General features: G+C 46.3%; 1 long non-coding RNA gene across 9 annotated transcripts; it reads right to left on the bottom strand.

Annotated features, from left to right (window-relative positions):
• Window positions 1–13,067: 13,067 nt before the first annotated feature.
• Window positions 13,068–27,002, bottom strand: LOC123170296 (uncharacterized). 9 transcript variants are annotated; one of them, XR_006485134.1, is made up of 13 exons: window positions 26,620–26,997; window positions 26,484–26,534; window positions 25,948–26,369; window positions 25,786–25,846; window positions 25,382–25,426; window positions 25,189–25,278; window positions 25,040–25,104; window positions 24,083–24,300; window positions 23,618–23,730; window positions 22,138–22,203; window positions 21,914–22,057; window positions 17,601–17,672; window positions 13,068–13,312 (listed from the first exon to the last, which is right to left on the bottom strand). It is a non-coding gene; the product is annotated as an uncharacterized lncRNA (long non-coding RNA). The 9 variants fall into 9 exon arrangements; XR_006485129.1 differs by having other exon boundaries at window positions 26,471–26,534; XR_006485135.1 differs by having other exon boundaries at window positions 21,914–22,047; window positions 25,948–26,534; window positions 26,620–27,002.
• Window positions 27,003–72,089: the final 45,087 nt, after the last annotated feature.

Raw genomic sequence — 72,089 nt, forward strand, 5'->3', positions numbered from 1 at the left:
GTTCGGGCAATTACCGGAGTACCGGGGGTCACCGGAACCCCCCAGGGAGTCTAATGGGCCATATGGGCCTTAGTGGAGAGAGAGAGGGGCGGCCAGGGCAGGCCGCGCCCCCCCTTCCCCTTGGGTCCGAATTGGACTAGGGAAGGGGGGTGGCACCCCCCTTTCCTTCTCCCTCTATCCTCCTTCCTTCCTCTCCTACTCCAACTAGGGAAGGGGGGGATCCTACTCCCGGTGGGTGTAGGACTCCCCTTGGGGCGCGCCATGAGAGGGCCGGCCCTCCCCCTCCTCCACTCCTTTATATATAGGGGAGGGGGCACCCCATAGACACACAAGTTGATAGTTGTCTTAGCCGTGTGCGGTGCCCCCCTCCATAGATTCCACCTCGGTCATATCGTTGTAGTGCTTAGGCGAAGCCCTGCATCGGTAACTTCATCATCACCGTCATCACACCGTCGTGCTGACGAAGCTCTCCCTCGACACTCAGCTGGATCGAGAGTTCGTGGGACGTCACCAAGCCGAACGTGTGCAGATCGCGGAGGTGCCGTACTTTCGGTACTAGGATCGGTCAGATCGTGAAGACGTACGACTACATCGACCGCGTTGTCATAACGCTTCCGCTTTTAGTCTACGAGGGTACGTGGACAACACTCTCCCCTCTCGTTGCTATGCATCACCTAGATAGATCTTGCGTGTGCGTAGGAATTTTTTTGAAATTACTGCGTTCCCCAACACCTACCGCCAGAGACGCCAGCGGTAGGGCTGAAATCCCTGCAAAACAAAAGCAAACAACATGTTAGACAAAGTGGATAACTAAACAAATAACATTGCTATATACCTGAAAATATTCAGTCACAAATTGTTCAATATTTGTCTGACAATAATTCAGTTACAAATAGTACAACACTAAAGTTGAACATACATAGTGGCATAAAATAGTCTCAAGCATCGCAAGACATACGAAATACCATCGAATAGTCTCAGACATACAACTTCAATAGATGCATCACAAGATCACTAAGGAAACATGGGCCCTTTTCCCTTCTTGTAACGTGCCTCATCCTCCTCTTGTGCATCATAAGCCCTTGCAAGCTTTCTTGCCCTCTCTTCTTCACGAGTGGCCTTCTCTTTGCGTGCCCTCTCCTGCTCGCGCTTCTTTCGTTCCATCTTCTCCTTCAGACGACACTCTTCATCCAAGTCTCTCTGAAATGCATCTTCAAACATCCGTTGCCTCCTAAGACAATCTCGATATTGGTCCTTTTGAACATCTTCTGGAACATCTTGATCTATTCGGTGAAGTACTTGCAAAGAGGAGGTGGTGACTGCATAGGAAAAACAAATTTTCTGTTAGCATTATGAGTAGAAGTTGGACAAAAAATGAGATTACTCTTTGACCATACCGGTTGTATGTCATAGGTGTTTGTTGGAAGCGCCCGATCATGTGCATAATTGGGACACACAAAAATTCTTCTGCCTTCCGTCCATGACTTCTTGCGGTCGGTGGACACCTTCACCTTGCAAACATCTCCACACCAACATGATGGGGTTTTCAGATCTTTTTCCTTCACCTCGTCCAATTTGGCGTCCCCCAACTTGTTCGACATGTCTTCATGGTCAACAGACGACGGCCTCGTCATGGAACCGGATGAAGCCATGCCTACAAAAATAAGAGTGGTTGTTAGTGAAATATATCAACATATTAAATAGAGGGAAATGAAATAAGAGTGATCAAACAAAACAACAAGTACCATTCATATTATTTCAACCATCCGGATTAAGCAAAACGTCAATAGGCCTTCCTCTATCGATCCACCGCCTCCTAGTAACACCGGAAGCACGACCACCCCCACCGGCACCTCTAAGACTCGCCCATCCTCCACGCCCACCAATAGTGGTGCCACCTCGTGCACTACCTCTAAGACTATTCCGTCCTCCACGGCCACAACTCCTACCTCCTCGTGTGCCACCCGAACCTCCTCTATGAACACCCATATGGCTAGAGCTCGTGTTGGCATCGGTCCTTGGATTTTTGGTGCATCTCCTAACATTGTGTCCTGGATCGTCACATTGTCCACAGTTGTTGGTGTCCGGTGGCTCCATAAAATGACCGCTACCAACTTGTTTCATTCCGGTGTATCCAGCTGTGACGCCCCCGATTCAATCGTACACTAATCATACACGCAAACGTGTACGATCAAGATCAGGGACTCACGGGAAGATATCACAACACAACTCTAAACACAAATGAAAGTCATACAAGCTCCATATTACAAGCCATGGGCCTCGAGGGCTCGAATACATAGCTCGATACACAAGAGTCAGCGGAAGCAACAATATCTGAGTACAGACGTAAGTTAAACAAGTTTTGTCTTAAGAAGGAAAACACAAACATCAACGATTGAAGACGCAAGGCCTCCTGCATGGGACCTCCTAACTACTCCTGGTCGTCGGCGGGCTCCACGTAGTAGTAGGCACCCTCGGGGTAGTAGTAGTAGTCGTCGGGTGGCATCTGGCTCCTGGGATCCACCATCTGGTTGCAACAACCGGAAAGAAGGAAGAAGGGGGGAAGGGGTAGCAAAGCAACCGTGAGTACTCATCCAAAGTATTCGCAAGCGTCAGATCTATACTAAGTATGCATTGGTATCAAATGGAAGGGTTATATCTATGGACTGAACTGTAGAATGCCAGAATAGAGGGGAAGGCCTAGCCTATCGAAGACTAGCATCTTCAAGCAGCTCCAAGCATCTTGCAGCATGTAGAAGAGTACAGAATAACAATTTATAATTAACAAGCATGTTGTAGTATTAATGCCCAGAGATCCTTCCTCGACTCCCTGCGAGAAAGCAATCCCGGAGCCACATATCCATCACATATATCAAGTATCCATTTCTAGTTGTAATAGATCAGGATACAAGTCTGAACATCCGTTACCGTGGACACGGCTATTAATAGATAATCTTCCCTGCAGGGGTGCACCATGTTTTCCAACACACTTGAGTACTCTGGCCGGACACATTTTCCTGGGTCATGCCCGACCTCGGAAGATCAACACGTTGTAGCCCTACCTAGGCTCAGCAGAGAGGTCCCCGCCGGTCTACATCCTAAGCACTCCGGGGTCTGGGCCCATCGCCCGTTACACTCCGGGTCATTGCATGTAGGGCGCGTCTAGGCTCCACCACTACAGGATGGTGCCGGCCCAGCCATGCCGCAATGCTAAACTGGACGTCTGACAAAGCTTCGGCTGATACTGCGACGTCGAGGCACATAACTATTCTCCCGTGGTGGTTAGTGCGTAAAGGCCAAAGGCCAACTCAGAACAAATACCCAAACCTGTTAGTGCATTATTAAAAGAAGTGACGGCTGCCGGGACAAATCCGGAGCTACCACCCCATCCTGGATGATACCGCTAAACAGCCAGCCGCCACCGTAACAACTCCCGAGTGCTCTCCGGGCCCGCCCGGCTTTCACAAAGGTCTCAAGTAAAGTCAAGGTAACTGTGTGTCCAAACATCAAGGGGGAAAACCCGAGGAATCACCCTCGGGGGATTCCACTCGATGTAATCATCAAGGTAAACATAAGAGGAACCACCCTCGAGGTTCACACTTGAGGTGTTGCACGACAGAGCCGTATCTGGAATGGTGAAGGAGGAACCACCCTCATTGACCACGACCGAATAGCTTCACTACAGAGTTATCATCAAGAGTGCGTTGCGAGGTATCACCCTCGGCACTCGATAGTAACTATGCAGAGTCGTACAACTAAAGGGGGTGAGGTGTTGTGTCGGTCTCTGTTCATCGATCATGTTGATCGAGTCATCGATGATGAAGCAGGGGCAACAAGGACAAGGTGGGGGTCACTGATGGATCACTATCCAACCTATACTAAGCAGTTTAGGGTAAGCAGATAAGGTACAAAAGCAGGATATGCATCAGAATAGGAGCAATCAATTACAGTAGCAAAATCTAATGCAAGCATGAGAGAATGGAATAGGCGATATCGGGATGATCGAAGGGGGGACTTGCCTGGAAGCTCCGCTGAAAGGTAAGAAGGGTCGTCATCGACGTAGTCGATCACAGGGGCATTAGCAGCGGTCTCGGGGTCTACCGGAGAGAAGAGGGGGAAGAAACAGTAAATACATAGCAAACAAGTGCAAGACTATGCATGACAGGACAAAAGCAGCGCTAGGGGTGTTCTAACGCGGTGCTACACGATACCGGCGAAGGGGGATAACATCCGAGAATTTTTTCCTGAAGTTTGGCTTTTTCGGACAAATGAAACAGAGGGGGCGGTTCCATGTTCGCTATTAGGGGCACGTGACAGATGGACGGAGAGCGTATTCTGATTCATCTCGTCGTTCTGAGCAACTTTCATGTATAAAACTTTTTCATCCGAGTTACGGATTATTTTCTATGATTTTTCAAAGTTTTAACAATATTCTAAAATTATTTTAATTCAAAATTAAAGTACAAATTGCTACGTGTACCCAGCTCTGTGTACACAGAAGATGACAGGTGGGCCAGGGGGACCCAGTTAACCAGTCAACGTTTGACTGGTCAACAGGGGGTCGGGCCCCCCTGTCATACACTCATTTGTCTAAATAAGAGTTTTAATTAGTTGAACTAGGTAATTAGCCTAATTAAACAAGATTAATCTAATCTAATTAATTAAATTAATTTTTATAATTTCTTAATGTTTTTATCTCTTTTTTAAGAAAAGGGGCTGGTGGGGCCCCTTTAGCAGTGGCCCAACTATGCCTTAGCGGGCGCTGGGCGAAATGGGGCGGCCGGGTGCGTCGTAGCGGGTGTGGGCGCCCGTCGGGGACGAAGCCTGCCCGGGCGCTGGCGCAGGGGGGCGAAGGGGCGGCGGCCCTGGGCGGAGGCGGCCGGAGACGGGCGCAGGGGGCGGTGGCGCGCGGGCGCGGGTGAGCCGGCGGCCAGGCGCCGGCCGGCGTGGTAGTGCACGGGTGGGGCTGCAGGGCAGGGGCGGCGCGGCGGAGCAAGTGCAGCAGCAGCAGTCGGCAGGGGGAGCGAGGCCGTGCGTGGGGCAACGACGAGGTGAGGCTGCGGCGGCCCGAAGCAGCGGTGGCAGATGCAACGCCGACAAGCAGCAGCGGCAAATCGAGCGGGGCACAGCGGGGCGCGAGCGCTAGGCGAGCGGGGCGCTGAAGCAGCAGCTGACCGCGGTGGTCGTGGGAGGAGGTGGGTGCAGGGGCACGGCCCGAGCAGCAGAGCACGCACGGGGGATGGCTCGGGCGCGGCCGACACGGGGACTAGGCGGCACGGCGGGCGCAGGCCGCAGTAACGCAGCAGCAGCGTTGCAAGGAGAGAAGCGCAGTTGCTGCACGCATGTGCGCGCACGCAGGAGTTCGGGCACGACGGTGACGGCGGCCTACGGCATCCAAACGAAGGGGAGGGACAGAGGGGTTCGACGGGCGGCTCACCGGGATCCCGTAGTGGTGCAAAGGCGGGCTCGGGGAGGATTGACGACGCCGGACTCGGTGACGAATGGCGACGTCCGAAGGAGGAAGGAGAGCTCGATCCCCGCGATGTGGGGCTCTCCGGCTTGGTCTCGTGTGTCTAGGAGACAAAGCAGACCATGGTGGGGCAGAGGGCATGTCCTCAGGCGTCGAGGAGGAGGGTAGCCACGCCAGCGAGGGCAACCATGGCGACGACAGCGTCGGGCGCGGTTGGATCTGGAGGAGGGGGTGAGAGAGAGAGAGGGGGGAGGGGCGCGCTAGTGTTAGTGGGGGGCACCGAGGTCTTGTAGGGGGCGGTTCACCGGTGGATGGCCGCCACGGCTGCAATGAACATGGGAAGGGGGAAACAGGGGCGTGCTGGGCCGGACTTGTGGTCAGTTGGGCCAAGGCCCAGGGGAGGGGTGAGGCCTTATCCTTTTATATTTTTTGTTTTCTCTTATTATTTTCAAAACTTTTATGTTTATTTTTAACTTCACATTATTTTAGTTTAAATAAATTACAAAACTAGTTTCTAAATTAGTATTGCTATTTATACCTCTGCCACAAAAAGTTTGGGACTCAAATAATTTAGTTTGATATTTTAGAAATTATAAATGGCATTTATATAATTGTTTAAGCCACTGTTTTAATCATTTTTGAACACTTCAACCTTTTATAAAAATATGGTTTCTTCACCAATAATACCTACGAATTATTTGCCACTGTTTGAACAATTTAGTGTTGACATTTTGAAAACTTTAAATTTTGACATTATCTTAAATTTGAATTCGAACCAATTTTGAATCTAGGCGAGATTAGCAACAGTAATAGTGGTGACATGGCATCTTAGCAGGAGATTACTGCAGCTTAATTATCCAGGCGTCACACCAGCTAGATCATCCATGTCACTCCTAAACCTCTTCTTTCTTCTTCTTCCCTTTTTAGGCACCATGAGTTTAGGGTCAGGCACGATATGTGGGCCATCATACTCAGGCCACTTGACTGGTCAAGGAAAGGATGAAATCGAGGCGCCCATGTCAACCTCATGGCTTCCAATGTGAACTCGTGCAACCGCACGGTCCTCCCATTAGAAACACGCAAGTTTCTCTCTTTGGCCGCCGTCCTCAAATGTGAGCACGACCGGTGGTACTTATGAGGCCTCTCACACTGACACCACCGGTTATTGAGGTGCACCTCATACGCAACACCACCGTAAGTCACACCGTCTCGTGTTGTGCCACCTGGCTCGTCCACTTGGTAGATCATTTCTTTGTCGTTGAATCTAATGATTTGTTGATGCGAGGACTTGCCTGCTTGAAACCTCAACCAATCATGAACCTTTTCGGGATACTCTTTTTTCTCACCTATCCATTTGGCGGTGGTTTGGGAATGCCTAAGAAAATACCCATTCAGCTTGAAGAAGGTGTATTTCAGTATTGCAGTCACCGGCAAAGAACGGACACCCTTAAGCACATTGTTGAAGCATTCACCATGTTGCTCGTCATGTCACCGTATCTCCAACCTCCTTCATCGTAAGCGCATGACCACTTATGCTTCTCACCGAAATTCCTTTCCAAGAGTGCTCTTCCCCCTTTGGTCTTTGCCAATGCCTTGAAGAGTTTATCATAGTGGATTTTGAATGCATCGATGGTGAATGCCACACAAACATCGGTAAGGTCTTTGCAAAAATCCTTGCTCTTGCATGCCCGGTAAAAGTTCGCCACGAAATGCCTCATGCACCATCGGTGATGAAGGTTTGGAAGCCCGGGAATGACAACTTCTATGGCCTTGAGAATGCCATGGTGCCGGTTCGATATGATGCATACCTCCCTCTTCCCAATCACCTTGGTCCTCGCATGCCCCATGAACCTCTCCCAATTGTCATCATGCTCGGAAGGAACTAAAGCAAAGGCCACCGGCAACACGTTGTCATTGGACGAATGAGCCATTGCCACCATTAGTGTGCCCTTGTATTTGCCGGTCAAGAAAGTGCCATCTATAGATAACACCGGACAACAATGCTTAAATGCCTCGATGCATTGCCCGAAACTCCAGAAGGCACGATGAACACTCCGTCAATGTCCTCAACCCCATGCCGCATGCCTGGTTTCTTATGTGCAATGGCTCCCAACATCCTCGGAAGAATATTATACGCGGTCGCATAATCACCATGCAACATCCTAATAGCATTTGCCTTGGCCTTCCATACCTTCCCATAATTGACATTGTATACGTACATTTTTTCAACAATACTCGTGAGAAACTTCACCTTCATGGTTGGGTCATGGGATATCTCATTTAGTAATTTGTAGCCGAGAAACTCTGACGTGAGTTGATGGTGGCCCTTGCTTCGGCCAGCTTTGTCTGGCGGTATGCACTCGTTTAGCTACACAACTTTTCAACTCCCATTGCCCCGTTTCATGAATTTTTCTTCCACGAACCTTCCATGGGCAACCTTCTTTGTCACACTTCATGGTGTAATGCACCTCTTGGTTTGAACGACCAACAACAAATGGACTATGGTTACGAATGGCGTAGTCACTCAACCACATCTTCTACTCTTGGAAGCACCCAAACTTGATGCCTTTTTTCAAATGAGCATTCTCGTCCTCATCCTTTGGCCTTGGATCGCCGACTCTCGGGCACGGTGTTGGTTCAACCAACCCCAGTCTCACGCCACCATCAACAATGGCATGGTCGGCAAGGCTAAGATGACGAAACAATGGGGGTCCTCTTTCCTTGCCGTGCACCTCCTTGAAGAATTGATTTTCTTGACCCTGAATCCATCCTCGTCCAATTGTTCCTCTGGACCCTCGTCATCCGAGCCATAACCACACATACAGTTATAGGGGAGGCTACGATCCATGTCTTGTTGATGGACAATGACATCCAAGTAACCAATTGGGTTGTAATGAATATCTTCTTCTTCCACATAAGCATCATCGTCATCATCATCATCATGACCAATAGCATCATCATCAACACGATCCATAGCATGCATCTTCGGGTCTTGAATTACTATGGTGCTATCATTCATCTCCGCTTCATTTGATTGGCTACTTGGTGGCTGGCTGTAAGAATTGGGGACATACACCTTGGCCCTACCATCATGTATTGGGGAGGAGGCATGCCGGTTGAAGTCAATTTGTAGCAGAGGAGCATCAACCTTGGTGGCAAATAATTCAAGTGAGTTGTCTTGCCATTGCTCAACTTTACCCTTGTACACCTTCCAATGCAGTTCCGAGGTGATAGGCATACTCTTCAACCGGGACTTCACCCCCACTCCAACATCATACCTTCCAATAAGTTTAACCTCATCATTTGGGTCCATCCAACGTAACATGTACCCTTCTAATTTTCACAACTACATCCTCATAGGTTGGGCTATACTCAAATACCATGTGTTCTTCCCCTTCATCGTCATTGCCATTCATAAATGTCTCCTTATCCAAATAATGGAGATTCACGAGACTACCCATCTAAATAAATTTTAGAAAATGTCAACGATAGGCGGCAACATAATATGGGTCAATAACTATTGTGCATCCCATGGATCGATAAAAGTTCTATGCAATACATTCAAGCAACAAAACAAATAACAACTAAAGAACAAAATATCATGGCTTAACCCTAACAACTAAATAATGACTTTGCTTAACACTAACCCTAACCCTAGAAATACCAAAAACAATAACCCTAGATCTAGCTACAAACAAAAAAGTTAGCACACTACACATGGTCAATCACACATATACAACCCTAGATCTAGATCTTCCATCCATCAAATCCATTGATTTCACACAAAAAGGAGCACAACTAGGGTTTGCATAAAAGTTATCAATGCCATCAAATAAGTTGATTCCAACCAACCAAAAAGAAGAGAGTGAGTGAGATACCTTGAGTGATGAAAATGGCCTCAATCCACCGGAGAAGACTCAAGCAATGGAGATGAATTTGATGGAGCCTAGGATGGGGGAGAGACGGGGGAGAGGGGCTGAGCTCGGAGGAAGAAAGGATTGCACATCTAAGTGCACAGCCGTAGGATCACGTCATGTGTGCAGACGCCTGGCATAACGCGTGCCCATGCCATGTGTGCAGACACCGACCGCCATTTGGAGATCTTTTCAGCATGTATGCAAACTTGTCGACCAAGTTCTACGAAAAGCTGCTGCTAAGGACCAAAAATCGTATGGCAACATGATGTACTACCCATTTGTTAATTGGACGGATGGTCCGTGGCCGCTAATGCCAAGCGATAATACAACAAAAAACACTCCAGTATATTACTATCGGACTTGCTAAAACACATCTAGATGAGAAATAAGGATTGCACATCTAAGTGCACAGCTGTTGGATCACGTCCCAGGATTCGCGTATTCTTTTGTTTTGGCGATGTCGTCCCCCGCACGGGCCACTCGTGGCTTCTGTGTGTTGTCTGTCTTTGTCCCTTGTGTTGGGCCGGCACAGGTTGGGCTGTGGACTTTTCTTTTCGGCCTACTTTTTTTCCTTGTCTTGTTATGGGCTGCAGTCCTTTCTTCTTAGTTCATTTGAGTGTGTTTCGCGTGTGCAATGCACAGAATCAATTTGTTTTGCCATCCACATTATTTACGATATATTATTTTACCTTTCCCTTTCTAGTTTTTTATTACTAATTTTCGGCCTGGGGAGAGATGTCGGTCTAGTCGTATGTTTATCACTACACATGTAGTTGCACATCATACCATATTCACAACTACACACTACAGATACTAGACGACTGTAAGAGCTACAATACGACTGTAACTGAGACGACATCACATTTTATTTTATTTTTTGTTATTTTTCTTCCATCACAAGAGGACAACAACATATTTCTAAGATCCATGTTATCTTCTTTGTTTGTTCACTTGTCGGCACATTCGCGTTATGTGTCTATTTTTTGTCAGGCATTTTTTGTTTGTGTTAGTTTAACCCATTTCTTCTGGCATGTGTTTGTAGAAGTGGAAGAGACAGGCTTTGTGGCTTGTCGCTGAATATTTTTCTAATTTCTTTCAAATTTGTTATCGAAGAGACATGCTATGCAAAAAGATAGACTTTGACTTGCGCTCGATGTGCAACTATACACAATCAATTTTTGTCTCAATTTCACCCTGTCATATAATTTTTTACCCCCTGTTGCAACTCCATCCCGTCATATATTTTTTTACCCCCTGTTGCAACTCCACCCCGTCATATATTTTTTGTCCTAGTTGCACATCCACCCTCAATATGCAACTGGGTCCGGCCCATTTTTTCTCCAGTTGCAAGTCTATCCTCGATGGGGCCCGACCCTTTTTTTGTCCCGTTGCAACTTCATCCCCGACACGCAACTTGGGGGTGCATTTTTTCTGTCCCGGTTGAAAGTCTACACTCGATGTGCAACTCGGTCCCAACCTCATTTTGGTCTTAGTTGCATGTCCACCATCAACACATTACACTCTTTTTGTCCCAATTACAACTACAACCTCAACATGCAACTTGGGAGCCGCCTTTTTTATCCGAATTAAAATCCCACCCTAAATACGCAACTGGTTCCAAATCCCATTCTTGTCCTAGTTGCAAGTTCATCTTATACACGCAACTGGGGTCGTCCTTTTTAGATCCTAGTTATAACTTCACCTATAACATGCAATTGGGGGTCATCCTTTTTCTTAACCCAGTTGCAAGTCCACTCTCGATATGCAACTGGTCCTGCCCACTTTTTGTCCTAATTGCAAGTCCATCATCGACTTGCAACTGGGAAGGGGGCCCCATTTTTGTCTCTAGTTACAACTCCACCCCTAACATGCAATTATGGTGCCTATCTTTTTCTTGTCTCAGTTGCAAGTCCACCCTCAACACGCAACCGAATCTTACCCAATTTTGTCCCAATTGCAATTCCAAGTACACCTCGACATGCAATTGAGGGTCCGCCTTTTATTTCCCCAGTTGCATGTCCACCCTCGACACGCAACTGGGGCTCGACCCATTTTTCTCCGAGTTACAACTCCACCGTCAGGTCGCAACCGGGGCCCAAGATTTTTCTGTCCCAGTTGCGAGTCCACCATCGACTCGCAACTAGACTTGATCTGGGCCCAACCTTTTGTTTCTGCCTCAGGTGCAAGTCTACCTTCCAATGGCAACTAGACCCAATTTTTTATTTTGCCTCAGTTACAAGTCCACCATTGACTCGCAATTGGGCCTGAAGTTTTTTGCCCAGTCACGAGTCGACCATCGACTCGCAACTGGTCTTGATCTAGGCCCGGCCATTTTTTAACCTAGTTGCAAGTCCACCCTCGTGTCGCAACTGGCCTGAAGTCTTTTTTGTCTCGGTTGCGAGTCCACCATCGACTTGCAACTGGCCTCGAGTTAGGCTCGTCTCTTTGTTTCTGTCTCAGTTGCAAGTCCATACTCTACTCGCAACTGGACCCGACTTTTTATTTCGCCTCAGTTGCGAGCCCACCCTCGACTTACAACTGGATTTGAAGTTTTTGTTGTCCCACTTGCGAGTCGACCGTCTACTAGCAACTCAGGCTCGATCTGAACTAGCAAGCTATTTGTTTAACTAGCATGTTTTTCAGTTATTTATAAAATGTTCATTGTGTATTTTTTAATGTTTTAATCATGCATTAAAAAAACATCTCATTGAAAAGACGTTTCATGTGTATTTTAAAATGGTTTAACTTGTGTTTTAGAAAACAGTTGCCACGTATCCCAAAATGTATTTAAAAAATGTTCATCAAGGCAATTCTACCGTGTATTGAAAAAATATGTCAACACTTTTTTGAAACTGTGATCACTTTCTAAAATTGCATGAAAATTTATTTGTATGTACCTGAACATTTTTCTTCATGCAATATGCGAACATATTTTCACTTCTAAATTTATCTCTAAATGGGATATACACAAAACTAGTGAAAGAGAAAAAAATCATGGGCATGTTTTCTTTGCTCTCGTGTACACACACACATGCGTGCCTTTTTGGTAGAGTGAACACAAGGGAAAAAAATGTTGTGTGCTAGTAGGTGGCAGTGCCAGCGGCGTCCGTTAGGCAAGAGCGACGAACAAGTGCACCCCTCTTCGTTGTCAACTTTTTTCCAGCCCAACAACAAATAGTAAACAACAACCCAGCCCACTTAAATAACAATAGACATCCAGATGAGCCTTAGACAAACTCCCTTTATATATTGTTTGTTCGGCGTTTCTGCACGCATATGTATCTGGTCGTTATCACCGAACTGTCAAATGCGTCTCTAAATTTCATAAAACTATCTTCCAAATAGAAGTGGCATTTCCTGGCCTCTCCCTCGTCCACCTCGCTCCTCGCCATCACCGCCCAGAATCAGCGGCGTCGCTTGCGTCCTCCTGCACACGCACATGCACCTACACTGCTCGCGCAGGTGCGGCTCGTCCTTGTTGACCCACAGCGCCAGTGCTGCCCCTGGACACTTCTTTATTCTACTAGATCAAGATCGCGCCCTGGCGCGAGGGTGGCGCTCCAAGCGTTTTTCCGAAGCACGTAACACTGTCCGTAGAAACTCAGGTATAGCATTTGCACTTACACAGGGTAATAATAAAGTAAACAAACATTCAATTGTGATAGGAGTAAAACACAATGGAGCACAAGATCAACATCGATCAGTTTATAAGGCAGCATCAATCTCGACGTGTTCATACGACAACAAAGTATAGCCATTTGACATGAAGTTCGGTACCGAAAGCGAGAACACACAAAAGGAGGTAATAAGAACATGAACATAATAAACAGAGCCAACTACGGAGGCATAATCACTAAGGATATTAATAAGTTGCGTAATCCATCTGCCTTGTCGATGTACTTCATATGGACCACCTAACACGAACCTGATACAAACAGTTGTGAGATATATGGAATATAATGATTTTTGTACTCAAGCATCAACCCTAGTATCTTGAACTTTAACAATAGACCAATCAGAATCAAAATGGCTCAAGTAAGCAATGACCCTTATCTAATAGAGGGAATCCACAACGTACAAAGCATCACAGGAGAGTTAAGGCGGTATACAAAGGAATCCATATTCTTGTCAGCCGAGCAACTAAATCAAAGGGAACTTATCTTTGCATTCATTATTCCATCAACCATGAATAAAACAAGAGCATAATGAAGAGTCACTCGGAAGCTAAGTTTGTTTTCATGCACAAATTGAGAAGCCACCAAACAATATATGAACATAAAAGTTCATTTCACTATTGGTTTAGTAGCAAATATCCTAAGCATAGTGCATATGACAGCATGCAGGAACTTAAGAAAGTGATCAAATTATATCTCTCTAAAACAAAAAGGCCAGATTACACCTCACTGCCTTGTCACACTACAATCAGAAGTATGATATACTGTTATAGATCTGCATATACCTCACTGTCTTATCACACTATTATACAAAAAATTAACCGACGAAATGAGTGTCGGTGTCAAAACCGGCGGATCTCGGGTAGGGGGTCCCGAACTGTGCGTCTAGGATCGATGGTAACAGGAGACGGGGGACATGGTGTTTACCCAGGTTCGGGCCCTCTCTATGGAGGTAATACCCTACTTCCTGCTTGATTGATCTTGATGAATATGAGTGTTACAAGAGTTGATCTACCACGAGATCGTAATGGCTAAACCCTAGAAGTCTAGCCTGTATGACTATGGTAATGTGTATCTCTCCTTTCCGGACTACCTCCTCCGGTTTATATAGGCACCGGAGGGATCTAGGGTTTACATATTGTCAGTTACATAAGAAGGAATCTTCATAGTCAGTCGCCAAGCTTGCCTTCCACGCGAAGGAGAGTCCAATCCAGCCCATCAGTTCGGCCCATGGATAATAGGCCGGACGCCCGAGGACCCCTTAGTCCAGGACTCCCTCAGTAGCCCGTGAACCTGGCTTCAACGACGAGGAGTCCGGCGCGCAGATTGTCTTCGGCATTGCAAGGCGGGTTCCCCTTTTTCCGAACTCCAAGATAGTCTTCGGATGCGATGATAGTATCCGGACCTGTTACACACACCATACACAACCGCAGAGAGAATATATTTTTACACGAGTCTAATCTGCTGACAGCTTTTTACAACATGACATCACGTCTGTCCGGTCATAATTTCGAACTGTTTTTCGTCTGCCGCTCCACGTTTCGAGACGCGGTTGCCATTGCCACGTCTTGTCGAAGCAGAGATCGTGTCCCCTTATTGCGGGATTCTCATCAATGCGGGCGTGGGTGACCCAACCGTGCCGTTTGCACGGCCCTTGGGAATAGGCGAGTTTAAGGCGAGTGGGGAAGCGCTTGATATTCATGGTCTTTATAAGGAGATAAGGATTCCCTTTCTTCACCCACACCTCGGTTCCTCCTCAGCCCTTCCGTCCCTGAGCTCCAGCGCCCAAGCTTTAGCTTTTCCTCGTCCGAGAAAGCACTCCAAATATGTCCGGATCCGGAGCTGAAGGCAAGTGGATGGCCTCCTCCGTCAAGAAGAAGGATATCAAGGAGCTCCGGGAGGCCGGATATCTGGCCAAGGAGATCGCTCATCGACTCCCGGCCAAGGGACAGATCGTCCCTACTACAGAGCCCCACGAGAGGGTTGTGTTTCTTACACATTTCGTCCACGGGCTGGGGTTCCCTCTTCACCCATTCGTCCATGGACTGATGTTTTACTACGGGCTGGATTTCCATGACCTGGCCCCCAATTTCATTCTCAACATCACGGCATTCATTGTCGTGTGCGAGGCCTCTCTCCGCATCCCACCTCATTTCGGCCTATGGCTGAAGACCTTCAATGTAAAACCGAAGGTGGTGAGCGGCCAGCAAGTAGAGTGCGGAGGCGCCATGGTGGGCAAGATGCCCAACGTCACCTGGCCCGAAGGTTCATTCACGGATACGGTGAAGGGGTGGCAATCGGGGTGGTTTTACATCACTGAGCCGCGCGACGCCGACTGGGCGGCGGCCCCCGAATTCCGATCCGGAATCCCGATGCGGCTCACCTCCTAGCAAGAGAGGGGCCTAACCTGGGGTCCCTCAGACGAGCTGACCGGGCTCCAGACGTGCGTCCAAAACATGATAGACAAGAAAATCAAACTTGTCAACGTGATCCAGGTCATGCTCATTCGTCGGGTCCTTCCGTGCCAATGTCGGACTTGCTACCTGTGGGAATATCATCCGGCCAAGCACAAGACGCTACTAGAGCTCTTCAGCACGACGCACGAAGACATCTGGAAAGTGCTCTTCAAGGCCGGCAAGACGCCACCGCCCACGACCGAGGATCGCGGGCTGAGATTAAAACGTCAGGCTAATCCGGTAAGTTCTTTCATGTTTTCAAGGTATACCCTTTACTAGCGTACTTTGAGGGGAAGCCTAAGCTTTCCTAGCCATGTTTCAGGCCTGGATCAAGGTAGCAGAGGGAATTAACTGTCCGGCTCCGCTGCCCGAGGACCAAGAATTCCCGCTACTGACGAGAATGCTGTTTTCGGCACCTTACGAGGTGCCAGAGAAAACGGCCAAGAAAGCGGCCAAAGGGGGCCAAGAAGGGCCCTTGCCGAAAAGGCGCTCCGGACGTGACATCCGAAGACGAGACTTCCTCTTCGTCTGCTGACGACGACAACGAAGAGGAAGAAGAAAACGACTCCCCATCTGAAGTGGGGAGGAAGAAGAGAGCGGCGGGTAAGTCTTTCACCCTGCAAAGCAAGTATGTAGAAGAAACATTCCTTGTACTTATCCGAATTTGGGTTTTCCAGGGGCGTTTGCGGATCTGCTGCGCAGTATGGCAGATGCTGCCGAGCATTATAGAGCCGAAGAAGGGATGTCTACGGAGAAGCTATTCTGGTCCCAATATCTGGGACCCGAACATCCGGTGCCCTTCAGTGACCAGCTAAAGCAGTTGGTCGAGATGCACAGGTCGGCGGAGCTAGCCATGAAGGCGTTGTGGCCTGCCGAGCCTATACCTAGCAGCTACTTCGGACTTGTTAAGCGGATTCTAAGTGCCTGTCCGCGGCTCGAAGCCGTGAAGCGGTCGGTCTGTATTGAAGGTGCGCGTATGGCATTTGCCCGCGTCAAGACGCATTGGGCAAAGATGGATGCCAAGAAGCTGATGACCGAGGGGCCGCCGGAGGGCAAGGAGCATCGTCGACCCGAGCTCTGTTTTGATGGTGTCCTGGAGGGGTCCCGCCTTGTGGCAGAGCAATGTTCGAAGGATGTCATATTCCCATGAGAACATTTGTATTATCCTGTCCTGTAATATGGAACAATGATGTTACGTATTATAATGCTTGCGATTTATATTTTACCTCCTGTGCGGCTGTTTATGAAATCTGAGGGTTGACCAGTCGTCGGCTTCTGCCCCCACATAGATAGTACGGGGGTGTTCGGGATAAATCTAAACACTCTTTACTCCACATTCTGGTCCTTAAAGGAGGTGTTTAGCGCAACGAACAAGGCAATCAGACTATGCGGCCTTTACCGCCCTCACTTAGCCATAGGAGTTTGACAATTAAGAAAGTTGGCGAAGCCCCTGGTATTCGGAAGGCCGAACTAGGGGCGTTGTACACGCCTAATCGAGGGAACCGATTCTTCGCGAGAAGCGGAAAAAATCTCTAACGATTTGGAACCTCTCGAACAGCTGACCAGCTCTCGCCGCATCATGACAGTAAGTTTTCGGCTTTCTCTACTGAGGTGCTCGTCCGGAAGAACCGGGACACAATCGCAGTAGTTCTCCCTTTACTACCCTAGCCGATATAGCGGAACGTAAGGTAGCAAGCACAGGAGCCGGGCAACCCAACTATTGACCAAAGACATGATTCGGAGCCGATGCATATAATGCTATAAGTTCGGGGTGCCGAACTATACTGTAAAAGTGTTCGGACTTTTATTGCCGTAATGCAGGGTGTGATGAAGCCCCTGGTGTAGTGATACATACAATGGTGTACGCATGCGATAAGCAATATATACAAAGGTGAGGAAACAGGAAAATTAAGTAATAAGCTGACCCCACCATTTATTCACTATTGTGATGTAATTAGTACGTCGAGGCGTACTTTATGCAAGTAATGCGATAAGCAAGTAAAGCTATTTAACATGCCGCAACCAAGGGCGAGCTGTGTGCGGGTATGTAAAACAAGTATGGCAATTGTTTAGTAGAGACCACCTGGGGATTCCCTTGTATGCCAGAGCTCCTTGCCTCCTTGGTGTGTTCTGCAAGCGGGTCGTCCGCATAGACCTTGAAAAGAGAAAAAACCCGTAAGAAAAAGAAAAAAGTAAAGGCGTGCAAATCCCAGGGTCGGTCGAGCTGCACTGTGGATCGCGAGCGAGTTATGCCTCTGTCAGTACCCATGGGGTTTTGAGTGCGTAGTTATGTATGCGCGGTATGAATGCCATTTCCTCATCGGGGTTGGGACGGAGGCCGAATTATTAATTCAGGTCTTGACGAACCGAGTTGCCCTGTTGCAGTGTAGTCCGGACCTTCTTAACGATGTCCAGGGGCTCGGCGGCCGGATTATGGTGCCGCTTTAGAAGGCCGCTCTGTGCTTCTGCTGCTAGGGCTGCGGTGTGCTCCTCTGTACGGAGGGAACGTTCCGTGTTTCCATTTACTGTAATGACGCCGCGTGGACCGGGCATCTTGAGCTTGAGATAAGCTTAATGTGGCACCGCGTTGAATCTAGCAAACGTGGTTCGTCCGAGCAGTGCGTGGTAGCCGCTGCGGAAGGGGACGATGTCGAAGATTAGCTCTTCGCTTCGGAAGTTATCCGGGGAACCGAAGACCACCTCCAGCGTGATTGAGCCCGTACAACGGGCCTCTATGCCTGGTATGACTCCTTTAAAGTAGTTATCGTGGGCTTGATTCGTGAGGGATTAATGCCCATTTTGCGTACTGTATCCTGATAGAGCAGGTTGAGGCTGCTGCCACCGTCCATTAGGACTCGTGTCATGTGAAATCCGCCGATGATTGGGTCGAGTACCAATGCGGCCGAACCGCCATCACGGATACTAGTTGGATGATCTCGACGATCAAAGGTGATCGGGAATGACGACCATGGGTTGAATTTTGGGGTGACTGGCTCTACCGCATAGACGTCCCTGAGTGCGCGCTTGCGCTCCCTTTTGGGGATGTGTGTAGCATATATCATGTTCACCGTTTTGACTTGAGGCGGGAATTTCTTCTGCCCCCCAGTGTTCGGCTGCCGGGGCTCCTCGTCATCGTCCTCGCTCTGCGATTCCCCTTCCTTGTTTCCGCTATTTACCCTGCTGGCTTGCTTAAGGACCCGACAATCTCTGTTAGTATGGTTGGCCGGTTTGTCTGGGGTGCCATGTATCTGGCACGGACAATCAAGTATGCGGTCCAAGCTGGATGGTCCTCCGCCATTCCTTTTATAGGGCTTCTTTCGCTAGCCGGACTTGGAGCCACTGAATCCGGCGTGAACTGTAGTGTCATCGGTGTTATCGCCATTACTTCGGCGTTTGTGTCTGTTGCGCCGGAGCTTGCCGGTGCTGTTTCTGGCCTCGGAGGGGCCTGCTTCGTTGGCTGTGTTTGTACTGCGAGCCAGCCAACTATCCTCTCCCGCACAAAAGTGGGTCATAAGTGCCGTGAGGGCTGCCATGGACCTCGGCTTTTCTTGGCCGAGGTGGCGTGCTAACCATTCGTCACGGATGCTGTGTTTAAAGGCCGCTAGGGCTTCGGCATCCGGACAGTCAACGATCTAGTTCTTCTTGGTTAGGAACCTAGTCCAGAATTTTCTGGCTGATTCTCCAGGTTGTTGAACTATGTGGCTTAAGTCATCGGCATCTGGTGGCCGGACATAAGTACCTTGGAAGTTGTCAAGGAAAGCTTCTTCCAAGTCCTCCCAGCCGCCCATGGAATTTTCAGGCAGGCTATTCAACCAATGTCTAGCTGGTCCTTTGAGCTTTAGTGGGAGGTATTTGATGGCGTGGAGGTCGTCTCCGCGGGCCATGTGGATGCGGAGAATAAAGTCCTCAATCCATACTGCGGGATCAGTTGTTCCGTCGTATGATTCAATATTGACGGGCTTGAACCCCTCAGGGGAATTCGTGATCCAGTACTTCATCTGTGAAGCATAGAGGGTGTGCGGCGCCTCTATATCGGGCCGCGTCACGGCGCACCTCCGATGAAGTCCGTCTGCGGTTATCGGCCCGGGTGTGACTAGGTTTGTCACGTCCGAATAGGTAGCCGTCATCCCGAGTCGGGAGGCGTCCTCGCGATCCGTAGATCGATCTGGTGTGTCTTGCTCTACTGTCCAATTCCTGCCGAAGGTCGTATGTATGGTCCCGAGCTGGTCTGTCCCTTTGTTTACGAGGCGGTGGGGCGGGCTGTTGTTCGGCCTGAGTTGTCATTTTATCCCGACCGCGGGGTGGTGGTCCGCCGCACTATCCCGGCCACGTGGTGGTCGGTCCTCGTTGTGCGAGGGAGGTATGGGATCTGGTGCCTCCTCATCAAACTGAGGTAGCAGTCTGCGCTTTGGGTAACTCTTGGCTGGGCACTTGAGGCCGTATTCTTCGGCTGCCAGGACATCGGTCCATCTGTCGATGAGTAGGTCTTGATCGGCTTGGAGCTGCTGCTGCTTTTTCTTTAGGCTTCTGGCAGTAGCTCTTAGCTGGCGCTTGAAGCGCTCCTGCTCTAGGGGTGCCTTAGGCATGATGAAATCCTTGCTGTCGAGGCTCTCCTCATCTTTGGAGACTGGACGATAACTATCATCATCTGGGTCATCGGGCATGGCCTGTTTATCAGGGTCATCTTGACCGTTGTCTTGCTCCTCCTTTTCGGATGCAGCTCCAGCAGGTCTTCATTGTTTTCGGCGTCGCCCGGGGTACTATTTTCTCCGGTGCCGGTGTTGCTGTCTTTTGAGCGACGTGACTTAGAGCGGCGTTTAGGGCGCCGGCGCCTGGACTGCGTCTCAGAGGGTTTATTCGCATCCGGCTCTTCTTTGTCGTTGCCAGATCCTTTAGGTGTATCAACCATGTACACGTCGTACGAAGAGGTGGTCGTCCAACATCCAGTGAATGGTGGGTCTTGGCCTTGCTCCTTGTCGGCATCGTCGTCCATAACGTCGATGTCTTCGGAGCCATAATCGAGCTCGTCGGTTAAGTCCTCGACGGTAGCTATGAAGTGGGTGGCGGGTGGGAAGCAAAATTCCCCATCATCAGCCTCTAACTCGAACCGAACATAGTGCGGCTGTGAGTCCTTCTCCAAGGATTTTTTTAAAGAGTTCAGCACATCGCCCAAAGGTGAGTGCTGGAAAACGTCTGCGGCGCTGAATTCGAAGATCGATAACCGATCTAGCTCGGTGTCCGCAGGCGTACACGGTCCGGAACTTATAGCCGGAGACGAGTCCGAAGTTCCGTTGAAGCAAATATTGCAGGGTGTTGAGTCCGTGTGCGGCTCCAACGCCGCGGACTCTATGGCTTTGGATGGCACGATCTGCTCTGGTTCTAGGGCCGTTGCAGCAACAGGAACCATCTCCTGGATGTGATCCTATGACAGATTTAAGTCATGTTTGTCGGAGCGAGGGGGAGCGATCACCGCGGTCTCAAATCCATTGAAGATCAAGTCTCCGCGGATATCCGCGACGTAGTTCAAGCTTCCAAATCTGACCGGATGGCCAGGGGCGTAGCTATCGACCTACTCCAGATGGCCGAGCGAGTTGGCCCGCGGTACGAAGCCGCCGAACACAAAAATCTGTCCGGGGAGGAAGGTTTCTCCTTGGACAGCGTCACTATCGACGATCAAAGGGGCCATCGAACCTTTCGCGGACGGCACAGTGAAACTCTCAATGAAAGCACCAATGTCAGTGTCAAAACCGGCGGATCTCGGGTAGGGGGTCCCGAACTATGCGTCTAGGAGCGATGGTAACAGGAGACAGGGGGACACGATGTTTACCCAGGTTCGGGCCCTCTCTATGGAGGTAATACCCTACTTCCTGCTTGATTGATCTTAATGAATATGAGTGTTACAAGAGTTGATCTACCACGAGATCGTAATGGCTAAACCCTAGAAGTCTAGCCTGTATGACTATGGTAATGTGTATCTCTCCTTTCCGGACTACCTCCTCCGGTTTATATAGGCACCGGAGGGATCTAGGGTTTACATATTGTCGGTTACATAAGAAGGAATCTTCATAGTCGGTCGCCAAGCTTGCCTTCCACGCCAAGGAGAGTCCAATCCGGACACGGGTACAGTCTTCGGCCTTCATGTCTTCATAGCCCATCAGTCCAGCCCATGGATAACAGGCCGGACGCCCGAGGACCCCTTAGTCCAGGACTCCCTCAATGAGGCTGGGACATAGCGGGACGGACGTTGGGGCTAAACAATGGTCACTGGGGTGGTGAACGGAACAGGCAGGGGATTTCATCCATTAAAAAAACTACTTGTAACAGTAAAAGGACTCGATAATAGCTTATAGCATTAGAAAATGAGAAGATATCCCAGGAAAAGAGAGGAGCGCTAACCTTGGCATACACAAGATTGGCATTGACACATAATGCTAGATTGCTTGGGAGAGTTCAGGGAGTTGTGGTCCATGCGACAAGAGATGCATTGTCCGCATCATCGATAATAGGGAAAGACACCATGATTGTTGGATCTGAAACATACTGACACCATCACAAAGTCGGTTAACAAAAAGTTCAGCAACAGGCTATGAGCTAGAACATAAACAAAGCCAATAACCTACCCTATAGTCCAGCTCTGCCTCAAAATTTGACAATGCAGTTCTACAGCCTGTACTATAAGGCATCACCTGTAACAAAAGTAAGATTCAACATTTTGACTTTCAGGAGATTCCTTGCACTACATTAAACAAGAAAGGAACAATTGTTGTCTCCTCATAAACAGAACAGGTAGAGATCCCTGATAAACAGAGCAGGTAGAGATCTCTCATAAACAAAACACTGGCATGTCTTTTTCAATTTCTCTTATGGAAACAGGTGTGAGGCAACTGCACACACAAATAAGACTTGCTATACACAAGAAAAAAATTCAATGCAACATCAACATCAGAATCAGTACATAATTTTGTACATGCTGTGACACCCCTCAGCACTCCCGACCAGTCACCACACAGGAAATGGAACATCCTCTTGACAAAAGAAACAGATAAGGATAAGAAGGGTCCTCTTGGCAGAAGGAATAGATAAGGATAAGTCTCCACAACCGACGATGTTTAAGGATACAATCCACGCATGGCAGTTAAGATGATCTCAGGAAGATATAGTCAGAACTTGAGCTATAAATTGGTCTCAAAAATGAAACTAACAGCATGATTGATTTTAAGTGTCGCAGCACCCAGAGAGATAGTCAGGCATTAGCTCTACAAATTGAGCTCAGAAGCAAGTATAAACTAAACCAATATTGGCTTAAATTTATACAGAATAAAACAGATAAATTATAACACGGCTGAGATAAATTATACATGTCTCCAACACAGCAGAACAAATATATGTGCCAAAAAATAGTCATATGTTATATCAGCTTAGCAGGCAAGTCACGAGATTGAGAGGCATGATATTGCACCATCAGATATTAAAGTGTCTACTGATTTGAACTTTAACAAGCAACAAACAACGCCCAAAAAGCTCAGATAAAACTCAAGGCGAACACTGTCATAGAAAAATATGCCTAAAAAGTCCAAAATGTGAACATGGTCTTAAAACTTCCCAAAATAATAACCGCAGCAGCTTCCTAGCTCTCTTAGAGCTCTCGGGCATTTTCTGCCGTCCAATGCGATTCTAGATGTGTTTCCAACCGTTGGATCCAAATAATATATTGGGAAGTTTTATCTAAGCTCTGACGGTTCTTATTTTGGGAAGTAATTCAGTCTGTTATGGTCGATTAGAAAAACTATGACTTTGCAGATTAGGCACCCAAATAATATTTGGAGGGAGATTCCTTCATGTGATGAGACATTTATAAATATCTAAATTAAGATAATAATATATGGTTGTATGCATCTCACGATGCAGAGGCGGGGGTTATGTAAAATATGCATCACCAGAGAATGTACAACAACAAACATTGCGTACTAAACCACATCATACTAAATACGGAGAGCACAAGGCAGAATCCACGTAGCTTTGTATTGTCATAAGCCTATAAATTCTCCATATTGTTAGTTACTGAACATCAAAACATTGTTCGAAGGATGGAATCAGTACCAATGTTGATCCTCGCTTGGCGTGAGATAACTTCAGGTGACAACGGGTGTAGCTTGTAACATCAAGTTTGGTTAGGTCCTGCTCCATCAATCATCGGCGTCTCATGAGTAAAACTAAAAGAAACAAATGACACAAATAGTGTTATCACCTTGTGTCTCTAGCTCATGTTCACTGACCCAAAGACTAGTTGCAGGAAAACAATGTATACTGGCGCAACTGCAGCAATACTCTGATCCAACAAGGACAACTACAAGCTATAAGCTACCGAGTCCACCATCGAAACTAAAGATCAAAGGCGAACTTCACTTCTAGTCTGGCCTAGCGATGCAACCAACAGCCTCACATATCCGACAACGACAATATGCAAGGATGGATGGGGGAAGAGGGACTCGCCTTGGGTTGGGGGCCGTTGAGTTGGGGAGGCACTCGGTGGGCACCTCGTGTGGTGGATCAGAGATGGCTCACCTCTTTGGGACACGGCGACCGTGGGCCGTCCAATGGTCTCCCCTCGCCAAGCGCATTGAGCTGTGAATCGTCCTCACCGCTCCGTTGATGGTGTCCTCCTCACCACCATCACCAGCGGTTCTCGTCAGCTCGACGTCCTTCCACTCGAAACTGTACTTGGATGATATATAGCTTCCATATTCAGAGACATTTAGGAGAGTATCTTTCAGAGTCTCGATCTGGTGACAAAGGCATTACAAAATTAATCACAAAATGCACTGAACAATTAAAGTATCGCCAAACACAGATGCATGCAAGCAGGTTACAACGATCTAGGCTAACTGAATACAGGTGAGAGGTTCTCCTTTTTTTGGTTTTTATGGTTTATAGAACACATACCATACTATGAATGCACTAACCAAGTAATAAAAAGGGAACCATGGTCGAATGCTATACAATTGAAAATTTGCATTACACCCTCTACATATTGGAGTCTAGGCAACAAACAGTCAAAACATAATACATATCTACTCAGAGAACCCAGAATTATGCACAGTAAACAAAACCAAACTGAATGCAACAGTTTACTAAACTAAACTGAATATAATACATGGCAAACACTACTCAGCCAGGTCCAAACCATCACATGACCGAAGCGCTAATAAAAATTAGCAAGTAGTATTCCGAGGGAGCAAATACACAATCCCTTGCTGAATCATGCTTATGCAGCCAGCCATGACCGAAGCGCTAATAAACATTTAGCTGTACAGTTCAAGGCTATGATAATCAAACATGTACAACCCAATCATTCGTTTTCCAAGGATACAACAAAGGTCAAATCAGGCATATATTCGAAAGCAGATAATCAAACATTTGTATATCACAGCAGAACTGCTTGAAAAATCAAAGCAGATAATCAAACATGTATAAACAAAAATTTATAAATTAGCAAACCGAGTGGATGGTCCAGATATACACCTGAAAGAGGAAGGACGGCCAATCCGAAGGAGGAATGGACCCTGACAACAAACCCTAACTAACCCCTGTTCATCCAAAAAGAAGGGTGAGCCATGCTCAGATGCACAACAAGCAGGAAAACTGGAAGGACTAAGGAAAGAAGAACGTACCTTTCCCATGGTGGCAACCAAGCGAACGACGTACAGTGGACGTGAAGTCTTTGTGGTTTCAAGTTTTGTGCCGTCATCTCTTACATAAGTCTGGAAAGTTAATGGAAGGGGAGGGGAAAGGCAGTTAACACCAGCCAAAACACATGCACCAAAGACTCATACAATGCCAATCCATATGTCAATGATGGTATACCAGTTCTCATAATGAGTGTTGATGTCTCCTTAGCTGCTCCCCATGCTGCAAAATGTAAGGGGATTAAACTAAAATAAATGTGAAATTTGAGTTCCTCGTGCATTGATCAAGTTGTTTGGCTAGAGATAGCATGGATAGTACTATTTACATGGTAAATTACTAAAATGATCATACTTGTGACGATGCTTCTAGCTGTACGTGCCTACATGGCTTATATTCCTCTAGGTTTGCACCCATAAGATCTTTCTCAAATTGCTACTGTCGAAATATAGGTTTCATATAGATGAAGAACTTCTTGTGTGAATCCATAAAAGAAAACACTGATGAAAAAATGGACTGAATTCTGGCCAAACATGACGAGGACCCCATGTGCAAATTTCAACTCATTGGTATGGATAGCTCACCTGCTTCTAGCTTCGCTCTTCAGGCTCCCTTGATAGTAACATCTTCCTTTCGATCCCCGCTCTGACAAAGTAAGCACTAAATTACACATGTGAGACAGTAAATAAACAAAAGAAGGACAAAATGCAACATGGACAAAACTCATATCTTATAATGAACCACACCTTCCAAAAAACATATCCACCCTAGCTGCATGGCAGACTATAATAATTGTCTTGCACCAGATGCATGCCATTGCTTTGTTTGGTAGCCTCAGCAACACAACAAAGGCATACAAGAAAACAAAATGATTCAATAGGCTGCTACTAAGACCATGGACAAAATATAGAAGCAAACAAATAAAGCAAGGAAAGGAACAAAAGCAGCAACCCTAGGCCCTACCAGGAGGAAAAGGCACATATTTATACACCAGTAAAAAACAAGCAAGGAAGGCAAGGAACGACCAAAATTAAGCGCACAGAGAGAATAATAGTCTTACTCTCTACCAGGAGCAAGACATAAAAAAGGCACTCATTGGCCAATCTCCATAAGAGGAGCAGAGAGGAGGAGAAGGCTCGACCTGCAGATCCGCGGTGCCCGGGCACCCCTAAGATTGGTTGGTCAGAGTTGCGTTGCATCATCGTCAGAATCATTCATCACCATGATTATCGTCAGTGTATCTCAGAAGAAGAGAGGAGAAAAAAGGACCTGGTAAGCGAACCTGAGGCCTTCCCCCTGGCTTGCCCCATCAGATCCGTGCTCGTCAACGGCCCTGCATTCAGGGATTCGCAGACAGTCAGACAAAGCAAGCAGCAGACGAATCATCCCAAGAAGCGAGAACGGGATGTTTGGCTTACGAGGCAGCGTGATACCCGGCGTCGCGGGAGAAGGGCTAGGGCACGGGCACACCGGTGGGCCTGTTGGCGTCGTCGCCGTCGCCCGGTGCCGGCGGCTGCTGCGGGGAGGAGGTGGCGGAGGCAGAGGAGACTGCGGAGCGGCGGGGGCGGACGGAGACGGCGTGGAAGGGCAGCCGCCGCGGACGCGCCCCCGCGGCGGGGTGGTTGGTTGGTGCGGGGATCCGGAGCGAGGAGGAGGCGGCCATGGTGGACTGGTGGCGATGGCGGCGCCCTCCCTCTCTAGTCGAGGACGGCCAGCGGCGAGCGGCGGCTAGGGTTCAATCGGGGGCGAGAGAGAGAGGGGAACGAGAGGGGCGAATGAGAAGCGAGCCAACCGCACGAAGCCAACCACCGTCCACCACGCACACGGCCTGGACAGGAAAAGACGGAAAAGCCCTCGGCGGGGGCAAGATTTACGTGCGGTGGCACGGGATATTTACCGCCGGCCCGCGCGCGACTGGACGCACCTGCCGCACCCGCACACCCGCTCACTGACGGAAGCGGCCCACCTGCCAGGACCCCACAGGTCAGCGAGAATCAGTCAAATGGAAGGAGTAACCGACTGCGCGAGCCAGACGGGATCACCCTTGCTACAGGAGAGGGGGATTCGATCCGACAGACGAGATCTTCCAGCGGCTCGATCCGATGGCCGAGAATGCATCAAGCAAACCAATCGGACGGCCAAGAAGCCCAAATCGCTGAGGAGCCAGATGTTTCTGGATACACGTACACGCATCCCAAATCTCCCTAGAATTTGGAAAAACTGTCATCGACTCATCATCCTCATCTTTACCGTCCGTAAAAGTATATCAACCTCATATGAATAGCGGAATCCCTGCTGCCACCAATCAAACACTTTTACATTTATTTGGGTTTTGGATGCTTGATTTGATTATTGTTGTGCATTGTATGATACAACCCTAGACTTGGCAGCATTGTTTGGCGTATGGTGGCGAAAGGGTACCAAGACTAGTTCTCGCTGCCATTTATTTTTTAAAGAAGCAACCTGAGCACTGTATGTTTAAACAAAATCTAACATCACAACAGCAAATTATCTTTAATAGAAGTAAAGATATACTACTCCCTCCGTTCCAAAATAAATGACTCAACTTTGTACTAACTTTAATTAGTACCAGTTGCAGGTACATGTTTTGCGATGATCATGACGCGGGAGCGATGTTATTTGTTTTGGAGTTCTTCTTCTGCTTCTTCTTCGATCAGGGGATAGGTTCCAGGTCGGCAGCCTGGGCTAGCAGGGTGGATGTCGTTTGAGCTTCTGTTTGTGTTTCATCCGTAGTCGGATGTGGATCTTATGTATGATGTATAGATGTATTCATGTGGCATTGTATGCCTCTTGTATGTATCCCCATCTATTATGTAATGTTGATGTAATGATATCCACCTTGCAAAAGCGTGTCAATATGCGGTTCTATCCTTGGTGGGACCTTCGAGTCTCTTTAGGATAATATCGTATATTGGGCGTGCCAAGTTGGTATCAGTTAGTACAAAGTTGAGTCATCTATTTTGGAACGGAGGGAGTATTATTTAATAAAATAAAATACTGCATGCAAACTACCATCCTATGCTTCGTCTGAAACCAATATATTGCGCAGACTGTGTGCTCACTAAGATTGTAGACGATGTAAACATGTTTTGATCTCAGTAAAGCTAGTCACGATGGTCTTCCCTCAAAAATAAAGTGGTGGCCTAAAATGTCTTACATTTCTTTACGGACGAGTACTCTTTTTGGGGGGTTTCACCTTTTTTGGGTTTTATTTTTTATTTCATTGTTTCTTCTTTTTTATTTTTCTATTTTCATTATTATTTTAATACTCACGGTCTAAAATTCATGAATATCTTCGAATCCATGAACTATATCAAATTTTGTGAACTTTTAAATCCGCAAACATTTTTTTCCAAATTCATGAACTTTTCCAAATCCATATACCTTTTCAAATGCATAAACTTTTTAAAATTCATGAAGTTTTATTCAAATCCGTGAACTTTTTTCCAAATTCGTGTACCTTCTTTCAAATCCGAGAAATATTCCCAAATTCATGAATGTTTTCAAATTCATGAACTTCAAAAATATAAAGTTTTTTTCAAATAATCTAATTGTTATTGCAAAATCATGAATGCTTTTTCAAATATTGAAAATTTTCAAATTGAGGAACAATTTTTGAATAGGTGAACTTTTTTCAAACAGATAAACTTTTTTATGAAAGTTAATGGTCGCCGATTGACAAACGAGGGGGGAGAGGGCCAACAATTTATATGGGCCGACCCACGACAGCGAGCGCATGTGCGCCGGTTCGCTCCTGCGATGCTTAGAGTGCTGAGTAGAGGAGGTCTCGTTGAGAAGGGGAGCAAAACGGGCCGGCCCATTAGCATGCCTCAAGCGGATGTGAAAAAACACGAAAAGTAATAGCGAGAGGGTGGGACTCGAACCCCAGACAACGCCACGAATAGAAACGTCTATAGCCAGTCGCCCTCGAAACTACTTGTGGCTAAAATGGAGCGCTAACACTAAAGTACAGTGAGAGATACCCTTTTTTTTAAATTTACGAAACATTTGTTGGAAAAAGGTGTGAACATATTTACTGAAAAATGCGAATATTGTTTAATGATGAAACTAATTCCGAATTCCGAAGAATCTTTATGAACAGTGACAAATGTTTAAATAAAGGAATGTAAAATACATACTGAACATTTTTTTATACGGTGAACATTTTCAAATATACACTGAACATTTTTGGAAAAATACGGTGAATATTTTTTGAAATGCAATCTGAACAATTTTTCTATACACGATAAACATTTTTTTGTAGATAGTGCACATTTTTTCAATACATGTTGCACAATTTTTCACTGCAGTGAACCTTTTTTGAAATGCAATCTGAACAATTTTCCTATACACAATGAACATTTTTTTTGTACACAGTGAACATTTTTACCATGTACGTTGCACATTTTTTCACTGCGGTGAATTTTTTTCGAAAGGTGTGCAAAATTTGAAAACGTGAAAAAAAATTGAAATCATAAAAGATTTTTTATGAATCTAGTTTTAATTTATTTCTGAACAGTATTGAAAGATTTTGAATTTCTGAAAAAAACAAAAAGAAATAGGAAAAAGAAACAGAAACAGAAACAGAAACAGGAAAAAAAGGCAGAAAAAACGAAAAGGCAAAATCATGAAAAAACAGGACCGGTTTAAGGAACCTTCTAGAAGGTTCCCAAAACCGGCAGCTTTCTTGAAGTGGGCCGGCCCGGGCGCGTTGCTCGCTAGGTTAGCCTTCAGCGGAGCCGCGTCCCTCTGCCGCACACGAGCGGCAAATAGGATTCGCCCTCGTTGAGGGGCGCCCCTATGTCTCGCTTTAAGAGAGAGATAGGGGGAAGCCTCGCCGGGGGGAGCCCTAGATAGGCCGGCCCAGCTGTGTGGAAGGCTACGGCCTGTTTTTTTTCTCTTTTTTGTTTTCTGTTCTTGTTTTATGCTTTATATTTGTATTTTTTGTACCTTAAAATATTACAAAAATTCTAAAAAACAAATTTGAAAAATGTTAAGCAAGTATTTCAAAAAATGTTGACTAAGTATTAAAAAATATTGAACTAGTTTAAAAAAAATATTGAACTAGTATTGGAAAAATGTTGAAAAAGTATCAAAAATGTTGAACAAGTATTTGATTTTTTTTAAATAAGTAGTAGAAAATATTCAACGAGTATCTGAAAACATTTGAATAAGTATTTGAAAATGTTGAATAAGTATTAAAAATGATTCAAAAAGTATTTGAAAAATGTTGAATAAGTATTAAAAAATGTTGAATGAGTATTTGAAAAATGTTGAATAAGCATTCGAGCAATGTTGAACGTGTATACAAGAAAATGTTAATCACTTATAAAAGAAATGTTTTTGACATACATGAAAATGTAGAGTGAAAATGAAAGCAAACATAAGAAAAAATAAAAATAAAAAAAGGAGAAGAAAAAAGATAATCAAACAAAAAATGGAGAAGAAAAAAGAGAACCAAAAACATAAAGAAGAAAAATTGTTTAAAATGTAGAGTGCATTAAAATGTCTGCAGCACTACATGATTAAGTATGTCACGCCCTAGAGGATTTCATTAACATGGTAGTAGCACACTGTTTGCAGCACTGCCTATCATTCCGGACACCTAGGATCGAATCCTCTTACATCCCATGTTACTTCCCATATGTTTTAAAGTCACGATTGGTGAGGCCCAGTACTGTAGATCCTTAAGCGAGACATACGATAATTTGTTTTAAAGTCGCGATTGGGTCGGTCCAGTACTGTAAATGCTTAAGCGAGACATCCGACTGTGTCTCGCTTAAGGCGAGAAATAGCATTCACGCTTGTTCAGGGCTTCTAGTGCTGATTGCGCAAACAACGCTCGCTTGCGTCGACAACGACCACAGCAGGGCCCAAAGATTAGAGCCCCACAAGACGCGATCGACAACGTCGCCATGATGACCGCGCAGGGGACCTCCCACAGATCCATCGCAATTGCAGAGAGAACAACGACGAGAGGGAGCGGCGACACCGTATATTTTTCATAAGTAAAAATATTCATAGATATAAATAAAGTTCATGAACTTTGAAATGTTCCAGAATTCAAAAAACATTTGTGAATTTGAAAACTATTGAATTCAAAGCTGTTCAAGAATTTGGAAAAAAATCATCAATTAAAAAAATCACAATTTCAAAAATATTAGTGAATTTCTCACACATTTTAAATACACAAAAATTACTCAAAAAGTTATTATTTTTACATTTCCCATGTTTTTTTAAATCAATATCTTCTCTTTTTAAGTGAAATTTTTTTTCTGTCAGAAATTTTGGAAATTTACGAAAAAAATTAATTCATTATTTCTATAAAACAAATAATAATATTTTCATTTACTAAATATATTTTTGAACGTGAAAATGTTTTTAAATTGGGAAACATCTTTTGAAAATGGTGAAGACTTTTTGAAATTCAAGATTACATTCGGAAAATAGTGATTGCTTTTGAAAAATGTATGACCATATACAAAATTACATGGACACATTTTAAAATATGTACATCGTGCATTTTAAAAATATGGACCGTGTATTAAAAATGTTCATTGTGCATCTTTTTAAAAAACACACACAAAAAAATTAAATATATTTTTATGAATGAAAAAAGGGCAATATAGAAAGAATTGAATAAAAAGTAACAAAGGAAGAAGAGAAAAACAAGAAAATGAAAGAGAAAAATGAAAAAATTAAGAAAAAATGGTGAAGATAATAGAAAAAGAACAAAAACCTAGAAAAACCAAAAGAAGAAACTCGATCGACATTTCTAGGTCGTGCTATATAGCGGGGAATCATCCATGAATGCCTTACATGGGTTAAGCTCAATACTAGGGTGCGTCTAATTTTCTCTGGATTTTTCGTTATATATTCAGGGTTTTTTATTTCCTTTTCACTTTTTGTTTCATGTTTTCTGCTTTTATTTTTTATTTTTAGTTTCTATTTTTAATAAAATATTTTCCAATTTCCTTTTTATTTTTCGTTCTTCTGGTTTCCTTTTCTCCCATTTCTTTGACTTTTTTCTGGTTGTCCCACTCTCTTTTCTTTTGGTTTTCCTACCTTTTAGTTTTATTTTTATCTTTAAAATTATCTGTACCATTTTATTTTGCATGTTTCTTTTCATTTAAGGAAATATATATTTTTTGAAAAATGCTTAACATTGTTTATATTAAATGCGCAGACAATTGAAATATTGTAAGAATATTTGAAAAGGCATTAGTAATTTCTGAAATCACTTGATCAAATTTTGAAACGGGTGAATAGTTGTAATTAGATGAATATGTTTCAAAAAGGGTTGTGAATATTAATTTTTTGAGAATCAGCTGTGAATATTTCTAACTTGGCCGCATTGAGCAGTCCCTTTTCAAGCCCCGTGTGGTTGATCCCTGGCCCATCAAACTGGATAGGTGGCGGTTGGCACACTCCCGCCTCAGACTGGTAATGGGGATTACCCAGGCAAGTTTAGGACTCCCATCCCCATACCCATGACAGTCTTCCAATGCCCGTCCCCGTCTGCGGGGATAAAAATATTCTGATCCCCATCCCTGTCGGTTTTTTCTCCCCGTGGGAAAACCCATACACAAATCAATAACAACCTTCGATAACATTTCAATAGGAAAAATAGCATTTCAGCACAGTAAATAATATGTTCTAGCTAGGTTGGGGTTTTCTTAGGGCTTTTTGGCCAAAGGGGTGGGATGGATGGAAATCTGGGTGGCTAAGGGCAGGAATTACATGGTGTCTACTAATTTTAGAACCCACATGTAAGGTCTTCAAGGGTAAGGCGAGTAACGCGTAACGGGCACGGATAAACACTATCCCATTCCCATCCCCGTCTTGTGTGCTGGGCAAGGTATTTTGCCCACCAGCTTCTATGGGCATTAAAGCTGGCACATTCCAGTCTCCTGATAGAGTAATTACACACGGGAACGCGGGTAACGGTTAACCATTTCCAGCTTGACTCCCACCCATTCAGAGCGCTACATTGCAGCGCTCAAGTCATATTTCTTCTCATGAAATGTCACTGACATGAGACGAAACTATGTAGCAGCTACCGCGAGGAATTTTGGTCCCCTCGCCTCGAGATGCCATCTTGCCGTTAGGAGGTGGGGAGCCTTGAATCTTCAAGTATTTTTTAGTATCGTCAACTAGCACTCATGGTAGTCTTTTATGAATAAATTACTCTAGTTCTCTATGGGGGTTTCATTGAGATAAAGAGTTTCAGATCCTCGTAGAGCCGATTATTTAGATAGTGACTATGTTTTTGTGTCATGCTGCTTTTACGATTTGATTTCATGTGGAGTTGGAATCTTTTCATGGCATTATGGTAAAGTTCTTTTGTTCGAGGCCCGAACTTATAGGGGATCGTCCCTACCCAAGCACGTTCATCGCTCTTGACTTCCAATATTTTGGATGGCCGACTCAAAGGAGGCTGTTGGACTGGACCACTGCTGAAACTACAAGGCAGAAACTAAAAGTTTTTTTATCAGGCATTCTGAAGTCAAATGACTACACTAAGGGCATCTTCAAGGGGGACCTTCAAACCTCCACTATATGTCCAAACCACTTTTGTCATCGAACGGGGACCTGCACATATTCGCTTAGCAGCCCGGACGTAAAGATTCAGTATCCAAGAGACAAACATGGGGCTTTGCCGAAGTTCGGACATGCACTTGACCAATCACATGCATGGTTCATCTCTTCTCTCTCTCCTACCAACCACATATGCATGGTGTTGACACCAGATTTTTGGCATGGTCAAAAACTTAATTAATATGGCTTTGTATGGAAAAGTTCTCAACATAATGAAGTTCTGAATTGTTAAAATAAGAAACTTTGTTGTCCAGGTCATTGCCATCCGATCTCATATCAAGGGCTGAAACTATGCTTGAAGTATCAAGATTTTGTGTTTCGAGTGATGTTTGGCCGATTATGCCTCCAAGACAACGTCCAACGATGGACTGCTCTACATGAATTGTCTTCGCCTCGTCAAAGCAACCGATTTTGATATATAAATCTTCTCAATCCGAGTTCATATGCAAAAGTTGCAGTCAACACGGTCCAACCCGACCATTGATCAAAATATGACGCGCGACACCAGACACATGTTGATGGGTGTATGATGCAATGCGTGAGCAATTAGGCCCTCAAGATGCCTTGAATCGAAATATGTTCAACATGAAACTTTTTCGTCTCGTCGAGCCGATTGATTCTGATATATAAATTGTCTCAATCCAAGGTCGTACGCAACCTGGGGAGGCAAAACAAGATCAGATTGAATTTTTAATCGAGAAATCCGAGTGAAAGGTTGTTGTCCGAGTAAAGAGTTGTTGCCCGAGTGAAAGGTAGTCATGCGAGTAAAAAGTTGTCGGCCGAGTGGAAAGTTTGTCGTCCAAGTAAAAGGTTGCTATCCGAGTGAAGAAATCTAGTCGAGCAACCCAAGTGAAGGACCCTAACATCCGACTAGAGAAATTCAAATACAAGTGTTGTCGGCTAATCCGACTAGAAACTGAAGATGGTTCGAATGGTTATCTAGATGGCCTCGGATGGAAAAGTTTTCAACACGGAAGTTGTTCATAACGTCAAAGCTTCTTAGGTCATCATCATCTGAGATAGTATGCGACCTGCAAAATGGCCACAAGTCCTAAATAGTCCAGTCACCTGCATAACCTAGTCCAAGAGAAACTTAAAGATGGTCCCGTGGAGTATTAGAGATGGCTTACTTTGGAAAAGTGATCAACACGAGAGTTGTTCGTCTCATCGAGGCGCACAAATTTGATGTTTGGGCCATCTTGATCGGAGGTCATATGCAAATTCCATTATCCGTGTAAGAAGCAAGACAGAAGTTTGGGCCAGATTCTTTCTGAATCCGAGTTTGACTAGAACTAGGACTCTAGGACGTGAATTAATGTAATTGTTCTTGTAAGGAAAGTCTAGATGAATCATTTGATTGTATGGTATGTCCAGCCGCCTCTTATATATGTTTTAGGCGACGGCTGATTGAACAACACACAATCGAACAAATCAATATGCTACTTTTTCATCTATGTTTTATCTCTTCCTCGTTTTCTGTCTCGTTCTTTGTTGTTCCTCGTGTTTGAGAACTGTGAACCCCAAGACTCTAGGGGCGAGTGAATCGACCTAGGTCAGCCCATAGTCGTCGCACTCCATGACGGGGTCCCTCCCGGGCGAGCGGGGTTTCGGGTCAGCAAAAGCACCTGCTGACTGTTCTGCGTATCGTGTTGTCGATCGGGTCTCCTTTGATGTGAGTGTTGGGAAACGTAGCATACAATTTCAAAAAAATTCCTACGCTCACGCAAGATCTATCTAGGAGAGGCATAGCAAGGAGAGGGGGAGAGTGTGTCCACGTACCCTCGTAGACCAAAAGCGAAAGCGTTAGCTTAATGCGGTTGATGTAGTTGAACGTCTTCGCGATTCAACCGATCAAGTACCGAAAGTACGGCACCTCCGAGTTCAGCACACGTTCAGCTCGATGACGTCCCTCGAACTCTTGATCCAGCAAAGTGTCGAGGAAGAGTTCCGTCAGCACGACGACGTGGTGACGGTGATGGTGAAGTGATCGGCGCAGGGCTTCGCCTAAGCACTACGTGAATATGACCGGAGGAGTAAACTGTGGAGGGGGGTGCCGCACACGGCTTGGAACAATTGATGTGTTAGAGGCGCCCCCCGACCCCATATATAAAGGAGGTAGAGGGGAGGAGGCCGGTCTAGGCACGCCCCAAGTGGGAGGAGTCCTACTTGGGCTCCTAGTCCAATTTGCCCCCCCCTTCCTTTTAACGGAAGGGGAAAGGGGGAAGGAGAGAGAGGAGAAGGAAAGGGGGCGCCGCCCCCTTCCCCTGTCCAATTCAGACTCCTCCTTTGGGGGGAGGTGCGCCACCCCTTGTGGGCTGGCTTGACTCCCTCCTATGGCCCATATGGCCCATATCTTCCCCCGGGGGGTTCCGGTAACCCCCCCGGTACTCCGATATGTACCCGATACATTCCGAAACTCTTCTGGTGTCCGAATACTATCGTCCAATATATCAATCTTTACCTCTCGACCATTTCGAGACTCCTCGTCATGTTCGTGATCTCATCCGGGACTCCGAACAATCTTCGGTCACCAAATCACATAACTCATATATTACAAATTGTCATCGAATGTTTAGCGTGTGGACCCTACGGGTTCGAGAACTATGTAGACATGACAGATACACCTCTCCGGTCAATAACTAATAGCGGAACCTAGATGCTCATATTGGCTCCCACATATTCTACGAAGATCTTTATCGGTCGAACCGTTATGACAACATACGCTATTCCCTTTGTCATCGGTATGTTACTTACTCGAGATTCGATCGTCGGTATCTTCATACCTAGTTCAATCTCGTTACCGGCAAGTCTCATTACTCGTTCTGTAATGCATCATCCTATAACTAATTCATTAGTTACATTGCTTGCAAGGCTTATTATGATGTCCATTACCGAGAGGGCCCAGAGATACCTCTCCGATACTCGGAGTGAAAAATCCTAATCTCGATCTATGCCACCCCAACATATACCTTCGGAGATACCTGTAGAGCATATTTATAATCACCCAGTTACGTTGTGACGTTTGATAGCACACAGGGTATTCCTCCGGTATCCGGGAGTTGCATAATCTCATAGTCAAAGGAATATGTATAAGTCATGAAGAAAGCAATAGCAATAAAACATAACGATCACTATGCTAAGCTAACAGATGGGTCTTGTCCATCACATCATTCTCCTGATGATGTGACCCCGTTCATCAAATGACACCACATGTCTATGGTTAGGAAACTTAACCATATTTGATTAATGAGCTAGTCTAGTAGAGGCTTACTAGGGACACCGTGTTTTGTCTATGTATCCACACATGTATCAAGTTTCCGGTTAATACAATTCTAGCATGAATAATAAACATTTATCATGATATAAGGAAATATAAAGTAACAACTTTATTATTGCCTCTAGGGCATATTTCCTTCAGTCTCCCACTTGCACTAGAGTCAATAATCTAGTTCACATCGCCATGTGATTTAAAACTAATAGTTCACATCTTTATGTGATTAACACCCATAGTTCACATCGCCATGTGATCAACACCCAAAGGGTTTACTAGAGTCAATAATCTAGTTCACATTGCTATGTGATTAACACCCAAAGAGTACTAAGGTGTGATCATGTTTTTCTTGTGAGAGAAGTTTAGTCAACAGGTCAGCCACATTCAGATTCGTATGTATTCTGGAAATTTCTATGTCTACAATGCTCTGCACAGAGCTACTCTAGGTAATTGCTCCCACTTTCAATATGTATCCAGATTGAGACTCAGATTCATCCAGATCGGTGTCAAAGCTTCCATCGACGTAACTCTTTACGACGAACTCTTTATCACCTCCATAACCGAGAAATATCTCCTTAGTCTTCTAAGGATAATTTTGACCGATGTCCAGTGATCTACTCCTGGATCACTATTGTACCCCTTTGCCAAACTCATGGCATGGTACACAATAGGTTTGGTACACAGCATAGCATACTTTATAGAACCTATAGCTGAGGCATCGGGAATGACTTTCATTCTCTTTCTATTTTCTGCCGTGGTCCGATTTTGAGTCTTACTCAACTTTACACCTTGCAACACAGGCAAGAAATCCTTCTTTGACTGTTCCATTTTGAACTACTTCAAAATTTTGTCAAGGTATATACTCGTTGAAAAAATCTTATCAAGCGTCTTGATCTATCTCTATAGATCTTGATGCCCAATATGTAAGCAGCTTCACTGAGGTTTTTCTTTAAGAAGCTCCTTTCAAAAACTCCTTTATGCTTTCTGGAAAATTCTACATCATTTCCGATCAACAATATGTCATTCACATATACTTATCAGAAAGGCTGTAGTGCTCCCACTCACTTTCTTGTAAATACAGACTTCACCACAAGTCTGTATAAAACCATATGCTTTGATCACCTTATCAAAGTGTATATTCAAACTCCGAGATGCTTGCACCAGTCCCTAGATGGATCGCTGGAGTTTGCACACTTTGTTAGCACCTTTAGGATCGACAAAACCTTCTGGTTGCATCATATACAACTCTTCTTTAAGAAATCCATTAAGGAATGCAGTTTTGACATCCATTTGCCAGATTTCAAAAAATGTGGCAAATGCTAACATGATTCAGACAGACTTAAGCATCGCTACGAATGAGAAAATCTCATCGTAGTCAACACCTTGAACTTGTCAAAAACCTTTTTCGACAAGTCTAGCTTTGTAGATAGTAACACTACTATCAGCGTCCGTCTTCCTCTTGAAGATCCATTTATTCTCTATGACTTGTCGATCATCGGGCAAGTCAACCAAAGTCCATACTTTATTCTCATACATGGATCCTATCTTAGATTTCATGGCCTCAAGCCATTTTGCGGAATCTGGGCTCATCATCGCTTCCTCATAGTTTGTAGGTTCATCCTGGTCTAGTAACATGACTTCCAGAACAGGATTACCGTACCATTCTGGTGCGGAACGTGCTCTGGTTGACCTACGAGGTTTGGTAGTAACTTGATCTGAAGTTTCATGATCATTATCATTAGCTTCCTCTCTTGTTGGTGTAGGCATCACGGGAACGGTTTTCTGTGATGATCTACTTTCCAATTCGAGAGAAGGTACAATTACCTCATCAAGTTCTACTTTCCTCCCACTCACTTCTTTCGAGAGAAACTATTTCTCTAGAAAGGATCCATTCTTAGCAACAAAGATCTTGCCTTTGGATCTGTGGTAGAAGGTGTACCCAATAGTTTCTTTTGGGTATCCTATGAAGACTCACTTATCCGATTTGGGTTCGAGCTTTTCAGGCTGAAGCTTTTTCACATAAGCATCACAACCCCAAACTTTAAGAAACGACATCTTAGGTTTCTTACCAAACCACAGTTCATATGGTGTCATCTCAACGGATTTAGATGGTGCCCTATTTAATGTGAATGTAGCTGTCTCTAATGCATAACCCCAAAATGATAGTGGTAAATCGGTAAGAGACATCATAGATCACAACATATCTAATAAAGTACGGTTACGATGTTCGGACACACCATTACGCTGTGGTGTTCCAGGTGGCGTGAGTCGTGAAACTATTCCACGTTGTTTTAAATGAAGGCCAAACTCATAACTCAAATATTCGCCTCCGCGATCAGATCGTAGAAACTTTATTTTCTTGTTACGATGATTCTCCACTTCACTCTGAAATTCTGTGAACTTTTCAAATGTTTCAGACTTGTGTTTCATCAAGTAGATATACCCATATCTGCTCAAATCATCTGTGAAGGTCAGAAAATAATGATAGCCGCCACGAGCCTCTACACTCATCGGACCGCATATATCGGCATGTATTATTTCCAGTGAGTCAGTGGCTCGCTCCATTGTTCTGGAGAACGGAGTTTTAGTCATCTTGCCCATGAGGCATGCTTCGCGAGTATCAAATGATTCATAATCAAGTAATTCCAAAAGTCCATCCGCATGGAGTTTCTTCATGCGCTTTACACCAATATGACCTAAACGGCAGTGCCACAAATATGTTGCACTATCATTATCAACTTTGCATCTTTTGGCATCAATATTATGAATATGTGTATCACTACGATCGAGATTCAATAAACCATTAACATTGGGTGTATGACCATAGAAGGTTTTATTCATGTAAATAGAACAACAATTATCTCTGACTTAAATGAATAACCGTATTGCAATAAACATGATCCAATCATATTCATGCTCAACGAAAACACCAAATTTATTTAGGTTCAACACTAATCCCGAAGGTAGAGGGAGTTTGCAATGGTGATCTTACCAACCTTGGAATCACTTCCAACACACATTGTCACCTCACCCTTAACTAGTCTCTGTTCACTTTGCAACTCCTGTTTCGAGTTACTAATCTTAGCAACTGAACCGGTATCAAATACCTTGGGGTTACTATGAACACTAGTAAAGTACACATCAATAACATGTATATCAAATATACCTATGTTCACTTTTCCATCCTTCTTATCAGCCAAGTATTTGGGGTAGTTCCGCTTCCAGTGACCATTTCCTTTGCAACAGAGGCACTCAGTTTCAAGCTTAGGTCTAGCTTTGGGCTTCTTCATGGGAGTAGCAACTTGCTTGTCATTCTTCTTGCAGTTCCCTTTCTTTTCCTTTGCCCTTTTTCTTGAAACTAGTGGTCTTGTTAACCATCAACACTTGATGCTTCTTTCTTGATTTCTACCTTCGCTGGTTTCAGCATCGCGAAGAGCTCGGGAATTTATCATGTTATCCCTTGCACATTATAGTTTATTACGAAGTTCTAATATCTTGGTGATAGTGACTAGAGAACTCTGTCAATCACTATCTTATCTGGAAGATTAACTCCCATTTGACTCAAGTGATTGTAGTACCCAGACATTTTGAGCACATGCTCACTGGTTGAGCTATTCACCTCCATCTTGTAGGCAAAGTACTTGTCAGAGGTCTCATACCTCTCGACATGGGCATGAGTCTGAAATACCAATTTCAACTCTTGGAACATCTCGTATGCTTCGTGGCGTTTCAAAACATTTTTGAAGTCCCGGTTCTAAGCCGTAAAGCATGGTGCACTAAACTATCAAGTACTAATCATATCGAGCTTGCAAAACGTTCATAACGTCTGTATCTGCTCCTGCAACAGGTTTGTCACCTAGCAGTGCATCAAGGACATAATTCTTCTGTGCAGCAATGAGGATAATCCTCAGATCACGGACCAAGTCCGCATCATTGCTACTATCATCTTTCAACTTATTTTTCTCTAGGAACATATCAAAAAATAAACGGGGAACTACATCGCGAGCTATTGATCTACAACATAATTTGCAAATACTATCAGGACTAAGTTCATGATAAATTAAAGTTCAATTAATCATATTACTTAAGAACTCCCACTTAGATAGACATCCCTCGAGTCATCTAAATGTCACGTGATCCAAATCAACTAAACCATCTCCGATCATCACGTGAGATGGAGTAGTCTTCAATGGTGAACATCTCTATGTTGATCATATCTACTATATGATTCACGTTCGACCTTTCGGTCTCCAGTGTTCTGAGGCCATGTCTGTACATGGTAGGCTCGTCAAGTTTAACCCGAGTATTCCGCATGTGCAAAACTGTCTTGCACCCGTTGTATGTGAACGTAGAGCCTATCACACCCGATCATCACGTGGTGTCTCAGCACGACGAACTGTCACAATGGTGCATACTTAGGGAGAACACTTATACCATGAAATTTTAGTGAGGGATCATCTTATAATGCTACCGCCGTACTAAGCAAAATAAGATGCATAAAAGATAAACATCACATGCAATCAAAATATGTGACATGATATGGCCATCATCATCTTGTGCCTTTGATCTCCATCTCTAAAGCATCATCATGATTTCCATCGTCATCGGCTTGACACCTTGATATCCATCGTAGCGTCGTTGTCGCCTCACCAACTATTGCTTCTACAACTATCGCTAACGCATAGTGATAAAGTAAAGCAATTACACGGCGATTGCATTTCATACAATAAAGCGACAACCATAAGGCTCCTGCCAGTTGCCGATAACTTCTACAAAACATGATCATCTCATACAATAATGTCTATCACATCATGTCTTGACCATATCACATCACAACATGCCCTGCAAAAACAAGTTAGACGTCCTCTACTTTGTTGTTGCAAGTTTTACGTGGCTGCTACGGGCTTCTAGTAAGAACCGTTCTTAACTACCCATCAAAACCACAACGATGTTTCATCAAGTTTGCTGTTTTAACCTTCAACAAGGACTGGCCATAGACAAATTTGATTCAACTAAAGTTGGAGAAACAGACACCCGCCAGCCACCTTTATGCAAAACAAGTTGCATGTCTATCGGTGGAACCGGTCTCATGAACGTGGTCATGTAAGGTTGGTCCGGGCCGCTTCATCCAACAATACCGCCGAATCAAAATAAGATGTTGGTGGTAAGCAGTATGACTATCATCACCCACAACTCTTTGTGTTCTACTCGTGCATATCATCTACGCATAGACCTGGCTCGGATACCACTGTTGGGAAACGTAGCATACAATTTCAAAAAAATTCCTACGCTCACGCAAGATCTATCTAGGAGACGCATAGCCACAAGAGGGGGGAGAGTGTGTCCATGTACCCTCGTAGACCGAAAGCGGAAGCGTTAGTTTAATGCGGTTGATGTAGTCGAACGTCTTCGCGATTCAACCGATCAAGTACTGAACGTACGACACCTCTGAGTTCAGCACACGCTCAGCTTGATGACGTCCCTTGAACTCTTGATCCAGCAATGTGTCGAGGAAGAGTTCCGTCAGCACGACGGCGTGGTGACGGTGATGGTGAAGTGATCCGCGCAGGGCTTCGCCTAAGCACTACGTGAATATGACCGGAGGAGTAAACTATGGAGGGGGGAGTCGGACACGGCTTGGAACAATTGATGTGTGTTAGAGGCGCCCCCACCCCCATATATAAAGGAGGGAGAGGGGAGGAGACCGGCCTAGGCGTGCCCCAAGTGGGAGGAGCCCCACTTGGGCTCCTAGTCCAATTCGCCCCCCCTTTCCTTTTACCGGAAGGGGAAAGGGGGAAGGAGAGAGAGGAGGAGAAGGAAAGGGGGGTGCCGCCCCCTTCGACTGTCCAATTCGGACTCCTCCCTTGGGGGGAGGCGCGCCACCCCTTGTGGGCTGGCTTGCCTCCCTCCTATGGCCCATATCTTCCCCCCGGGGGTTCCGGTAACCCCCTCGATACTCCGATATGTACACGATACATTCTGAAACTCTTCCGGTGTCCGAATACTACAGTACAATATATCAATCTTTACCTCTCAACCATTTCGAGACTCCTCATCATGTCCATGATCTCATCCGGGACTCCGAACAATCTTCGGTCACCAAATCACATAACTCATATAATACAAATCATCATCGAACGTTAAGCGTGCGGACCCGACGGGTTCGAGAACTATGTAGACATGACCGAGACACCTCTCCGGCAATAACCAATTGCGGAACCTAGATGCTCATATTGGCTCCCACATATTCTATGAAGATCTTTATCGGTCAAACCGTTATGACAACATACGTTATTCCCTTTGTCATCGGTATGTTACTTACCCGAGATTCGATCGTCGGTATCTTCATACCTAGTTCAATCTCATTACTGGCAAGTCTCTTTACTTGTTCCGTAATGCGTCATCCCATAACTAACTCATTAGTTGCATTGCTTGCAAGGCTTATTATGATGTGCATTACCGAGAGGGCCCAGAGATACCTCTCCGATACTCAGAGTGACAAATCCTAATCTCGATCTATGCCAACCCAACAAATACCTTCGGAGATACCTGTAGAGCATCTTTATAATCACCCAGTTACGTTGTGACGTTTGATAGCACACAAGGTATTCCTCCGGTACCCGGGAGTTGCATAATCTCATAGTCAAAGGAATATGTATAAGTCATGAAGAAAGCAATAGCAATAAAACTTAACGATCATTGTGCTAAGCTAACTGATGGGTTTTGTCCATCACATCATTCTCCTAATGATGTGATCCCATTCATCAAATGACAACACATGTCTATGGTTAGGAAACTTAACCATCTTTGATTAACGAGCTAGTCTAGTAGAGGCTTCACTGGTACGCGTCGGTGCTATACAAATGGTTTTAACCCCTTTCCGCGACGGCATTTGGAACCGTCGTCAAGTGAGTGTGGGCAATAGGGGCGTCTTTCCCACATGACCCAGAAACCGTCGGGGATAGGGAGCCAACATGCATATACAGTACTCCTACTCGTTTGTGCTCGCATTGCCATCGCAGTTCTGTGGTGCTACGTTTACGATGCGCGACCCATCACAAACGGTTCACTATTATATGACGTGTATGATAAGCATACAATCACACACATTCGCTTGTCCCAAACCGTATGTGATAACTAATTAAGAAGATTAGCTAATCGTCGTATGAGTGTCGGATAGGATTACGAAACGTCGGACCGTCGTAACAATGTCATACACGACAACTATCGCACACGCTATTCTGTGGTGCAACGTTTACGATGCATACTTCATCAGAAACAGTTCATGGTTGCGAATCGTGTACGATAAGGCAACTATCACAAACGTTTAGTTTGCCTGCACCGTTTGTGATATTATCTGACATCGCACACGCTTTGCAAACGGCAACTGTGTGCATGCTTGCACACGTTTCCTCTCTGTGAACTGTCTCAGATTATGGTGTATATCGCAAACGTTTGTGTTTTACCAACCGTGTTTGCTGTAACGACCTGGAGAGCGTAATTTCACCGTAATTTAATTGTCGCTATTTCAAATTGCACCGGATTTGAATTTGAATGTATGCTATAGCTTTATTCATATCCATTAGGTTCAAACAACCAATTCATTATTCGATTCATAGGTACATATGTTCAAGAATTACATAAGAACCAAATAAAGAATGATGAACCATGGTTGTATACTTGTACTATTAAAGACGGTAAAGAAAGAGGCAAAATACATTCTGGTTGCTGAACAAGGTGAAGCGGAATGCCCATATTGTGCCCTCCTCCATGCAGAAGGCACGCACGACTCTAGTCCAACCCCCTTGTGATGGCCGACCGCCCATCCTTCACGGTCTTCATGAAAACATCTAGATAATCATCGTGTTCTGGTAGAAATACTTTAACCTTTGCATGCCCACCAATCATGTAGTTTGAGAGGTAATCTTGAGTAAACTGCTTTGGCAACCACTGCAAAGGAAAAAGATTCAGACATTGTCATCTAACACAACTCATTATGGGCAGTAAAAAGAAGGCTGCAGAGTTCTTACTTACCATCCTGCAGTTCGCTGTTGTCTTGGATAAAGTGTAAACAAATAGTTTAATTGCCATCTTTAGACCCATTTTACTAACAATCTTTATCAGCTTCCTCACTTGATGATGGTTCATCGATATCTCATTGCCCCATACGCACAAAGGGTCGAAGCGCGGATCTTTACCAATGACATATGTACCTAAAAGCACCAAGTTAATATTAGAAGCTAAACAACAGTTGCACAATGATGTAGTACAACACTCTTTTATAATATCTTATAACATCCAATATACTCACATATAAGATGAATTGAAATCTTATATTATGGGCCGGAAGGAGTTTATTGCATTATTACAAATCATCGGCTAATTAACTGCTGATGTATCCATGGGTTACAGGTAGTTTGAGCTAGTTCGGGCTCAAATAGCCCTAAAGTATATCTAAAGATGAGGGCTAGTTTGAGCTAGTTGCATCTATAACCCACCCAAAAAAACTATCCAACCCAAGAGGTGCTAATTGGAGCTAGTTCTCCTAGTGCATTTATTGTCAATCTAACCCTGCCATCCAAACAACTCTTTAGATGGAGTTAGTTCAGGGTTAGTCATGAGATAGAAACTAACTCTAACCTCTAGCTAAGTTGAGTATCCAAACATGGTTGTGTTGTTGTTCTTGCTGCTGCTGCTCTTCTATGTATATCTAGACATCATTAGAAAATTAATGTAACACTCTTCCTTGTTGCTATGTAGCCTAGGATTGCATATTTAGACATTAAGTACAGTGCATGTTGCTATGTAGCCTCAGATATATTACATATGGCCCTAGTTAACCTAACGATAAATGGGTTGCAGATAGATTCAGTTAGAAGTCTGATTCACCGATTAGTCCCTTATCAGCCCCGGCCTATATGGTACCAGCTACCGATATCCTGAACAGTAAGCATATATAAGCCATGGGATGAAACTAACCTCGATGGAAAACAACAGTCGTTCCCAAAATTGTCCTGTGTAGGTACATCAAGAAGCATGTTAAGCACAACAGGCTAAACATCAACCAAAATTATCCATGGCAGACAAAATAATCTCCAAAAGATAGCTTCAGTGTGCAGGTTTAAGCATGCTAGTAAAGCAAAACATGTGGAAAGGTGTGTTAGCTGCAACAGGCCTAACATTTAACAACAAGCAAACAAAGTCATTCAAACTGGTATTGTGCCGGTCTAAGTACACTGATTATTGTTAAATAAAAATGGAAAGGCGTGTTAACTACAAGATGCAGCAACCAAATGTAGTCATCCATAGTGGCATTGTTGAAAGTGGTACTGATGAAATTGAACTGCACAGTTCATACTTGCACATATAGAACATCATGTTGTGAATAACTGGAATAAACAAGGCATACTACGAACAACCAAAGATAGCATTTGAAACTGGACATATGCTAACTACAAACAATCGAACAATCAAAAAACTTTAAAAGAGGCATATGCTAGCTATAACAGGCTTAACAGCAAGCAAATATATGCATTCCTATCGGTATGTTTAAATCTAGATTGATGAAATGTACTGCACAGTAAATAATTGCACATATAGAGCATCACATTGTGAACAACTGAAATAAACAAGGCATACTGCAAACAACCAGATATAGCAATTAAAACTGGACATATTCTCACTACACTACAAAAGGGACTCGACAAAACAAATCATGGGTTTCCCCCTGTGAAGAGGCACGGAAAAACAAAACATGAGTTTCCTCACTTGTCACAGATGGGCTCGTTCCTGTTGGAAGAGCACGGACCCTGGATGCGCTCCATGTTGTCGCAGATGGGCTCCTTCCCCTTGGAAGAGCACGATTGTAGGGTGCCCTCCCTGAAGTCGCAGATGGCCTCTTTCCCCTTGGAAGAGCAGATGGGCTCTTTCCCCTTGGAAGAGCCGGAGAGGGTGCCCTCCTTGTGGTCGCCGTCGATGAGGTCTGACTTGGAAGCTGTGGATCCCAAGCCAGCGTCACAGAACGTGTCCTTCAAAAATGACAAAAGGGGCTCGATGGCAATGTAGGATGGCAAATTATTGATAGTGAGCCAGAGGAGATAGGCGGCGGGGCCATGGATGAGATCGACGGCGGTTGAACCCAAGGGGTTGGGGGTGGGACATTTAACCTGTGACATAGCCCGCCTCAGGTCATCGCTGTCGACGACCTTGGTGTCGTAGCCGGCGTACGCGACATACCCGCATACTCTAGCCCGCTGATTGAGTGACTGCGGCCAGTAATGGTCGTCAGCTTCCTCGGCGATGTCGCGTGAAGAGACCGCGATACACCTCTTTTGGGCCAGTCGCTCCTCGAGCTTCACGGGAAGCGTAGCCGAGCTCAGGCTACGACGCCCTGGAGTGGTGGATGGGGATCTATGGGAAAGGGGGCATTTGGCAGGCGTCATCTAAGAAACTCAGGGCCGCCTGGGTATGGAGATCGATGGGTAAGCTGCACGGGCAAACCGGCAGATGTTGACAATGGAGGCCTTGCGGCGGCGGTGGGGGGGGGACCTTGCTAGGGTTTTGAGTGAGGGAGGGTGAGTGTGTGTGTGTGCGCGCGCGCACGCCCGAGGAGGTTTTGGTGTGTGTGTGTGTGTGTATGTGTGTGTGTGTGTGTGTGTGGAGGGGGGCGGTGGGTGTGTTTGAGGAAATGACACGGGTACTAAATTTTTTACTACGCGGGAGTCAAACGCGGGAGTTAAATGTCGGGGCTATTGAAAATTTTGATGATGGTGCATCGCACACGGTCCAGAGATAACAACCATGTGTTATGAAACAGAAAAACCCTCAAGGCCGGAAGATATTTTTGAGGGATGCAGGCGGGATTGGGAACAAGAAACATCACACACGGTCGAAACACAATAATCGTGTGTTATCAAACAGAAAAAGTTGCAGGTGGGTAGATATTTTTGGGAGGGGAAGCCTCGTGGAGCCCAATGCACACGGTTAGTTTGAGTGAACCATGTCTGTTGCATCATCCGACTTGTCTAATGTTCATACATTTGGCAAAAAATGACGCGAGAGAGGGTCAAAACACGAACACGCTTGCATGTGGACCAAATTTATGTATGAAAAGGGTGGTTTGATTTTCAAATAACTTCGATGTGGCACCTATCTCGCAAAGCGCACGGTATTGCTTGCCCCCACCCCCTCGTGTCGGCACGAAGGGAATCTTAAGCTATGAATGCATGCCCCCTCCCCCCAACCGAAGTTCACCTAGCAAAGTGTGAAGTAGCTAGCAGCCCCCCTCCCTCGTGTCAGCACGAAGGGAATCCTAAGCTATGATTGCATGCCCCCCAACCGAGGTTCACCTAGCAAAGTGCAAAGTAGCTAGCAGCCCCCCTCGTGTCGGCACGAAGGGAATCCTAAACTATGAATGCATGCCCCCCAACCGAGGTTCACCTAGAAAAGTGCAAAGTAGCAGCCCCCCTCCCCCCCACACACTTGGAGTCGGCGGGCCAGAGAGGCATCTCATGAAGATGGATCATAAAACGGACCAAGAATAATCCACCTTGGTCTTACAACCTCTCTCTTGTTGTTGGTCAAAGTGATGGCCGTCCATGTTGTTGAGTCAAACTTGTCTACAGATGACATGCATGGAGCGGCAGCAGCAGCTGTTACTTAGCAAGGTTGAAATGGGCAGGTCGATAGCAATACTTGCGTGCCTTACTAGCTAAGGTAATAGTTAGCTTACTAGTGTAGGTAGTAGGTTGTGACATATGTGCTCACCTCACAGCTACAAAATATACCAGTACTAGGTCGGTTCAGTTAGCTATAAAAGGAGCTCCACCCCGCCGGTTGTAAGCATTCCATTCCAATTAAAGCAAGCCACTTTAGTTTCCTCCTCTACTCGTGAGTGTACCAGCTTCACTACTAGTGTGTGTGTGTGTGAGCAGCACCGTGTGCTCTCCTAGTTTACACTAGCTGTAGTTTAGACTTGGTCTATCCTCGGACAACTAGCTACTCGCTAGTTGGGCTAGCAATTGGCATCAGAGCCTCAGGTTATGCCAAAGCATATGCCGAAAGAAGGCGTCGCTGGCGATGGCTCCAAGACCGTCGGGTAGAGCTCCGCTGAGGAGACCCGTGAGGCGGACGCGCTCGCGCTGCGAGGCAGGCCGGGAGGCGAGCTGGGTGCGCCATGCTCCGTGCGAGATATGGGCATGTCCAGTACCTCCTTCCCTCTCCTCACGCGGACCAACTACCCCAGTTAGTCGCTCCTGATGAAAGTCATCATGGAGGCACGACATATGTGGAAAGCCGTGGATACCGGCGATGTGAGTATGAGGAGGACCGGCTAGCAATGGAGGCGATCCTGCACACTGTTCCACCGGAGATGGTGCTAACCCTTAGCGCCAAGAAGAAGACCAAGGAGGAATGGGACACCATCAAGACTCCGCGCATCGGCGTGGAGCGCGTACAGGAGTCGAAGACCCAGACCTTGCGCCTCCAGTACGAGGAGATCCAGTTCAAGGCCGGTGAACAAGTCAACGACTTCGCCTTGCGGCTGCAAGGTCTCGTCAACAAGCTCACAACGCTCGGAGGTCCCATCGACAACAAGATGGTGATTCTCAAGTTCCTCCACGTCGTCCCCAGGCAGTACAAGCAACTGGCCTGGTCCATCGAGAGCTTGGTGGATCTCTCCACCATGATGATCGAGGAGCTGGTAGGGCGGCTCAAGGTCGTAGAGGAGTGCGGCGACGAAGCCGACAACCGTGCTGGTGGCGAACTACTGCTCACCAGGGAGCAATGGGATGCGCAACTTCAGCAGCGTGGCCACGATGGCTCTTCCGGCAGTGGGGGAGGCGCCCTCACGGGAAGCATAGGTCACGGAGAGGCAGAGGCCGCGCCCAGAGCGGTGGCAGAAATCCCGGTCGCAAGCCAAGCCAGGCAGGGCGAGGCGCTGGCAACGGTGGCAAGTGCTGCTACTGCAACATGCCGGGTCACTGGATTCGGGATTGCCACAGGAGGAAAGTCGACGAGGCAGACGCGGCAATGGCAAACCTCGTCTAGGCTGACGTGGACGGCGGGCCGGCAATGATGCGGGCAAGAGTCGAGCCCGTGCAGGAGAGCTCAACGTCTCCCGCGACCACGGCCCCGACAACCACCCATTTCGTCTAGGAGGCACGGAGCCCGTCCACGGGAACCATCACTCCAGTGACAGGGCACACCTCGACAACGACATTTTCAGGGCCTGTCGACTGGGAGGCGATGAAGGCTCGGTTGTGGGGGAGCCACACGCCGGTGATGGCATTCCCGACAACCTCGGGACTCGACGAGGTCGCGCAAGTTGGCAAGGCAACGACGCATATGGCGGACCATGCTCCGACCATGATGCTGGCGACCATCGACTCCGTGAAGGAGCGCACAGAGACTCAGGTCATCCACACCCCAACGACAAAGTGTTCGGGGTCCATCGTGGGAGATGGCTCCCCGACAACGGTGTGTGCGTGCGGCTACGTCTTCCTCAATGAGGAGAGAGCCGTGAACACACCCACGCTTGCAGGCGGCAAGCAAAGTGAGGGTTGGTTCCTCGACACCGGCGCCACGAACCACATGACTGGTTCGGTCGACGCGTTCGCGGAGCTGGACCGCTCAATCACCGGGAAGGTGCGGTTCGCAGACGGATCCGTGGTGGATATCCACGGGCGCGGGACCGTCATCTTCGCCGACAAAGGGGGTGATCACAGGGCGTTCACAGACGTCTACTTCATCCCGGCGAAGAGCAGCGTCATGAGTCTCGGACAGCTCGACGAGGGCTGCTTCGACATCGACATCCAGCGCGGTGTTCTCACCGTGCGCGACCAGCAGAAGAGGCTACTCATTGAGGTAACCCGCTCGCTGAACCGTCTCTACAAGTTCTTCTTTCGACCCGTGAATCATGTGTGCCTTGCTGTGGGTCATGTCTCCAATGCGTGGCGTTGGCATGCCCGGCTGGGACACCAGCACTTCGACGGGTTGCGGAAGATGGCGCGAGGCAACCTTGTTCATGGGCTACCTCACATCAAGCATACCGACGAGCTGTGCGACGCGTGTCTTGCTGGGTAGCAGCGGTGCCTGCCTTTTCCCGAGAAGGCACGCTATCGGGCGCAGAAACCCCTGGAGCTGGTTCATGGGGACCTTTGCGGCCCAATCACCCCTGCAACGCCAGGAGGGCGTCACTACATCCTGCTGCTCGTCGACGACTACAACAGGTTCATGTGGGTGCAGCTCCTTGCCTCCAAGGACAAGGCAGAGTGAACCATCGTCAAGCAGCAAGCAGCAGCAGAGGTCGAGTGCGGCCACAAGTTGTGCATGCTGCGCACGGATCATGGCGGCGAGTTCACGTCGGCCACGTTCTACAAGCACCGCAACGACAAAGGGGTACAACGTCACCTGACGGCCCCTACTCGCCGCAGCAGAATGGCGTCGTCGAGCGGAGGAACCAAACGGTGCTCGGGATGGCACGCTGCATGCTCAAAGCAAAGCAGGTGCCGAGCACGTATTGGGGGGAGGCCGTGCTCACAGCCGTCTTCATCCTCAACCGCTCCTTCACAAGGAGTGTCGACGGCAAGACGCCTTACGAGGCGTGGTATGGGTGGAAGCCCGACGTACGCTTCCTTCGCACCTTTGGCTGCGTCGGTCGCGTCAAGACAACGCGCCCGCAGCTAAAGAAGCTCAACGACAGGAGCACCCTGATGGTGTTCATGGGCTACGGGACGGGCTCCAAGGCGTACAAGATGTATGACCCCGTCTCAAAGCATGTGCATGTCTCGTGCAACGTCATCTTCGACGAAGACATGCGATGGACTTGGGAGGCATCGGGGGAGCCCCCGGCAAGCAACTCCTTCACCGTAGAGTACCCAATGTACTCTACAACCCCGGGAAGCAAGACCCCGGGAAGTGACACCCTGGGAAGCCCGGGAGGTGTGGATCCAGGAATCGCAACCCTGAGAACACTGTCCCCGGGTACGGTGTCCCCGGACACCCCGGTGTCAAGCAAGGTGGTTCCTAGGAGGCTGTTTGCGACCCCGCCAACGGCGAGGTCAGAGCTGTTCGACACCGACGACAGCGTTGGTGCCCCACATAGGTTCCGACGCATGGGGAATCTTCTCGGTGAGCCCGCGACAACACCGTAGCAGCCTGAGAAGGAGGACTCTGATAATGATGAGGTCCTGCATCTGATGGCCGGCGAGGAGCCGAACACGTTCGCTGAGGCTGAGAAAGAGGATTGCTGGCGCCACGCGATGCTGTACGAGCTGGCGTCGATCAACGACAACACCACTTGGACACTCACCACACTGCCTGCTAGCCATCGAGCCATCGAGCTCAAGTGGGTGTTCAAGGTGAAGAAGGACGCGCATGGCGCCATTGTCAAGCACAAGGCGTGCCTCGTCGCCAAGGGCTACGTGCAGCGTGAGGGAGTGGACTTTGAGGAAGTTTTCGCTCGAGTGGCAAGGCTGGAGTCCGTGCGAATCATCCTTGCCGTCGCCGCTCACCGTGGGTGGGAGGTACACCACATGGACATCAAGTCGGCGTTTCTCAACGACGACCTTAACGAGGAGGTGTACGTCTCCCAGCCACCCGGTTTCGTTGCCAAGGGCCATGAGTAGGGCGTGTATCGACTACACAGGGCCCTGTATGGTCTCCGGCAAGCCCCAAGGGCGTGGAACGCCAAGCTCGATGCTAGCCTCGCATCCCTTGGGTTCTCACGCAGTGCTTCTGAGCATGGCGTGTACTCGCGTGGCACCGCGAACACGCTACTCATCGTCGGCATCTACGTCGACGACCTGGTCATCGCTGGGGCAGAGCCTGAAGAGGTTCAACGCTTCAAGGGAGAGATGCATCGTCTCTTCAGTATGAGCAACCCCGGGCTGCTGCAGTACATCCTCAGACTGGAGGTGAACCAGGAGGGTGGTCGCATCATGATCACGCAGACGGCCTATACCGCCAAGATGCTCGAGTGAGTAGCCATGAAGGACAGCCATGCCGTGCACGCTCCAATGGAGGCACGGCTGAACCTCAGCAAGGATAGCTCAGAGAAGGCGGTGGATGCTATGCTCTACCGCAGCATCATCGGGAGCCTCAGGTACCTCGTGCACACCTGACCGGACATCACGTTCGTTGTTGGGTACCTGAGTAGGTCCACGGAAGCCCCGGCAAGCGATCACCTTGTTGCCGTCAAGCACTTGCTCCGGTACATCACGGGTACGCTCACGCATGGATGCCTGTATCGCCGTGGCGACGGCGAGAGCTTGGTCGGGTACAGCGACTCCGACCGCGCTGGTGACGTGGACTCCCGGAAGAGCACCTCAGGCATACTGTTCCTTCTCGGGAATAATCCTGTCAGCTGGCAATCGGTGAGGCAGAAGGTTGTCGCCGCATCTTCGTGCGAGGCGGAGTACATCGCGACAGCTACAACAGCATGTCAAGGCATTTGGCTTGCTCGCCTTCTCAGCGAGATGCTGAATCAGGACACCACCCCTGCACTCATCTTCATCGACAACAAGTCCGTGATTTCCCTCTGCAAGAATCCAGTGCTTCACGACTGAAGCAAGCACATCAATCTCCGCTATCACTTCATACGTGATTGCGTCGAGAAGGGCACGGTGATCATGGAGTTCATCGGGACTGATGAGCAGAAGGCGGCCATCCTGACCAAGCCAGTTGGTCGTGTCCGGTTTCAAGAGTTGTGCGACAAGGTTGAGGGGGAGAATGTTGAGTAAAACTTGTCTACGGATGACATGCATGGAGCAGCAGCAGCAACTTTTACTTAGCAAGGTTGAAATGGGCAGGTCGGCAGCTTAGTAGTGTAGGTAGTAGGCTGTGACATATGTGCTCACGTCACAGCTACAAAATATCCCAGTACTAGGTCGGTTTAGTTAGCTATAAAAGGAGCTCCATGCTACCTCTTGAGCACTGCGTTGGTTTTCCCTTGAAGAGGAAAGGGTGATGCAGTAAAGTAGCGTAAGTATTTCCCTCAGTTTTTAGGAACCAAGGTATCAATCCAGTAGGAGGACACGCCCAAGTCCCTCGCACCTACACAAACAAATAAAAACCTCGCAACCAACACAATAAAGGGGTTGTCAATCCCTTCACGGTCACTTACGAAAGTGAGATCTGATAGATATGATAAGATAATATTTTTGGTATTATTATAATAAAGATGCAAAGTAAAATAAAAGACAATAAAAATAGCCAAGTGTTGGAAGATTAATATGATGGAAAATAGACCCGGGGGCCATAGGTTTCACTAGTGGCTTCTCTCAAGAGCATAAGTATTACGGTGGGTGAACAAATTACTGTTGAGCAATTGATAGAATTGAGCATAGTTATGAGAATATCTAGGTATGATCATGTATATAGGCATCACGTCCGTGACAAGTAGACCGTCTCCTGCCTGCATCTACTACTATTACTCCACACATCGACCGCTATCCAGCATGCATCTAGAGTATTAAGTTCATAAGAACAGAGTAACACTTTAAGAAAGATGACATGATGTAGAGGGATAAACTCATGCAGTATGATATAAACCCCATCTTTTTATCCTCGATGGCAACAATACAATACGTGCCTTGCTGCCCCTGCTGTCACTGGGAAAGCACCCGCAAGATTGAACCCAAAGCTAAGCACTTCTCCCATTGCAAGAGAGATCAATCTAGTAGGCCAAACCAAACTGATAATTCAAAGAGACTTTCAAAGATAACCAATCATACATAAAAGAATTCAGAGAAGATTCAAATATGTTCATAGATAAACTTGATCATAAACCCACAATTCATCGGTCTCAACAAACACACCGCAAAAGAAGATTACATCGAATAGATCTCCACGAGAATCGTGGAGAACTTTGTATTGAGATCCAAAGAGAGAGAAGAAGCCATCTAGCTAATAACTATGGACCCGAAGGTCTGAGGTAAACTACTCACACATCATCGGAGAGGCTATGGTGTTGATGTAGAAGCCCTCCGTGATCAATGCCCCCTCCGGCAGGACGCCGGAAAAGGCCCCAAGATGGGATCTCATGGGTACAGAAGGTTGCGGCGGTGGAATTAGGTTTTCGTGGATGCTTCTATTGGTTTGGGGGTACGTAGGTATATATAGGAGGAAGAAGTACGTCGGTGGAGCAACATGGGCCCCACGAGGGTGGAGGGCGCGCCCAGGGGGTAGGCGCGCCCCCTGCCTCGTGCTCTCCTGGTTGATTTCTTGACGTAGACTCCAAGTCCTCTAGATCACGTTTGTTCCGAAAATCACGTTCTTGAAGGTTTCATTCCGTTTGGACTCCGTTTGATATTCTTTTTCTGCGAAACACTGAAATAGGCAAAAAACAACAATTTGGGCTGGGCCTCCGGTTAATAGGTTAGTCCCAAAAATAATATAAAAGTGTATAACAAAGCCCATTAATCATCCAAAACAGAATATAATATAGCATGAAGCAATCAAAAATTATAGATACGTTGGAGACGTATCAAACATCCCCAAGCTTAATTCCTGCTCGTCCTCGAGTAGGTAAATGATAAAAACAGAATTTTTGATGCGGAGTGCTACTTGGCATAATTTCTTTATGTAACCCTCTTAATTGTGGTATGAATATTCAGATCCGAAAGATTCAAGATAAAAGTTTAATATTGACATAAAAGTAATAATACTTCAAGCATACTAACTAAGCAATTATGTCTTCTCAAAATAACATGTCCAAAGAAAGTTCATCCCTACAAAATCATATAGTTTAGTCATGCTCCATTTTCGTCACACAAGAATGCTCTCATCATGCACAACCCCGATGACAAGCCAAGCAATTGTTTCATACTTTAGTAATCTCAAACTTTTTCAACCTTCACGCAATACATGAGCGTGAGCCATGGATATAGCACTATGGGTGGAATAGAATATAATGATGGGGGTTATGTGGAGAAGACAAAAAAGGAGAAAGTCTCACATCAACGCGGCTAATCAACGGGCTATGGAGATGCCCATCGATTGATTTTAATGCAAGGAGTAGGGATTGCCATGCAACGGATGCACTAGAGCTATAAATGCATGAAAGCTCAACAAAAGAAACTAAGTGGGTGTGCATCCAACTTGCTTGCTCACGAAGACCTAGGGCATTTGAGGAAGCCCATTGTTGGAATATACAAGCCAAGTTCTATAATGAAAAATTCCCACTAGTATATGAAAGTGACAAAACAAGAGACTCTCTATCATGAAGATCATGGTGCTACTTTGAAGCACAAGTGTGGAAAAAAAGGATAGTAGCATTGTCCCTTTTATTTTCTCCCTTTTTTTTGGGCCTCCCTTTTTTTATTTGGCCTTTCTCTTTTTTTCTTCTTTTTTTATTAGGACAATGCTCTATGAATGATGATCATCACACTTCTATTTATTTACAACTCAATGATTACAACTCGATACTAGAACAAAGTATGACTCTATATGAATGCCTCCGGTGGTATACCGGGATAGGCAATGAACCAAGAGTGACATGTATGAAAAATTATGAATGGTGGCTTTGCCACAAATACGATGTCAACTACATGATTGAGGGAGTCCTGGATTAGGGGGTCCTCGGACGGCCGGACTATACACTTTGGCCGGACTGTTGGACTATGAAGATACAAGATTGAAGACTTCGTCCCGTGCCCGGGTGGGACTCTCCTTTGCGTGGAAGGCAAGCTTGGAAATTCGGATATGTAGATCTCCTCCCTTGTAACCGACTCTGTGAAACCCTAGCCCCCTCCGGTGTCTATATAAACCGGAGGGTTTAGTCCGTAGGACAAGAACAATCATAATCATAGGCTAGCTTCTAGGGTTTAGCCTCTACGATCTCGTGGTAGATCTACTCTTGTAATACTCATATCATCAAGATCAATGAAGCAGGAAGTAGGGTATTACCTCCATCGAGAGGGCCCGAACCTGGGTAAACATTGTGTCCCCCGCCTCCTGTTACCATCCGCCTTAGACGCACAGTTCGGGACCCCCTACCCGAGATCCACCGGTTTTGACACCGACATTGGTGCTTTCATTGAGAGTTCCACTGTGCCGTCATGATAAAGGCTTGATGGCTCCTTCGATCGTCGGCACCGATGCGATCCAGGGTGAGGTTTTTCTCCCCAGACAGATCTTCGTATTCGGCGGCATCGTACTGCGGGCCAACTCGCTTGGCCATCTGGAGCAGATCGAGAGCTACGCCCCTGGCCATCAGGTTAGGTTTCGAAGCTTAAACTATACTGCCGACATCCGCGGAGACTTGATCTTCGACGGATTTGAGCCCATGTCAGGTGCGCCGCAGAGTCACGACGAGCATGACTTAGCTCTGCCGTCGGACGGTGTTCAGAAGATCACACCTGTGGCTACTCCGGCCCTCAATCCGGAGCAGATCGTGCCGTCCGAGGACGGGTGGATGGACCCCGCCACGGAGGCCACACACTCAGCGGCGATAGAGCCCAATACTGACTTTACTTCCTATGAGACCTGTGTTGCCGGACCCTTGGATTCGTCCCCGGCCACGGGCTCCGAACCGCCTGTGTCTGTGCCTATCGAATCTGATTGGGCACCGATCATGGAGTTTTCCTCCGCGGATATCTTTCAGCACTCGCCCTTGAGCGACGTGCTAAATTCATTAAGGTCTCTCTCCTTGTCAGAAGGCCCTTGGCCGAACTATGTCCGGCTTGAGTGGGAAGCGGACGACGAAGAAATTCGTTCCCCACCCACCACCCACTTAATAGCCACTATCGACGACTTAATCGACATGCTCGATTTTGGCTCCGAGGACATCGACGGTATGGACGACGATGCAGGAGAAGAACAGGAACCACCGCCCACAGGGCGCTGGACTGCCACCTCATCATATGATATATACATGGTGGAGACCCCCAAAGAAAGCGATGGCAATAAGACAACGGAGGATAATCCCCTCGAGAAGCAATTTAGGCACCAGCGTCATCGGCGCCGCTCTAAGCCCCGCCATAGCAAAAGCAGCAATACCGGCACAAGAGACAATAATGCTGCGTATAGTACCAAAGACAAAGACAATCCCCTCCAGCTAGGCTTCGAGCGGGAGGATGGTCAAGCTAGCCCTAAGGAACAGGCGACCGACGGAGAATCAGAGGATGACACTTACATGACGAGGTGAGCCTCGGCGACGAAGAATTTATCGTGCCCGAGGATCCCGTCGAGCAGGAGCGCTTCAAGCGCCGGCAGCCGAGGACCGAGGTCCTGGCAGCCGAGGAATACGAACTCGAACGCCCAACCAAAAGTTACCCAAAGCGCAGGTTGCTACCCCAACTCGAAGAGGAAGCATTAAAGCCTACACTACCAGCGTATGATGCGGCTGACCGGCCACCTCGTGGCCGAGACAAAGCGGCATATCAGCCCGAAGCCCAGCCCGCACCCCGTCGTCAGTCAAACAAAAACACCAAGGCCCGGGGCAACATGCAGGACCTGCGAGACGTATTGGAAAACAAAGCAGGACATAAAAGATCGATCTACGGATCACAGGGGCGTGCCCCAACGCGTGACGACGATCGTCACGTCGGATATACTAAAAGCAAATCCGGCCGGGCCGAATACAGCAGACAAGAACTGCATCGTGATATAGCCCGGCACAGAGGCGCCACACACCCCGTATGCTTCACTGATGAAGTAATGGATCATGAATTCCCAGAAGGGTTCAAACCCGTGAACATTGAATCATATGATGGTACTACAGACCCCGCGGTATGGATAGAGGATTTCTTCCTCCACATTCACATGGCCCGCGGGGATGATCTACACGCCATCAAGTATCTCCCGCTAAAACTCAAAGGGCCGGCTCGGCATTGGCTGAATAGCTTGCCGGCAAACTCCATCAGAAGTTGGCAGACGCATTCCTGGACAACTTCCAGGGCACTTATGTGCGACCACCGGATGCTGATGATTTAAGTCACATAACACAACAGCCCGGAGAGTCAGCTAGGAAATTCTGGACTCGGTTCCTAACTAAAAAGAACCAAATTGTCGACTGTCCGGACGCTGAAGCCCTAGCGGCATTTAAACATAACATCCGTGACGAGTGGCTCGCCCGACATCTCGGCCAAGAGAAGCCAAAATCCATGGTAGCCCTCACGACACTCATGACCCGCTTTTGCACGGGCGAGGACAGCTGGTTGGCCCGTAGCAACAACACAGCAAGCAACCCTGGCACATCAGAGGCCAGAGATAGCAACGGCAAACCCCGACGCAACAAACACAAGCGCCGCAAAAATGGTGAAAACGCCGAAGGTACGACAGTCAATGCCAGATTTAGTGGCTCAAACTCCGGTCAGCGGAAAGGGCCACTCAAAAATGACAATTCGGGTCCGTCCAGTCTGGACCGCATACTCGACCATCCATGCCAAATTCATGCCCCCCAGGAACACCAGCCAATCATACCAACAAAGAATGCTGGGTCTTCAAACAAGCCGGCAGGTCAGGCGCCAAAAACAAAGATAAGGGGTCTCAAAGCGATGATGGCGACGAGGAGCCCAGATCAACGAATACAGGAGGGCAAAAGAAATTTCCCCCGCAAATCCAAACGGTGAACGTGGTAAATGCCACCCACACTCCCAACCCGGACCGGATGCGCACCCTTAGGGATGTCGACTTAACGGAACCAGTCGTCCCACAATACAAACTAGGGCCGATCACCTTCAACCGAACGGATCGTCCGGTTAACACCAATCACGGCAATCTAGCCGCACTAGTTCTCGACCCAATAATTGACGGGTTCCACCTCACACGAGTCCTTATGGACGGAGGCAGCAGTCTAAACCTGCTTTACCAGGAAAAAGTGCGCAAGATGGGCATCGATCATTCGGTGATCAAGCCCACTAAAGCCACCTTTAGAGGTATTATACCAGGCGTGGAGGCCAGCTGTACAGGCTCCATCGCCCTTGAGGTAGTCTTTGGATCACCAGACAATTACCGTGCCGAAGAGTTAATCTTCGACATCGTCCCCTTTCGCAGTGATTATCAGACACTGCTCGGACGAACCGCGTTCGCTCGATTCAACGTGGTGCCACATTATGCCTACCGTAAGCTCAAGATGCCCGGTCCGCGCGGCGTCATCACGGTTAATGGCAAGGACGAACTTTCCCTCGGTACCAAACAGTATACTGCTGCTTTAACAGTAGAAGCAATGAGCGGAACCTTTCAATCGAACCTCGAGTCAATGGCCAGGCTCCCGGACACCGCCAAAGGACTCCGAACTACTTCGCGGCAGGATAGCCCGGCTCGTCCAGAGCTCAATTAAACACTCCGGCGAAGGCCAAGACAGGCCACATACCGCGGCTCAACCGCTCTACGGCACACAAACATTTCTTACATTTTCTTTGCAGGTTCACCTTTGCGTAGACCAAGACTGGCGACATGGAAGCAGCTCGAACGCGCAAGGGAATCCTTAGATATTCCACGTGATGACCATCCGACTATACTCCGGATCCGCACATAGCTTCTTCCCCCCTAGTCTCAGCAGGTTCCACAGTCATATTTCCTTTTTATTACATTACTTGTACTCATACGCATCAACGTACTATTCAAATACAACATGTGGATTTATGTGACAACTTATCTGCTGTTATTTCTTATTGAAATTCTTTTGTCAAGTGGCATCAGTACACCGCGATATGCCTTAAATATGCCAGGGGCTTCGCTTTACCCATAATATGGCAATAAAGTCCGAACACCTTCATGGAAGTTCGGCACCCCGAACTTATAGCATTATATGCATTAGCTCCGAATCATGTCTTGGGTCAAATGTTGGGTTTGCCCGGCTCCCATGTTTTGCTGCTGTACGTTCCGCTATATTGGCTAAGGCGGCACAGGGAGAACTATTGCGATTGTGTCCCGGTTCTTCCGGACGAGCACCTCAGTAGAGAAGCCGAAAACTGACTGTCAAGATACGGCGAGAGCTGGTCAGCTGTTCGAGAGGTTGTAAAATCTTTAAGGATTTCTCCCGCATAATGCCATAACCAATGCAGCGTGCGATGGATCGGTTTTTCTTCCGATCAGGTGCTTATAGAGCCCCTCGTGCGGTCTTCCGAACACCAGGGGCTGCGCCTACCTTCCTTTTCTAAAGCTCCTATGGCTAAGTGAGAGTGATAAAGCCCTATAGTCTGATTGCCTGGTTCGTTGTGCTGAACACCTCCTTCGAAGGACCCAAAACTGGGATAAAGAGTGATCAGGTTTATCCCGAACACCCCCGTACTTCCTACGTGGGGGCAGAAGCCGACGACTGGCCAACTCTCAGGATTAATATATAAAACGGCCGCGCAGGAGGATAAAACAGGCAATAAATAATAGAAATGACCTTGTTCAACATTACAAAGGACAACATGATTGTATTCATGGAAATATAATGTCCTTGGTGCATTGCTCTGCCGCAAGGCAGGATCCTTTCAGGACACTTTCATAATATAATTCGGGCTTGCGGTGCTCCTTCCCCTCTGGCGGTCCCTCGGTCATTAGCTTTTCAGCATCCATCTTCCCCCAGTGCACCTTTGCACGGGCAAAGGCCATTCGCGCACCCTCTATACAGACCGACCGCTTGATGACGTCAAGTCGAGGGCAGGCACTCACAAGCCGCTTCACGAGCCCGAAGTAGCTGCTTGGAATCGGCTCGGCGGGCCATAGCCGGATAATCAAATCCTTCATGGCTAGTTCGGCCGCCCTATGCAGTTCGATCAGCTGTTTCAGTTGATCGGCAAAAGGCACCGGATAATTCGGTGCCAGATACTGCGACCAGAAGATCTTATCCGCAGTGTTCCTTTCTTCGGCTCGGTAGAATTGGGCGGCATCAGATATGCTGCGGGGCAGCTCTGCAAATACCACTGGAGAAATTCGAACTCAAAATTAGAAACATGATTTTCTCCTCAAATACTTGCTTTACATGGAAAAAAGCCTTACCCGCCGCGATCTTCCTCGCCTCTTGGATCTCCTCAGGGCACCTAGGGTTCCCCCCCGGGCATCGCATGCGGCCAGATGAACCCTGGTGAGTTCGGATTCTTTCTCCGTTAAACTCTGCTCCAAGGTCTCGCATTCCTTCATGGCCTCTTGAAGCTCTTGCTCAGCTTCAATAACCCTGGCCTCGTGCTTCTCACGAAGAGCCTGCTCTGCGGCTTCCTTTTTCTCGGCCTTGGCCACAACCTTCTTAAGAGCCTCGACTTCGGTCATCGTCCCTAGCGCAAATCATGAAACATATTTTATCATACTGGAAATTAGTTCGCACTGAACGCGAACAGGGCTTGTGCATACCTTGTTTATCTTCCAACTTCCTTTTCAACTGGCCAAGTTCTTCTTTGGCCCGCTCCAGACTTCGATTCAATCCGGAGACCTCCGCAGTATGAGAGGCAGCAGTCGCTATAGACGCCTGCTTATAAAAAAAGAGAGATAGATGTCATCAAGTGAGTCTTCCTGCGAACATAAATTTGATCCTCTGTCCGGTTCTTTGTTTCACCGAAGGTTGTATCAAGGGCTACTATCCATACTACGACACTCTTCGAAACCTCATAAAACATACGTCAAAGCCTCTTATAAGGCTGATACAGGCTTCATTTAGTCCACTCTCAGCAGACTGAATCTTCTCAATCACCGCACCCATAAGGACACGGTGTTCATCGACGATGGAGGCGCTCTTCAGCGCCACCAACAAAGCATCCATCACCTCTGGTTGGACAGAGGTTGCCGGTGGAACAGGCATGCCCCCTCCAGCCGAGGGAGGCCGCTTGCTTGATTCTGGAGCCGTATTGGTCTCCGAAATTGCGTCCGGCTGAGGGCCGAATTCAAGATGGCCCCCGCCGTCGACTCCCATGGGAATCTTCTCCCCCATGTGTCCGGCCCCTGAAGTTTGACCTCCAGGCGCCGCCTTCACGATCTTTTCCTCCCCTCCTTGGCCGGGGTCCTTCTGGGACGAAACCTCGGTGTTATTCACATATTTGGGGGAAGGGACCTTCGGGGGCGTCCCGCTCTCCATAACATCCGAGCTCAGCAAATCCTCTGACGAGGATTGTTCGGTGCGGGACCTCGCCGGACTACAAAAAGTATGGCTCAGGTTAAAATATTATACCATGATGAGTCTGGACGCATAAACGTGTTCGGATTTTATATACTCACGAGTTCACCAGGGGCTGGGCCCCGGGATCCCACTCCGGGCTGCTGTCGGCAGCAGTAGTGGACTCCTCCGGAAGAGGAGTTTTTCCCCTTTTAGGCGACTCGGCCTCCAAGTGTATGGAGGCCGTCCTCTTCTTTCTTCCCCCACTGGGGATTCGTCTTCCTCCTCCTCCTCGTCCTCTTCGGAGGCAGAACGGGCATTGGAGCCTTCGGATATTGTGTCCAAAGTGCCGCGGCGACGAAGGCCGCCCCGGGTCTTTTTGGCCTCCTTCTCGGCCTTCTTCTTCGGCGCCTTGTAAGGCGCCGGGACCAGCATCTTCCTCAGAAGTGGGCCGGCCGGTTCTTCGGGCAGCGGGGCCGGACAGTGGATCCACCCCGCCTTCTTCGTCCAGCCCTAGGAGAGTTGTGGAAAACACATTAAGCATTTCCCTTGGGTTATGCGAATAAAACGTATAATGACTTACCGAGCTTGCAGGGCGGGACAGTTGGTACCCGCGGTCCTCGGCTGAGTCCGGCCATGATTTGCTGGACTTGAAAATCACCTTCCAGAGGTCTTTGTGCGAGGAGCCAAAGAGCTCTCGCAGGGTCTGGTGCTTAGCCGGATCGAATTCCCATAAATTAAAAGTCCGGTGTTGACAAGGCAGGATCCGGCGAACTACCATCACCTGGACTACATTGACGAGTTCGATATTCTTGTCTTCCATATCCTTAACACGCGTCTCGAGCACCGATAGTTCATCGGACGAAGACCAGTTCAGGCCCTTCTTGGGCCAGGACGTAAGCCGCAGAGGGGCTCCGGGTCGGAACTCGGGAGCAGTGCCCATTCCGCGCCGCGCGACTCAGTGATGTAAAACCACTGTTGTTGCCACTCTTTGACGGAATCATTAAAAGTACCTGTTGGCCATGTGACATTGGGCATCTTGCTCACCATAGCGCCCCCGCACTTGGCGTGCTCGCCGCTCACTACCTTGGGCTTCACATTAAAGATCTTCAGCCATAAGCCGAAGTGTGGCGAGATGCGGAGAAAAGCCTCGAACACGACGATGAATGTCGAGATGTTGAGGAAGGAAGATCCCGTAATAATACATGATGCCGTGAACGAACGGGTGGAGGGGAAACCCTAGCCCGTGGACAAAATGAGGGAGGAATACAACCCTCTCATGGGGCTCCGGAGTAGGAACGATCTGTCCCGCCGTCGGGAGACGGTGGCTGATTTTCTTGGCCAGATACCCGGCCTCCCGAAGCTTTTTGATATCCTTCTCCCAGACAGTAGAGGCCATCCACTTGCCTCCTGCTCCGGTTCCTGACATTTTCGGAAGATCTTTGTGGGCGGAGAAGATGAACGCTCGGGCGCTGGAGCTCGAGCGAAGGGGAATGGATCAGGAAGAAGAAAGTGTGGGTGCAAAAGGGAGTCCTTATCCCTTATAAAGGCAGCATGAATTCTGCGCCTCCCCACTTGCCTGGTAAACTCGCTTATTCCCCAAGCGCCGTGATTGATGGCGCGGTTGGGTTACCCACACCCGTATTGATGAGAATCCCGTGATAAGGGGACACGATCTCTGCTTCGACAAGACGTGCCAAGAAAACCGCGTCGCAATATGTGCAGTAGCTGGTTGAGAAAAACGGTTCGAATAATGACCGGGCCGTGGCGTGATGTCACGCTATGAAATTTGTCAGCAGATTAGATTTGTGGGATATTGTACTCTCTACGGTGGTATGTGGAATTTGTTTTGCAGAGCCAGACACGATCTTTGTGTTCAAAATCCTCTATGGAGTATTCGGAGGAGGAACCCGCCTTGCAATGCCGAAGACAATCTGCGCGCCGGACTCATCGTCATTGAAGCCTGGTTCAAGGGCTACTGAGGGAGTCCTAGATTAGGGGTCCTCGGACAGCTGGACTATATACTTTGGCCGGACTGTTGGACTATGAAGATACAAGATTGAAGACTTCATCCCATGTCCGGGTGGGGCTCTCCTTTGCGTGGAAGGCAAGCTTGGCAATTCGGATATGTAGATCTCCTCCCTTGTAACCGACTCTGTGAAACCCTAGCCCCCTCCGGTGTCTATATAAACCGGAGGGTTTAGTCCGTAGAACAAGAACAATCATAATCATAGGCTAGCTTCTAGGGTTTAGCCTCTACGATCTCGTGGTAGATCTACTCTTGTAATACTCATATCATCAAGATCAATGAAGCAAGAAGTAGGGTATTACCTCCATCGAGAGGGCCCGAACCTAGGTAAACATTGTGTCCCCCGCCTCCTGTTACCATCCGCCTTAGACGCACAGTTCGGGACCCCCTACCCGAGATCCACCGGTTTTGACACCGACAATGATCATGCAAAGCAATATGACAATGATGAACGTGTCATGATAAACGAAACGGTGGAAAGTTGCATGCTAATATATCTCGGAATGGCTATGGAAATGCCATAATAGGTAGGTATGGTGGCTGTTTTGAGGAAGATATAAGGAGGTTTATGTGTGACAGAGCATATCATATCACGGGGTTTGGATGCACCGGCGAAGTTTGCACCAACTCTCAATGTGAGAAAGGGCAATGCACGGTACCGAAGAGGCTAGCAATGATGGAAGGGTAAGAGTGCGTATAATCCATGGACTCAACATTAGTCATAAAGAACTCACATACTTATTGCAAAAATCTACAAGTCATCAAAAACCAAGCACTACGCGCATGCTCCTAGGGGGATAGATTGGTAGGAAAAGACCATCGCTCGTCCCCGACAGCCACTCATAAGGAAGACAATCAAAGTACACCTCATGTTTCAAATTTGTTACATAACGTTTACCATACGTGCATGCTACGGGACTTGCAAACTTCAACACAAGTATTTCTCAATTTCACAACTACTCAACTAGCACAACTTTAATATCACTACCTCCATATCTCAAAACAATCATCAAGCATCAAACTTCTCTTAGTATTCAACACACTCATAAGAAAGTTTTTTTACTAGTCTTGAATACCTAACATATTAGGATTAATTTCCCAATTTAAGGAATTTACCATGCTGTTTAAGACTCTCAAAATAATATAAGTGAATCATGAGAGAATAATAGTTTCTATAAAACAAAACCACCGCCGTGCTCTAAAAGATATAAGTGAAGCACTAGAGCAAAAACTATATAGCTCAAAAGATATAAGCGAAGTGCATAGAGTATTCTAATAAATTCCGAATCATGTGTGTCTCTCTCAAAAGGTGTGTACAGCAAGGATGATTGTGGTAAACTAAAAAGCAAAGACTCAAATCATACAAGACGCTCCAAGCAAAACACATATCATGTGGTGAATAAAAATATAGCTCCAAGTAAAGTTACCGATGGAAGTAGACGAAAGAGGGGATGCCTTCCGGGGCATCCCCAAGCTTTGGCTTTTTGGTGTCCTTAGATTATCTTGGGGTGCCATGGGCATCCCCAAGCTTAGGCTCTTGCCACTCCTTGTTCCATAATCCATCAAATCTTTTACCCAAAACTTGAAAACTTCACAACACAAAACTTAGCAGAAAATCTCGTGAGGTCCATTAGCGAAAGAAAACAAAACACCACTTCAAGGTACTGTAATGAACTCATTATTTATTTATATGGGTGTTTAACCTACTGTATTCCAACTTCTCTATGGTTTATAAACTATTTTATTAGCCATAGATTCATCAAAATAAGCAAACAACACATGAAAAACAGAATCTGTCAAAAACAGAACAGTCTGTAGTAATCTGTAACTAACGCAAACTTCTGGAACACTAAAAATTCAGCCAAAATAGGAAGACCTAAATAATTTGTTTGTTGATCTTCTGCAATTGGAGTCAATATCATATCACGTTCTTGTAATTTTTAACAATTGTTTTCGTGAACAGAAAGTTTCTGGAATTTTCAGCAAGATCAAATAACTATCATCCAAAAAGATCCTATAGGTTTAACTTGGCACAAACACTAATTAAAACATAAAAACAAATCTAACCAGAGGCTAGATCAAAGATTTATTCCTAAACAGAAGCAAAAAGCAAAAAACTAAAAATAAAATTGGGTTGCCTCCCAACAAGCGTTATCCTTTAAAGCCTTTTAGCTAGGAATTGATAATTTTAATGATGCTCACATGTAAGACAAGAATTGAAGCGCAAAGAGAGCATCATGAAACACGTGACAAACACATCTAAGTCAAACATACTTCCTATGCATAGGCATATTATAAGCAAACAAATTTGCAAGGCAAGCAAAAACTAGCATATGGAAGGAATAAGAAAGTGACGATAGCAATCTCAACATGAAGAGAGGTAATTTAGTAACATGAAAACTTCTACAATCATATTTTCCTCTCTCATAATAATTACATGTAAGATCATATTCAAATTCAACAATATAGCTATCACATAACATATTCTCTAGATGATCCACATGCATGCAAAGTTGACACTCTTCCAAAATAGTGGGACTATTATAAACTAAAGTCATGACCTCTCCAAACTCACTTTTATCAAAAACTTCATAAGATTGTTCAAAATCCAAATATGTGGAATCTAAAGTTGACACTCTTCCAAACCCACTTTCAATACTATTGCAAACATTATTATCAATCTCAAATTCATCATGGGGCTTAAGTAAATTTTTAAGATCATAAGAAGATTCACCCCAATCATGATCATTACAACAAGTAGTAGACATAGAAAACTTAGCATCCCCAAGCTTAGCGTTTTGCATATTATTAGCACAATTGACATCAAGAGAATTTATAATAACATAATTGCAATCATGCTTTTCATCGAAGGAACTATCAAGTATGGGTGCAATAGTAACGATCTCATGTTTAACATAAGGAATTATAGCAAATTCAAATTCATAAATATTGGCATCATGGCCACAAGAATAGCAAGCATCATGTTCATCAAGGGATATTTTAATCAAATCATCGGAATCATAATTATCTATAGATTCATGCATATCATTATTTTCTTCCTCCATAGACTCCTGCAAAATATTAGCCTCTTCTTGGACAGCCGAGGAGTCCTCAATATATGCTTTAACATAGGCATTGCAAGCATAATTATCATAACAATATTTAAGTATGGCAAAATTTTCAGAATTGTAAAGAGTAACATCATACGTTTCAATCAAAGAAGCAATTTCATAAGCACTCTTAAAAGCAACAAATTCTTCAATTTGTTGAACTTCATAGTAATTGTAGCGACCCGACCTCAAACGGTCAAGTCTCTGTGCTTCAGTGTCATCCCTAGATCGGTAATGCTGACACACACAGTACTCGAAGGATTTATAGCAGAGTAGCAATCACACACTTATTACATCGAATGTCTCAAAAGAGAACTTATTACAATAAATATAGCTTAAGGCCATCTAACACGATAACAGCGGAAGGCTTGGAAGATAAAGTGAGTCCACCAACTCCAACGGCATAGCTGAGTGCATGACAACGACCTATCGCACCTTTACTCGCCGTCTGAAAAGTTCTCAACATAATACGTTGCAGCCTGAAAATGGGTCAGCACATGGAATATGCTGGCAATATAACACAGTAGAGCAATGAACAGATAATGCTATCACTACATGCATATATGGCTGGTGGAGGCTCTATGGTTATATGATTTTGCGAAAAGCCAATTTTTTCCTACAACAAAGGAATAAGTTTTATTTAACTATCATGGTAGTTGAAACATCATTGAGAATGGTACCCCCATCTCAATCCCAATTAAAGTTATTTATTAACCCAACAGATTAATTTAGAGTGATGAGATACAATAGGAAAATCCAAGTACCAGATACTCAAGATGTCCATAACCGGGGACATGGCTAACCATGATTAGATTGTACACTCTACAGAGGTTTGCACACTTTTCCCCACAAGACTCGATCGCCTCTGTTGGATTTCTCGCACTACATGGTGTTTGAGAAATGGATGACCGAGACATAGTCTTTCAGAAGTATTAACTCTTTACTCCGGGTGGACAGTTACACCTACTTTCCCTCTACATCTACTAGCCCACCACTGAAAGAGGTCACACAACATACTCAACTATGCCAGAGCCCATAATGGCTTGTGGCTGCACACGGAAGTTTCTAGCATGAATAATCTCATGATCCCTTTGAGCCTGGGTGGCGGACCATAGGATGATCACACGGATACCCCAGGATCTCCTAGGACAACACTGGATTCCCCAGGTGCCCAAACAAGCAATCCACACAGATGTGTATTAAAGTTGCCACCTTAAGTTGAACCATTAATTAACAACTCACATCTATCATGGAATACTCCCAAACCCAGTCCACGTCTACGAGCATAGCATGTCAATATAAGCATAACGTAGAAGTAACTCCCAAGGGTTTGATAATAAAACAGGTAATAGGTTCTACCTCAACATCTACTTCCCAAACCCACAAGTTAAGAGATCCTACTCATGCAATGTGCGAGGGTTGTATCTAATGCATAAAAACTGGGTAATAAAGGGGTATGATCAATGTGTTACTTGCCTTGCTGACGATCCGCAAAACCTAGTGACTCGTAGTAGCACGCTTCGCACTCCGGGAATTCTATCGCAAACAAACAATAGCATACATAAGCAATCAAGCAAAGATGCACGGGTAAAACTCAAATAAGAAGATCTAACTAGAAAGTTCAACTTAAGAACTCCGGTTTGCAAAAAGAATCAAATCAAACGGAGCAACGAAACTCAAACGGCGAAAGAAACAAGATCCGTTTACTAATCTGGACTAGAGTCAAATTTTACAGTACCAAAATCTTGTTCAAGTTGGTTAAACAGAAAGAGGGCTTCGAGACGAAGAACTAGGCGCTTGAATCGCCTAATTCCGATAAACGAGCGAAAAGATAAACTAGAACGAAAATCGGATCAGAAATCGCGTTCGAAAATAATCGCGAAAAATCCAAGAAAAAGAAAAACCGACGAACAGGCTAACGAACGAATGTTCGCTGTCTGTGACTAATGGGTAAACGGCGTTCGTTTAAACGAACGAACGTCCGCAAAATAAATAAACCGACGGAAAAACCGATCTAAAGAAATAAACCGAATTTAAAAAAACGGATCTAGATCTAGGGTTTACCAAAATAAACCGACGAAAGAAAAAAAATGGCGGCGGCTCCAGCGAAGTCGGTGGCGGCGGCGGCGGCGCGGGAACCGAGGCGGCGCGGCTAGGGTTTGGGCGCGGGCAGCGGCTGGGCTAGGGCAGCGCGGGGTGGGCTGCAGCTCGGGGTGGGCTGCGGCGCCTTATAAAGAGGGGCGGGGAAGTCCGGGCCGGACACGGCCCGTAGGTCGGTTTGACTTTTTTTAATAATTCCGCACAGAGAAACAAGGAAAAAGAATACTAAACGGACTCCAAAAATCCCGAAATAAATTTTCCCCGTCCTCTAAAAATATGCCGGACAAGGTGAACATTTATTTGGGCCTATAATGCAATTTTGAAAAACGCGTATTTTTCCTATGCAAATAAAATAGCAATAAAATCCGAATAAAATTGAATATTTGATTTTAATATTTTTCCTCCAATATTTCATTTGTTTTGGAGAAGTCATATTATCTCCTCTCATATATTTTAATATGAAAATATTTTCGGAGAGAAAAATAATTAAAAAAATGATCCTCGTTTCGATATTTGATAAAAATTTCAAATATGGAAACCGTGAAATCCCCAACTCTCTCCGTGGGTCCTTGAGTTGCTTAGAATTTCGAGGATCGCAAATCGAAATGCGATAAAATATGATATGCATGAATGACCTATGTATAACATTCCAAATTGAAAATTTGGGATGTTACAGTAATTATAAACACCCTTAGCATATGAAGATACGATTCCATTATTACTAAACTCACATTGGTAGGGAAGGTGTTTCTTAAGGTTTTCAGAGCAACAAGTAAAATCATAAATTTCACAAAGATTCCAAGCATAACACATCAATCTGTTTATTTGATCCCATAAGAGTCTCCCCTTTTCAGACAAACGGTGACGCACAAAATATGTGCTCACGTCACAGCTACAAAATATCCCAGTACTAGGTCGGTTCAGTTAGCTATAAAAGGAGCTCCATGCTACCTCTTGAGCACTGCGTTGGTTTTCCCTTGAAGAGGAAAGGGTGATGCAGTAAAATAGTGTAAGTATTTCCCTCAGTTTTTGAGAACCAAGGTATCAATCCAGTAGGAGGCCACGCCCAAGTCGCTCGCACCTACATAAACAAATAAAAACCTCGCAACCAACACAATAAAGGGGTTGTTAATCCCTTCACGGTCTCTTACGATAGTGAGATCTGATAGATATGATAAGATAATATTTTTGGTATTTTTATAATAAAGATGCAAAGTAAAATAAAAGACAATAAAAATAGCTAAGTGTTGGAAGATTAATATGATGGAAAATAGACCCGGGGGCCATAGGTTTCACTAGTGGCTTCTCTCAAGAGCATAAGTATTACGGTGGGTGAACAAATTACTGTTGAGAAATTGATAGAATTGAGCATGGTTATGAGAATATCTAGGTATGATCATGTATATAGGCATCACGTCCGTGACAAGTAGACCGGCTCCTGCCTGCATCTACTACTATTACTCCACACATCGACCGCTATCCAGCATGCATCTAGAGTATTAAGTTCATAAGAACAGAGTAACGCTTTAAGAAAGATGACATGATGTAGAGGGATAAACTCATGCAATATGATATAAACCCCATCTTTTTATCCTCGATGGGAACAATACAATATGTGTCTTGCTGCCCCTGCTGTCACTAGGAAAGGACACCGCAAGATTGAACCCAAAGCTAAGCACTTCTCCCATTGCAAGAAAGAACAATCTAGTAGGCCAAACCAAACTGATAATTCGAAGAGACTT

Source organism: Triticum aestivum, chromosome 7D (assembly GCF_018294505.1).
Source record: "Triticum aestivum cultivar Chinese Spring chromosome 7D, IWGSC CS RefSeq v2.1, whole genome shotgun sequence".
Lineage (NCBI taxonomy): Eukaryota > Viridiplantae > Streptophyta > Magnoliopsida > Poales > Poaceae > Triticum > Triticum aestivum.